The sequence below is a fragment of the Cornus florida genome, unplaced genomic scaffold (genome assembly GCF_030987335.1).
Source record: "Cornus florida cultivar Cherokee Brave unplaced genomic scaffold, ASM3098733v1 CherokeeBrave_3.0.0_Hap2_Chr02, whole genome shotgun sequence".
Classification (NCBI taxonomy): Eukaryota; Viridiplantae; Streptophyta; class Magnoliopsida; order Cornales; family Cornaceae; genus Cornus; species Cornus florida.
In genome coordinates this window covers 85,915,401-85,987,489 of record NW_026775572.1, presented here as the reverse complement: position 1 = coordinate 85,987,489, position 72,089 = coordinate 85,915,401, and the positions used below count along the sequence as shown (strand labels likewise).

Sequence of the window (72,089 nt, the reverse complement as noted above, 5' to 3'; positions counted from 1 at the left end):
CATAATCATGAGCAAGTTTAGCAGTAGCTCTATGTCGCTCAACCATGCTAAACCCGGACAATTTCTTCAGTTCTTCATTTAGCTTGAGTTTCATATCTTTCACTGATGCATCTTCAATTGCTCTACTAATGCGTTCACTAGATGAATCCATCTTAGAGCCAATGAAACTTGATGAACTCTTTATTACTTCTAATATCATTTCTTCATCATTTGGGCTTTTCTTCTTTCTCTTCTTTTTAGAACTTGTTTCACTGGTATTGCCAACTATTGGTGGTATAAGTATATCATCTAAAGGTTCTTCAACATCATTATTATCAACCTCTTTCTCCTTATCAAGTTATTCATTTTCCAATGCTTCTAAAACATCATTTGGTGTTGCAGCTTCCTTACCGTTAGCACGATCCTTTCCAAATATTTTGCACAACTCCTTGTTGTGTGGAAATAGCTTATCTTTGAATTTTACAGCATTCTTATGACTCTGTATATTAACATAGAAAAATAACTATTGAGCACATCATAATATAAAAGGATTTATCTAAATAAAGTAATATATAAACAAATACCTGTAAGTAGGCATCCTATACTGCTTTTTCAGCTACCACGCACTGTTTCATTTCGTTATAACCAAATCCTCTAGCATTTAACATATCATAGACAACGTCAAAATGAGTTTTCAAAGTTTATATTTTTGATTTAATATGTGGGTCTGCCTTTAAGCCTGAACTTGGTAAATTGTTTGCAAGTATTTTTTCCACAGCTTGAAAATGACCGGGTTTAAAACCACGATCAGCATTGTACTTCCCAGTGTTACATAAATCAAGAAGAGCCCCAATAAGTTTCATATCTTCTCGTCAGTCCACTTTCTTTTATTTTTACCGAGTCCACTTTTCATCCCTAATTTAAAACGCCAAACATAATTCTTTATACACAATCAAAAAGATGAATCAATTAAACATTGAAAGATTCAACAACAATAAGAAAATCACAGTGTCAATTTCTACCAATACAAGTTCCTATTGGTTCATCCTGTCCTATCAAACTTATCAAACAATCTCAAGAACAATAAAACATAAATACAAAAGGGGAAAAAAGATAATTCAATAAATTGAAAAACATGCCAAGAAGATAAATGAATTACATGTTGAAAGATTCAGTAACAATTATAAAAGAGAAATGATTCTACTACAAATTCAAAACCACCAAAATAGCTGCCGAACTTATTAAATAGGTAAAAGAATAAGCCAAATCCAAAATCTCTCTCAAACAAGGAAAAAATTATTCTATAAGTTGAGAAACATGACAAGAAAGATAAATCAATCGGCACTAATCTAAAAATAACACAAGAATGAAGGATGAGCATCATCCCAAAAATGAAAAGGATAAGGCCCACCAACACAACACTGGAACTAAAAAAACCCATAGGATACACAAATTCAAAACTACCAAAACAGCTGCCGAACTTATTAAATAGGTAAAAGAATAAGTCAAATCCAAAATCTCTCTCAAATAAGGAAAAAAAATTATTCTATAAGTTAAAAAACATGCAAAGAAAGATAAATCAGTCAGCAATAATCTAAAAATAAAATTGTTCTACTGCGATACTTGTTACAGAAACGATGACTAATATATGCGTGTGTATGCATGTGTGTGGTACCTGTTTAGTTGTTTGTCCACACACACACACACACACACATATATACACACGCACATGGGTCGAGCCGTATAGATAGAGATAGAGCACAAACTAGATAAACATAAGGGATTATTACATATAAATGGGGTTAGGGTACCATATTTACTTAGAGGCTGAGTCAAAGTCCCATAGTTTCTCTAAAATGGGTTTGACTCAAAAGCTGAGGTGGCACATGAAAAAATACTGTTTCATATTTCTGTCGCCTAAAATACCCTTCTTCCTATTTTATGTGTTGCCTAAAATGCCCTTGTCCAATTCATTTTACCTTTGAGCCTTAACCGAATTCTCTCATTTATCAAATCTGAGTTTCCTTGTGCAAGAGCCCTGCCCCCTCTCTCTCTGCCCTAACCCTCACTTCGTGAAGCTCAAGTGCTCTCTTTCTCTCTCTGTCTCTGTAACCCAGCCGTAGCAGCATCCCCACTTCTCCACTTCGTTTGGGTCGCTTTGCTTCTGATAAGTACTCCCCCTCTCTCTCAGATCGAGCTTTACAGGTAGCATTTTCTGCACCTATATATACACACACATGTACATACACACTTTTTTTGGGGTAAATTGCTAGATATTTAGCTTTACCAGTGTTTTTTATTTTTATTTTTCTTCTTCTTTTGTAATTAGGTTTGCTTGTTTTTGAAGAGTTCATGCTTTCTTTATACATTGACTGAACTGAAATCCCAAATGTTATCCTACAATCTTTCCACTAGCATGGATTTTCATAGTAAAAATACTCGGAATTTGCTGAAGAAAACATAATTAAACAGGATAAAAAACAAATTTTCATGCATGTCCTTTGTTACATACATCGGATTATAGTTCAATGTTAAATATATAGACATAATATACATAAGATAACAAGCAACCCAACTCATATGTGTGCCAAAAGCCCCAAATACAATCATTTTCTACGTTCAGTTACACAGAAAACCACAAAGCTTTACTTTTCTAAGTATCCCAAATTAAGATACAAATAGGATCAGAATCCTTATTCATATTTATAATTCTATATCAAAAATCACTAACTTGCATTTGAATTGGAATATCCATGTGCATGAAAAAAATCATATGTGACCCTAGTTAGAGGACTAAAAATTCCTAAAAGATTGTAAAAGTCAGCATCCCTCCTTCAATAATATACAAGTGATGGGTCCTAACTTTCCAATTTTTGAGGTAAAGAGTTAAATGGCCCAAAATTATTCCCCCCCCCCCCCCCCCCCCTCTCCCCTATTTTTAGTGCATTACTCCGTATATGTCTAGCTTACATCAAGTGCTAAGAGAGGAAGACGGAAGACAGACAAACTTTGAGTCTGTTCTTAGATTAAAACTCGTATCCAATTGCACCAAGTAATGATCCTGATGGATTTTTGGAACACGCCTAAACTTCAATATCATTCTTTTTAATTTTTTTATCTCATTTTCTCTGTCCTACAGTAGTTATCAGTTTGCATTTCTTTGATTAGCACCAATATGAAAAGGGTGAAGGAGTTCCGAAAAAATTGATTTCCCATTAGATTGGCAGAAAAGAAAGTTCAAGCATCTCACAACTAAAAATACTAAGGACAGCAGCACTGTTTATTTTGCTAAACCTTTTTTTTTTTTGGGTTCTTTGAACCAACCAAACACAGTGCTAAACCAATTAGAGGTCTTGCCTTTTAAATTTTATATAGTTAAAAGCTACAGCAAAGTGACCAAAATTCAAGAGGGTGTTTCTGGGTAGCTAGTTTCTGTAGCTACAAATGCAAGAAAAATGAGAAATAGAAGCAAACTGATAATGATACTTGCGAAGTTTAAAGGCCATCAGTGGACTGTTGGTAGACCAATAATTAATAAATAATCTCCTATTGTGTACAGAATCACAACACTTACTCCAAAAACATATTATATATATATATATATATATATATATATATATATATATATATATATATAATATTGTGAGTTGAGTTGAGAATTGTGGGCTACTTTTTAGATTGTGGGCTACTTTTGGTACTCTGTCCTGCATTTTGAAAATTTCCACTCAAAGGGTATTAACTGAATTTGGTGGCTCTCTGTTACAACCCTCCTGGCTTTTAGCTCATCAGCCAAACTGACATGTACTATGTGCAATGTTTCATGCTCCCAGAGAAACCTTCTTTAAAACAGACCTTTAGAGAGAGAGAAACAGCAGCAGATCAGGAGCACGGTAGAGAGAGAAACAGGACAGTATTCTAGAGAGAGAGGAAAGGAAATCGACATTTGAAGGAAGTGAAAAAAGGAAAAGTAATTAACTTCCAAAAAATAAATAAAAAGATAAAGTAATGACAAAGGTATTGCATTTATACCCACGCCTACATCAAAACGAAAGCGCTTGATGATTAACCACCGCCTCTGCTACTGTAAAATATAGAGTACTTACTAGTATATACTTGTGTGTATATGTATAATTATATATATCTACACGAATATATACTCTACACAAGCTTTTTTTACTTTTTGATTGTGTTTAGTTTATGTTTATTTACTTCTTATTTTTACCTTTGTTTGTTAACTAATATTTCAATCTTGGTGGTACCTCACTAATAATTTAACACCTTGAGCTAGCAACTGACATTGCCAACTCTCATTAGATATATTATAGTATTAATTATCATATTGTTTATTAAATTATCAAACATTGGGAGGAGAGCTTCGAACTATGATTAGAGTTATTGGTGAAGTGATTCTTCACAGCTTATTTCACTTTTTATTTTAAGTGGTGTTTTTCAGTCATGGATGTAGGACACATAATAAAATCTTTTTTTTCAATTATACAAGGGTATACCGTACCCGGACTCACAATTATAGAAATTTTGTGCACTTCTTTCTTTAGTATTTTTTTTATCCCAAAATAAGTGTTAGGTTGGAAAACCATTCACAGTTATAGTACACACTTATTTTGGGATGGAGGAATTGTGAGTTATAGTTTCATAGTGGACACTTATTTTGCAATAGATGTAATATATAACATCATGGTCTCAATTAAGTCATATGTTATCCGAGACAAAGCCAGAAATTTGGTTTAGGATACATATTTAGCACGATATTTGTTTTATCTTTTTCTATTAACAGTGTAACAAGACAAGAAGTTAAAAAATAATAGTGTGATAACATTACATTAATCTATTTTCGTGACTTGCTTATCTTTTTCATCAAATTGTCAATGAAAATACAAAACAAAACAATTGTCAATCATGCCTTAAGTGTATAAAATATCAGTAATGAATTTAAATAATTAGTAGATAAAAATGTATAAGAAGAGAGGTAATAAGGTTATAGGATATAAATCACATAGAGTGCAAGGAAAATAAATTTTTATAAGAAGAAAAATATAAAAAAGAAAGACGAAAAAAATATGAGAGAAGTTTGATGGGAAAAGATTGGGTTTTTATTGAAGAAAGGAAATGCAGAGAATAAAAAGAAATTTGAAGACAAATGAGAGTAAAAGGAAAATAAATAAGGAATTAAAGATATTTATAGGACAAAAAAAACAACTTTGAGGAGGCATTTTATAGTTTTTTACAAATTAAATGCATAATATAAACCCAACCCCCCCCCCCACCCCCGCGCGCGCGGCGATCATTATGTTATGTCCTTGTATAGCAGTGACAAAGTTTGATATGACACGACAATATCACACGAACACGACACGAGTAGTAATGTTAAACTCCTCCAAAAACCTTCTTACAATTCTGGTAATGAGTACTAACATTCAAAACTCAACGAGTAGACTCATTAGCAATAACTGTTTAAGGCTGGCCCAAAAACTCCAAGGAGATTAACTAAAGGCCCAAACCACCATCACAAACTTAATACCACCTTGAAAATTAAGAAATGATGATACCTGTTCCTTCTTCCGTGCACCTGACACATTTAAGTGGAAATGCTTTCTTTATACTAATTAAGTTGTTAACCATCAAATTTCCTTCACTGCATACTAGATAAAAGAACCTTGTAGGAGCCATTAGAATCCACACCCTTGAATTCACTTCAACTATTTTATGAGTCAATGGTGAAGACCCATCAAGATATGGCACCCAGACGATCAGATTCTGGTGGTCTATTTGGTAGAAGGGAAGAGCGAGAGGAAGCAAAGGGAAGGAGGATACCTTTCTGCAGGCTCAACATATTCCTTCCTCCCAAAAATGGGAGGGAAAGAGTAGGGAAAAAGCTTAATTCATCGTTTCTTTCCTACTCAATCAGGAAAAGAAAAGTAAAAGAAAAAAAGGACTTCCTATCACCATGATACCTACTTCATCCTTCATATCTTTCATTACAATTTCACATCCCATGTACAAATGGAGCTTAAGTTAGTATCAACTACATCATAGGCAAATGCATATACTTCAAAAGCGAGGAGTAAACAACTCCAGTTTTTACCAAATTCAAAATATATTTTTTTATGTAATGACGCCAGGCATGTAATCATCTTCTCCTCCTTCGGGATTTGGTGTGTATTTATTTTTCAATGTGTTAAAGTGTGTATTTATTTTTCCTTCAATAAAATAACTGATTGTGTTTCTACAAATGTACCATGTATGAAGTTGAGAACATGAGAATTGCCTCATGGAAATATAAATTGTTGTGTTGTGCTTGCGAATCTTGCTCTTTCCTTTTTGTGATTAGCATACTGAATTTGAGACTTGTGTGATGTAGCTACTTGGATTTTGTACCATGGACAATGAGGTAGTTTTTTGACAAGTGCAGACACTAAGGCTCAAGTTCTAGAAGCTTTATAAATTCTTCAACAGTAGTGCTAGGAAATTGATGATATTTTTGACAAATGGATGTAGTTCCTGTTTTGGAACATTGATGAATGGTGAATTGTTTTGCAACATTGACAATTGTTGATTTTTTTAATTGTAGAATGAATATTTTTTGTATTGATATGCAGATACCATTCATACACAACTTAAAAGAGCCATAATTGAAATAATTTAAAGATTATCCAAATAATAAAAATAATTTATAGGAGGAAACTATAATGATGATACATGGAAAGAAGATTAGTGAATGGTATTAAAATACATATGATGATACATGTTAATATGATGATACATGTTAAAGATGGAACTGACATATGATTTGGCTTTATAGAGAGATGTGTGAGGATCTGTCAATTCATCACATGGTTAAAGGTGCATAAAAACATTAATGCCACTATTATGAAAGATGCCAAACAGAGATGTGTAAGACCCTTTTGTCAAATCATCACATGGGAAAAAGATAGAATTGTGATAGGTGGGCTCTATATTAGAAGACATGTGATGACACACATGTTAAAAGATAGAATTGTGATATAGAGAGATATGTGAGGTGTTGTCAAATCTATCACTTGGCTAAAGTTCAAAATAGTAATGGTAGGTGCATGAACACGTGAACTATTATAAAAGACACCATTTTCATGCCAAAGATAGAGATGTGTAAGTCACTTTTGTCAAATCATCAAATGGGTAAAATTCATTCACATGTTTTTGAATTGGGCTTTGTAAATAGATATATGACACATACACAAAATAATAATATTAGCATTAGTAAATCTCAAGTACTGAGTTTTTTTTAGCAATCACAGGGAGGTGGAATTCATAAAACTATATAAAATTACTGCATAAAATTAGTAAAGGTTCATACATTTCATAAAAATACTGCATAAAATTAAACTCAACTACTGAGTTTTTTTAAGTTTTTTTTAGCAATAACGGGAAGGTGGAATTACAAAGTCATCATCCCCTAGATCTGAATAATCTGACAACTTTGAATCTGATTATAAGTCTGGATCATTGGTGATGGCTTGAATAACCAGTAGGATCCTTATGCATCTTCTTTGCAATGGAAATGCTCTCGTGGCGGTAATGGAGCTGTTTATAGATGTAATGTGCAACCTAATTAGCGGTGTGGGGTTGAATACCATTTTCAATTGCAAAAATAAGTGCCTTTTGAGAAGGTACCACTTTTTTTTTTTTTCCAAAGGTACCATGTTTTTGAACTAAAGGTACCACTTTTTAGCATCCAGGTACCATGTTTTCTAAACACTCGCTTAACTAGCTTGGAGAATATTTTGTGTTATTCATGGCCCTAATGGAGCTGTTTATTGATCTAATGTGCTCCTTAATTAGAGATGTGGGGTGTAATACCATTTTCAATTGCAAAAATAAGTGCCTTTTGCGAAGGTACCACTTTTTTTTTCCAAAGGTACCACATTTGTGAACTAAAGGTACCACTTTTTGGCGTCTAAGTACCATGTTTTCTAAACACTCGCTTAGCTAGCTTGGAAAATATTTTGTGTTATTAATGGCCCTAATGGAGCTATTTATAGATGTAATGTGCAACCTAATTAGCGGTGTGGGTTTTAATACCATTTTCAATTGCAAAAATAAGTGTATTTTTTTGGCATCTAGGTACCATGTTTTTTAAATACTCGCTTAGCTAGCTTGGAGAATATTTTGTGTTATTCATGGCCCTAATGGAGCTATTTATTGATCTAATGTGGTCCTTAATTAGGGATGTGGGGTGTAATACCATTTTCAATTGCAAAAATAAGTGCCTTTTGCGAAGGTACTACTTTTTTTCCAAAGGTACCACATTTTTGAACTAAAGGTACCAATATTTGGCATCCAGGTACCATATTTTCTAAACACTCGCTTAGCTAGCTTGGAGAATATTTTGTGTTATTCATGGCCTTAATGGAGCTGTTTATTGATCTAATGTGCTCCTTAATTAGCAATGTGGGGTGTAATACAATTTTCAAGTGCAAAAATAAGTGTCTTTTGCAAAGGTACCACTTTTTTTCCAAAGGTACCACATTTGTGAACTAAAGGTACCACTTTTTGGCGTCCAGATATCATGTTTTCTAAACACTCGCTTAGCTAGTTTGGAGAATATTTTGTATTATTCATGGCCCTAATGGAGCTGTTTATATATGTAATGTGCAACCTAATTAGCGGTGTGGGGTTTAATAACATTTTCAATTGCAAAAAAAAAGTGCCTTTTTTTGGTATCCAGGTACGATGTTTTTTAAAGAGTCGTTTAGCTAGCTTGGAGAATATTTTGTGTTATTCATGACCCTAATGGAGCTGTTTATTGATCTAATGTGGTCCTTAATTAGCGATGTGGGGTGTAATACCATTTTCAATTGCAAAAATAAGTGCCTTTTGCGAAGGTACTACTTTTTTTCCAAAGGTACTACATTTTTGAACTAAAGGTACCACTTTTTGGCATTCAAGTACCATATTTTCTAAACACTCGCTTAGCTAGCTTGGAGAATATTTTGTGTTGTTTATGGCCCTAATGGAGCTGTTTATAGATGTAATGTGCAACCTAATTATTGGTGTGGGGTTTAATACCATTTTCAATTGCAAAAATAAGTCCATTTTTTTGGCGTCTCGGTACCATATTTTTAAAGACTCGCTTAGCTAGCCTGAAGAATATTTTGTGTTATTCACGACCCTAATGGAGCTGTTTATAGATGTAATGTGCAACCTAATATTTTGAGTATGACATAGTTACAAAACTACCCTTATGAAGTGTTTATTGAAAGAGTGTGGTATCTCTATAACAACTATGTTTATTGAGAGAGTGTGGTATCTCTTTGACAACTACTGAGATTAAATTATCCATCTGTTCGACACCATAGAACTAAGGAAACAACAGGTTAATTTTTCATTCACTCAACTGCTTCAATTTTGAAATGAAATTTTTTTATAGTACATTCATATAATAGTCAAAGAAAATTCATTGAGACCCTAGTATAATAAGTCATACAATACTAATTCATGAAACGCAAAAGAGCAACTTCATTTGATTCCATCGAAGGTAGATGTCAGTATAATAAGCCATACAATGGTTTCAAAAACATTCCAACCTAATCCATAATCAAAAGTTGCAAAACTACTCTTTATTAAAACTTAAAAAATAACTAACAGCAACAGATTGCAAAATACCAGAAAAAAAATAACACTGTTTAACATTACAAATGTCCCATATCCTACATCATTTTAAGTACTTTTTGGATTCTGTGATCCTCCTATCCCACTTCTTCTAGCTCTCAATTGGGCAAACACATGTACGTATTTCCTTGTTCTGTGGTAAACCAATTTGTGGCTCCTTTCCTTTCTGTGGTCCTAGTGAGAGTCCTCTTGTTTGTGCATTTGATGGACATGCATTCTTTCTGTCTCTGTGTGTAGTTGGAACAAAAGAACCACTTTGTCTCTGTGATTATCACATGCAATAAAAATTAAGGTATTAAGACATTGTATAGTATAATAATAATAAGGAACAAAAGCAATATAAAAACAGACAATTTGAAACTTTGAATAATAATAATTTTAAAAATTGCCCAACACCTTGCAGGTGACCTCATTATCCAACTTAACAGTACTGCTATTTAAAACATGACATGTTTGAACAATTACATAATACTTTTTAGTTTACTTAAGAGGTTGAATATTTCTATTGGAGCTCTTAAAAAATGCAATCTATTACTACATCCGATACAAAAAGACAGCACTATCATGTAACACGAAAAAAAAAAATTTGCCTAATGAATACAACTATGAAAGAATTCACAGATTTGCACCACATATATATATTTGATATTAAGAAACAAAAGACAACTTCAAAAAATAATAATAATAATAATAATCACTGACTCCTACCAACAAATGGCTTTTCGAAAATTTTCACTGACCGTGCAAAATATATAACATGGAAAAATGCAAATGAATATTGAACTATAGTACTAACAACTAAGTTATACTAAGAAATTATTCTACACCAAAAATTATATCAGAAGTCGAGCAAATTACATCTTATAAGCCTTGATGGATTAAGATGGAGATACTGAGGTTCGTTGAGCTGATTGGTAGCTTGTTGGCTGATGGAGGTGATGTTAGAATCATCAAAATTAAAAAAAAAAAAAAAAATTATTAATCACAAGTAAGCTGATGGAAGCTTACTTGAAATCAACGTGCTTTATCACAACATATAATACGTGTTTTTGTCTTTACAAAATTCTTCAATTTGTTATTATCATCTAAAAACAAATAAGTTAAGAATTATCGTTTTTCAAATAAAGTTTTATGACAACACCATGATAATTTGATGGAAAAAAGGGGTCAGGTGATATGGTGAAAGCTTAGACTGCCCATTGCAAGGAGACTTTTTTAAATATAAGATCAGCCATTTCGTAGGCTATAAACAAACTAAAAGATATGTGAAACGCATGAAAAACTTAAATTAACAGGATAATCTGCCAAGGAATGCTCTACGATGTCTCTAATTACACTAATACCAGAGTCAGGAGCCAATTTGAGTTGACATGGAACCTATTTGTAACTAATTGAGGTCAGTTCATTCGCATGATGGGCCTAGACTTCAGATTGAGCTTGGCTTGGTTCATTTAATGAATGAGCTTGAGTGAGCTGTTAGCAAGACAAGCTACAACATGCTATTGAATGTTGATTATATATATGCTAATACTAACTTTCAATAATGTACACTAAAAAGTTATTTCTGTTATAATGTATAGAATCATATATCAACTGAGAAATCTTTCTGTTCTTTGCTGGTCTGCTTCATTTCGATGGTTTTATTTTCTTTTATATGCTTTTGATTTCCAAAAAGTTAAAGAACTAAGAAAAATCTATGGTATCAGATATCAACTCAGGAAACCAGTGAACCAATAAAAGAGAAAGTAACAGACTTAAAGTAGCTTTTGTGGAGGCAAAAAAGCCTCCTCTACTATTGTGTTCTTTGAAAGAACTTTTCTAGATTTATAGCATAAGAAATGAATTCCTTATCTAATAATAGACTTTCTTGTATGCCCCACTTTTCTAAAAGTTGAAACAGACAACTATAGCATTTTCTAAAAAACTAATTTTTTTTTTTTTTTTCCCACCTAAAGAAGAACTCTTTAATGATAATGCTCTTACAAAAAAATATGAAAGGACAATTGCTGGGATTTGAGAAGCAGGTATCATCAGATTCGTATGAGGAATGGTGATGAACGAAAGACTGCCTTCAAAACTTCGAATGGACTTTACGAGTGGTTAATGATGCCATTCGGACTATCCAATGCTCCAACCACATTTATGCGAGTTATGACCGAGGTACTCAAACCTTTCTTGGGCTCATTTGTGGTTAAATTTTGATGTCATATTAATATATAGTCATACAAGTAAAGAACATTTAGTCCATTTGCACCAAGTCATGGAGGTTCTCCGTAAGGAGAAGCTTTAAGTAAACTTGAAAAATTACTCTTTCTGTGCGACAAAGTTGTGTTTCTTGGCTTTATCAGATCAGCCGATGGTTTGCAAGCTGATTATAGAAAAAGTAAGAGCTATCCTGAAAAATTTAGGAAGAATCAAGAGAATTTTTGTAATTTTACCGAGATCGTAATAAAATGTTGAAGTAAGAAAAAGTTGCCAAAAGATTTGGAGGGAGTTGCTAGAATTTTAGAGAAACAAATATTTTAAAGAGAATGAAGTATCACAATAAATTTCAGTGGAAGGTACTAACTTTTAAAGAGAGAATACGAGGACAGACATACTTTGACATAATTGCTGATAATTTAGAGAGAGAATAAAAAAGTGTAGAGAACATCTCAATAGGAAGAGAGTAACAGTTTTAGAGAACTTAAAAAACGAAAATGGAAATTTTGGAGAAAGGGGGTGTAACGACCCGGTCATTTGCCTTCCTTTCCTTTTTCCGGAAATTGTACGAATGAATTTTTTTCGTTTAATTTTCTTTTCCGAGCTCTGTTTCGTGTCGCTTAGTGTCATCTCGAGTGCTCGGAATTGGTTCCTGAGACTCTTTTCCGTGGATTGACAACTTCCTTTGAGGATCGAGTCATTTTCACATTTTTCGTTTTTTGACACTATGCGCTATTTCGTCCTTTTCCCTATTCTGTCTTATCTTCGTTTGTCAGCTTTTGGCACAACCTCACTGCTCATGCTCGGAGTTGGTTTTTGACTTCATGTGCCTTCGTCTTGAGTGGTTTCCACGAAATACGTATCTTTACTTTTGCAAGAAAGTACTCTGGTTGCTCCCGGTGTCCATAGGGGTATGGATGCAAAGTTCTTTGGAATTATTTTCTTTTCTTGGGGTGTTTTTCATAAATATCTTTTGAAGATATTTTATTTCAGTGGTTTTTAAGAAAATATTTTTGGAAGATATTTTCATTCTGGGTCATAAGTGCAGTTTTCACTTTTTGGAAGGGCAATTGTGCAATTAATGAAAGTTATTGCAAAATATCTTGTTTTGAGCCTGGATCCTCGTACAGGATTCATTTTCACATTTCGTCGAGTTGTGTACTCTTGGAATTTCCTCCTGGTCAATGTTTTCCAGTTTCAGGGTTTTTGGCCCCGGTTTTCACTAAACTTGTTTTGGGCATAACTTTCTGCTCAGGACTCGGTTTTTGACGTCGTTTTTTCTGTTGTTCATATTTTATCATTTTGAATCTTTTTTGTTCATAAAGTTTTACCATTTGAGCGCGTCTACTCAAATTTTACTTTTTCAGACCCGGCGAGGCTAGTTCGGGGCACTTTTTGAGATTTCTATAAAAGGGGGGTGAGATATTTCATTTTTCATCTTCTCCCCTCTTCATGCACGACCTGGAGCTCCCATGGCCGCCCAAGGGGTGCTGCCATCTTCTCTCTCCTCTTTTGGTTCACTCTTCCTTGATGAAAAGTCTTCGGCCTTAACGTTTGTTGTTCCCCTTGCCGTGCTCTACCTTTCCCCTTTATTAGAATTCAGTTTTGACCATTTCTTGAGTTTGGTTTTGAGGTCAAGTTATGCTTTTGATGGGGCTTTGATGGGGGTTATGTTCATAGCGTTGTCCCCGACAAAACCTAGTAGTTTCGTCAAATTCAGAGTCGTTCCATTTTGATGGCTTTTGATTTTTCATCTCAAATTGAGGTAGGGGATATTCTAGGTTTAAATTCTTGTTATATAGCATGCTTGTGATGCTTATACTACTTGTTTGCATGATTAAATATAAAATCTAGAGATTTTATTATTTATTTTTCTTGTACGGGATCTAATTTTCCCGGTTGTTCATGACTTGGTTTAAATATGTAGCATGATGTTATATTGGCCCTTGATATGCTCATTGTCGTGTATTAAAATTGAAACTTTTAAATAAGTATTAAAGATTTTATTTAATATTTATCTTAGGTGAAAGATTAATTCACGTGGCCTTAACTAGCTTGAAATTAATATGTGTTAGCATATTATATTAGGCCTTAGCATGCTCTTCAACATAGTTGAATTTGAAAGTAATTGGAGGTGTTTTAAAAATTAGTAATTATTAATTAATTTGCCCCGAGTGCACTATTCACTCTATTTAAATTCCGACTTGATATTCTTGATTTAAATGCAATATAGCTTCACATATATTTGATTTAGAATATTTGGTTAGGTTTTGAAACCTTTTATTTAATTAAATTCCATGTTTAAGATTTAATCCTCATGGTGATATACAACTTGGAATTGTATTGTGGCATGCTAGAAAATTAAGCTTTGGTGTGGTTGTTCACATGTATTAAATTGGGATTGATTGCATGAGAATTGCAACCATTATTTTATATTTAACTTTAGTAAAAGTTTAATTTACATAGATGTAACTTGCATGAAATAAACTTGTAATGTGATATTACATTAGTCCTTGGCATATTCTCTAAGATATGTTAAATTGAGAGCATTTGGTTAAGTTTAAAAATCAAGAGATTTTAATTAAAAGAATTAATTAAAATCTAATTTGTGGTCCCATTAGCTTAATTAAGATTTTAACTTGATATTTGTATCGGCCATGACTTGTTTACTAGTATATATTGATTGTGGACCATTTGAAATTGCTTTAGAACCTTGGTAATTAAATTAGCATGATTTAATTAAAGTTCTACCTTGTTGTTCCAATAACCTAATTGAGTTTTAGAATGGATATAGGTGATGACCATACCATGTCCTTTAACATGTATTAAATTGAGGTTATTTGGAATTGAATCGGAATCTAGAGAATTTAATTGTGTTTATCTATTTAAATTCTATCAATTTGCTCCATGATCTAGTTGTGTTTTAGAAGTGGTTTCTATATTCAAATCATGGATTTGGACTTGTTGTATATTCATTTGATTATGTTTTGAACATTGGATAACATAGTTGCTATGTTTGTATTCATAAGAATATGTTTTCCTTATTGAATATATTGTTGCCTTGTGTAATGATTTGCACACTTCGTATTTAACATCTTTCATGCATAGCGTGTAACGAATCGCACACTGAAGATTCGACATTCATCATATCATATTAGTTGTGGATTTAGAGCATGTATTGTATAGGTTTCCAAATTTGGTTGTGCCTAGTAGATAATTGATTATCTTGCATATTCCTGTTGATATATGCGTTATTGCACAACTTATTGATTTTGGAAACTTGGGGATGTCGTTGTTTTACTATGGCTAGGACGTGGTTCTAGTACAGGGGATAGTCCCTCTATATATAGTCTAGTGCGCACATAGGGAGGTTACCCATGGGCTAGTAACTCTAAAGTAACTATGTTGTCGGTCTGATCCGGCATGACGTCCGAGTATCCACTTTGTTTGATTTTGCATTTCAATTTCAAGTTGATAACTAGATGATGTTGTAACTTGCTGTTTCTTATTTGTCGTTCCATTTTAAGTTACAGGATGTTAACTTTGCGAAATTGTGCTTTATGCGTTATATTGGAAGTTCCAATGTTGGTTAAATTGCATCGATATTGAAAATCGTGTTTTGACGTTCTAATAAAGCTTAGGATTGATCCTATTGATTCATTTATAATATAGACGTTAGGTGGCATGAACCACTGCTGTTATTTTGTGCTTTAGATTCTAAGTTGATGGCTTTGAGAACTTACACCTTGTTGTATTGTATAACATGCTCTTTTGTTGTTGAATTGCATGGATAATGTGATTCTTGTTAACTTGTATTCAAATATACTTTTGTCATGTTGTATGGATTACTCTAGACCTAGTTCAATTGTATTAAAAATGCAATTCATGTTAATCTATGCTCAAGCATTCTTCTTGTCGTGTTCTTTGGATTATCCCAACCATGATTCGTTTCATACACGTATGTATATCATGATTCTTGTTGCTTAGACTCTAAGGTAGCTTAGGATGCTCCCCGAGTCTCACTTGGACATAGACATTAGGTGGCATGAGCCCCTTTAACATGTTTCACCTTAAGGTGATAAATTTGTAAAATGCTAGGTCGATACATGCTCATCTCCTACGAGTAGCTTATGTTACTCACCCCTACGATACTGGGGCATATTTCAGGTACGAAGACTTGGTTCGTGAAGCCTAGCATTCTTTGGATGTCGTGTAGCTTTCAAGTTTCCATTTCATGCAAATGTTAGCATGAAATGTCATTTTGTAGACTTATATGTCAAAATATGTATATTTGATTCCATATATGTAATATGTATATAAGTGCACTCCTTTCAATGTATTTGACATGTATGAGATGAGGCCGGAGGCCAATGACATGTGTATTATATTCTATACAACTTTTTAACTTCATGAAATATTATGAAAATCTTGAAAAATCGCAAGTTATTGCTTCACCATGGTTGCATCGGGTGTGGGAATTCCATTTTCATTCTTTTATAGGGTCTTATTAATCTTGTATGAAGTGTGACCAAGGGCCAAATGGTCATTTGACTCCGTTTTACATTTTTGGATTCCATGTTTTCCATTCCAAGTCCATTTTTGCCTTTTTGCCCGTTGGGGAGTCGGATTTTGCATCGGCTATATTTTTAAGCCATGGACCATTGTAGCGCATCTAAATAGGTAAGTTACGTTTACGTGCATAGTCGTTTCCGGGCAAAACCTCATCGTTTGTGTTTTGAGCCTCTTGTGAATTCATTTCGCATTTTTTTGCATATTCTGATCTAGGGACATTATGGACCTCTCACATCAATTTTGTTTTCTTCTTTTGACATGGTTGAATAGAAAACATGATTTTAGGGGGGGGTTTCTTTTTCGTGTTTTTCCAGAAAATGTCGTCTTGGTACCGAAAATCCCTCGTGAAGTTTCAGCTTCCAGTTTTCATTTAGTAGCTTTGTGACCCTCTTGTTCAATTCTGATCTAGGGGCATTTTTGGGATTTCACAGTGAGTTTTTTTCGATTCCGTTCACGCTGTCGGGTAGAAAACTCGATTTTAGGGGGGGTTTCTTCTTCGTATTTTTCCAAAAAAACTCGTCTTGACCTCCGTTTCAAGCCTCAGTTTTGGGTAGATCAAAAAAAATGTAGCAGCAGCCAAAGGCTGCCACCAGCCATGTCTTTGGGCGTCGGCATGCACGCCGGTGGGCTCGCGTATGGGCGCCGTGTGCCCCATGGCCCCTTGTCGGGCCGCCACGATGTCAATTCTTCTTTTGGGCTTTTCTCCTTGGTCCGGACTCCGATTCAAGTGAATTTTTTTTTGAACTTGACTAATTTTTCACTGTCTTTCCAACGGTGTGCTCGGTTGATTCTTCCTGAATAATTACCAGTTTACCCTTTTTGCTTTAAGTGCTCATTTTTCTTCGTCATGCCATTTCTCTTTCGTTCGGACTCCGAATCATGCGATTCTTGAGTCCAACTTGATTAGTTTTTCGTTGTCCTTCTAGCAGTGTGCTCGGTGGAATCTACAGTTTTCAGAAATGACTATTTTGCCCCTGGGGGCTTATTTGTCATATTTTCGATCTTTTGCTTCCGCATCAGTTCTTGTTGAGTTCCACGACCTCATGGAAGGTCACTTTGACTTCTTAGAGTCTTGTTTTCTGTTTTCGCTTCGGATCATCCTTACGGTTCATCACAGGACACACTGGCCTAAAAACCAGGGTCGCCACAGGGGGAAAAAAAGAAATTTTAGAGAGTGGTGGTAATGGAGGTGGGGGGGTTATGGAAGTGAATTTGATTGGCATGGTGTGAATATGGGATAAACAATGACAATTATGCAATTAGGTTTCAATAAGGTTGATTGTGATGAACTGATGGTTATCTACAGATGTCAGAGTGGTGAGTTTTAGTGGAGTTGCTAGCAGACAATTAGAATGGTGGATGGTGGCCATGGTGATGGGGTTTCGACCAGAAATGGAGAAGTGATATTCTGGTGGTGTAGGTAGTTGTCAAAAATATTGTAAGTGATTAGGGAGTGAGTGATGTGCTAATCAGATGTGGCTTTATGCTAAGAAGGTCAACAATGGAAATGGTTTAGCTAGTGGAAAGACTAATAGAAAGCTTTAGCTACAATAAGAAAGATCTTTCTATGATTTTTAAAGATTTCTTGGAAGTCTGTGATAGGGTCTTAAGATATGTAACATGATGTATCTTAGAAAAGGGAAAAAGTAATAAATAGCACATAGTAACATATAAAAGACACATATAATGGAACTGTGCCTATAATGAGAAAATTTGGGGGGGAAACAAGTGACTTTCTAATTACTATAACTTTACATCATGGATCAGCATGGAGACGTTATCTTTTGTCTTAGTTATGTATGAACTAAAAATATACATTAAGCTGAAATTACTTAGTACATACCATGTACTGGTGCTATTATTTTGATTGATGAAACTAATGTAGGGACAGTCTAATTATAGGTATTGAAAGAAATTCTAGAAAATAGAACTAAATATTTGTAATGTAAGTTTACTTAAACTAGGAATACAAATGAAGATAAAGCAAAATTTAAAATTTATTAGATACTAAAATGCGAATAATTTCATTACCTAGGCTTTATTTTTCATATAAAAGGACAAATTGAAGATGACATTCCTTACAAAATTTAAAACAAGATACATTAAATGGGGGAGTGCTTTTTTATGTGCAGTTGACGTATACCTTTAAAACTAAAAAAATTATTATATAAGCCATACATAATTTATAGGATGGAATGAGGGGTGATTAACAAACATGTTCATAGATGGAGTGTGGGGAAATGCAAATATTGAGAAAATGCATGCTAACACAAGAAAGAATAAAATTAGGAATAAATACAATTTTCAGATGGTTTTTCTTTCCTGGCAATGCATTCATGAGAGTTGAGACAGATGAAGTAACACACATTGGGAATAAGATAAAATAAAATAAAAAAATGATTAAGTTGGTTACCAATAACTACATATGCAACTAGGAAAAAAAATAACTACATACGCGACAAAAGTGACATGGTCCACATTGAAGACAATGCAAAGAGAAGGACAAGATAAAACTTAACATGGATTGAGATAGTAACAAAGGAAAGCAAAGTCACAACACATATTCTGCTACAGATATGCATGCTTTAAAGTGTGATGACACTCAGAAAACAAAGAAGACAACAAGAACTAATATTATTTAATATTATTTTTTTCAGTTTTTCACCATGTTAATTCCATTCTATCACTAAGTTGCTTTTAGGAAAATTATAAATAACATAACAAAGGAAAGCAAATGTACCAGCAAGCATGAGTAAAGACTTCTTAAGTGATGAGTCCACGCAGTATGAGTAGTATTCATGATGCAACTAATAAGCTCCATATGATCAAAGTAGTTTCACGGCTTATTTATCATTAAGCAGTAGTTGCCATGGACTGATATAGATATATATTCAAAGCATATAATTTTAAAATTTTAAGCTCATTACATCAGCAAACTATAGAACATTTCATTTTATTTTTGTCCAAATCTGAAAGCAACCTTACAAAGGAACACATAATTTCATAATCACACACATGATCCAAAATCAAAGAGAGATACCATTTTAATGGAAATATCAAAAAATAAGATGTTTGGATACAATTGAAAATCAAAAATTGAAATTGAAATTAGGGCAAATGGATTTGTTAATTAATTAAGGTTTGGAGACATTCGCTCATCTCTACCTACAAATCCTTTCAGAAATTTAACTATGTGCTAACAGCTCTTGATTAACGAACTTGTTTGCTGAGGAAGATTTGTTTTAAAATCGAATTTTCTTGAGGAAACTGACTTTCATCATGGAAATCCTAAAGGATTCATCACTCCGACTATACCATAGGTGAAGAGAAGAGGGGAATTCACTGGAAAGAAACATAAATCATAACGAAATCACAGAAATAGGCGATTATAACAAGGTACCTTCGTCCTTGCTCACTCGCTGGTAGAACTGAACAAGTCACTGGTCGTTGGCGGTCGTCGTTCCCCTCTGATCGCCGGTTGCTGATTGCTACTCGCTGTTCATCATCTTCTTCGTTGCATGAAAGTCGTCATATGGTTAGGGCACTTTTTTACAGAGAAGAGGAGAGAGAGAGGGCTGCACTGAACGAATGGTTATGAAAGAGCATTCTAGGCAACACAGAAATTAGGGCTTGCAATTAGGTCTCGGAAAGGGCAATTCAGGCAACACAGAAAAAAGGGGAAGGGCATTTTAGGCACCATAATTTTTAAATAGTAAAAATCCATGTGCCACCTTAGCTTTTTGGTCAAACACATTTTAGGGAAACTATGGGACTTTGACTTAACCTCTGAGTAAATATGGGGCCCTAAGCCCATTTATATGTAATAATCCCTAAACACAACATATAAAAGATCTAGAGAGAGAAAATTGTCTATATATATACATATTATATATATTTATATATTATTCGCTATATGTATGAAGAGAAAGAGATCTAGGTTAGCACTAAAAAAAGAGGGAAAGAGAGAATGTACTATCACAAAGAGAGATCGGAGGTGTCGTAGATAGAGAGCAACCTTGTTGGTAGATTTGTCTGAAACAGGAATCTAGAAGGATTTTTGGTATCGCAGAGAGAGAGAGACCTTGGTGGTAGATCTGCTTGAAACGAAGCAAAAGGTATTTTTCGTATATGATTTTTTTTTATATTTTATTATTAGTGGGAATAAATGGGAATGGAATTGTCATTTCACTTCTTAAGAAGATGAATGAGCATTCCTTGGGAATACCTTGGAATGGCCATTCCACTTTTAATGTGACACACCAAATAAGAGAATAAAAACAAAAGCATTCCATTCCAATTTCATCTGATTCTATTCACTCACACCAAACATGGCCTAAGGGTAAATGAATTACTGTTTCTCCAAGTGTAAATAAATTACTATATATACAGTAAAAAGAAACAGAACTGTACAGACCCACTTTGGTGGGAATATTAGGCCCAATGAACAAAACATATATAACCATTTCGTTGCTAGCCCAACAAAGTAAAGTCCTCAATAAATTGTTAGTCAGGTGGACGCGGCGGTGGTCGGAGCACAACCACAGCAAAAGAGTTCTTTCCGTTACATAAAACCCCCCACACACTCTCTCTAGACTCCTCTCTCTCTCTCTAAACCCACACGCAAACACGTCTATTTTTTTGTAGTGAAGCCATGAGTTATGATGGTAGAGTGGAAGTGGAGAGAGCGTTTATAGGAGCAGGATGCAACAGAGTCGTCAACAACGTTTCATGGGGGGCCTGTGATCTGGTCGCCTTCGGTGCCCAAAACGCAGTTGCCATTTTCTGCCCTAAGGTTCAACACTTCTACTTCTTTTTCTATTAACAAATCGCTTAAATTGATTGTCTTTTATAAGAAATGCATATTATGTGTTTGCTTATTTGTTTGTTTGACAGACTGCTCAAATATTGACTACACTTCCGGGTCACAAGGCTTCTGTGAATTGCACTCAGTGGCTTCCAAATAGCAAGTTCGCATTCAAAGGTACCTTCTTGTGGTAATTAGCTTCAAAGTAAAGCTTGGATTTTTGTTAATGTCAAACTTGGGAACACGTAAGGATGTTGTTATTTTATACATTTTTATGCCAACTAAAGCAGTTATTTGTTTATTTTGGATAAGTCCAACTCAAGCATTAAAATTTGGAACACTTGCTCAGCCTGTGAATAATTAAAAAAAAAAAAAATAGTACCAAAGACTGTAGCCTAGCGGTACCTCCTCACTTCCAAAGTAGAACGTCAAGGGTTCAAGACGATGCGTAAGTTTCTTGTCATGGTAGGAAAATAGAATAATAAAAAATAAGTGAATTTTTTTTTTTCTCTCTATACCAGTCTCAAAATCTTCACTCTTGACAATCTGACGTCAGATAGTCTTGAACTGGTGTTGTGTGTGCAAAAAGACGGAGGAATCAGTGAACCACCTTCTCCTTCATTGTCCAGTGGCAGGGATGTGTGGTCTTTGTTCTTGGTTGCTTTTGGCATGGCTTAGGTGTTTCCTGAGTCCACGGTTGATATGTTAGAGGTTTGGACAGGTTGTATATTGGAGAGCCGAGCCAGGGATGTGAGGAGAGACACTCTATTTTCAGGGTTAATGGGGCAAATTATAAATCTTTGGATCATCTTTTGGACTTTGTGGATAGCTTGAAATTATAGTGCCATTTTAGGCTTCTTTGTATTCATTTGGGAGCGCTCCCCTTTTGAGTGCCTTTAATAAAATCTTACTTATCAAAAAAGAAAAAAAAGAAAAAAAATAACCTTCACCTGTGGCTTGGAAGTTAAGACCCAAAGCCACAAAGACAGAGGTAGACCAATTAATTCATGAATTTTTATGATAGTTTGTTTGCGCAAAGCCGCAAAAATTAGTGCCGCATAAATTACTTTTTTAAGATATAAACATGAAACATAGACTGGTGACTTTAAGTTTCTGGCTGAAAATATTTTCTTATGCTCGCAGCTCAACAGTTGGAGCAGCATTTGTTACTGTCTGGAGATGCTGATGGTGTCATTATTTTGTGGGAATTATCTCTTGCAGACAAAAAGGTACTTATAGTTAGTTTTTAACTTTTTTTTATCGAAAGTGAATATTTATATATGGTTGCACATCACTTTAAAGCGGGCCAATACACTTTTTCATTTTCTGCAAATTATAAGACTATAGCTATTGACATAATAGAGAACCAAATGTCCTTCTTGCGCACCATGTTTAATCTTATTATAGGCTTCTTAAATGATCATAGGCTGTCAATAAAATAGATAAGCATCATCTCCATAGTTCGATGCAGGGATGACATGTAATTAGCAATAACATTTGTTTTCAATGATTTATCCGTAGGAGGCTAAATTGACATCTATTAGACATGCTTATGTAAATGAAAATGTGAATTCTTGTTCCAAATCATGGCATGGTTAAACAATTTGGTGTTATTATACTGATTTTCTTTATTGGGTTTGTAAAAGTTGTATAACTTGTCAAAGCTAGGTGTTGCATATGTACAGTGCATTGTCATGCCTCGAACCCCGAGATACTGAACCCTGAGCATTTGGAGTGTGATATAAAAAGAATAACCAATCACAAAACTATTCTCCAAGTGAAATTTGTTTGTTACAGTTGAATAAATCACTTAACAGCATTTACGAAGATACCAACTTCCAAAATTTCGCAACAAATATCCAGTACATCTCAATATCCATTATTCCTCCTGTAACACTTCAGACAAAATTACACATTTCACCAAAATTAAACTTAAGGCAACGCTATTGCAAACCTATTATAAAACCCTCTACAATAAGTTTTTATCACCTAGAAGTTCATAGCTCTTCATGGCGAATGTGTCTTTGCCCAAGCTTTCTTACAATCATGACCTGTTATGGTAGTTGAGCTAGACTGCCCTGTAGGAAAGTAGCTATCTTCTCTGTACAAGATATATCAGACATGCAACAAAATAAAATCATGGAAACAAAGTTTTAAACTTGAGCATGAAATGAAAGAAACAATTAGCTGAATAGGTCAAAAGTCATTGTAACTTTAATGCCAAGTTTATTAAGATGCCAAACATCAAGAGATATAATTTTTCATATGGATATATAGCCATAATTCACTATCCACAGATAAAACCAACAATCAAGAACAAAGTGATCATGTATTGCAAGATTGGGCACACATTTCGGGTGGTTCAACCCTAGGATCAATGGAATCTTACACGCCTCACAAGGATGCTACACTGCCCCGTCTAGAGGTGGTGGACATTCCACCCACTTGACTTTCCATCACACTTGAGATGGGCTACGTGAATCTTATTTTTTCACACCTTTCTATGTAAGGCTATAGTCTCAATTGAACCGCGTATTATCATACCTTTCCTTATTAACTCTACTCATATTAATTCTGGGTTTCCCCTTCCCCTAGCATTACCCTTAGTGTGGGTACTGTCACTTGACTCACTCTTCTTAACCGGTGCACTCGGTGCTTCTACAATATTATCCTCTAATTGCTCAAATTGTTTGATTTTTTATTCTTTATATATATGAGCTTCTTTTACAAGACACTTTGAATTAAGTTTTGCCTCTAAATTTGATTTACTGGAGAGTTGTGGATGAGTAATTTCATGTGACAACTATTTTAAGTCTTCCTCTCATTTGCTCGCAGTGGAGATATGTGTTACAAGTACCACAACCACACGAGAAAGGCGTTACATGCATTAATGGAATTATGGTTTCCCAGACTGATGCAATTTTTGCATCTACATCATCTGATGGTACAGTTTGTTTATGGGAAGTGGTCTTTCCTTCTATTTCTGGAGGTGAGTTGTTCGAATTTTGGGTTTGTTTTGCGGTCATGCTAGCCATGGTTTCACTTTTGGTTAAATAGTTATTTTATTTACGCATGTAATTTCTCATAGAATTTGATTATTGGTTTTATTACTGGGATTTGAGTTCTTATCAATATTGCAGTTCACTTGTTCTCTTCATGGGTTTCTAGAGAATAACATACTAATTGGATACATTGTTCTCTTCATGGGTTTCTTGAAAATAACATATTAATTGGGTACAGATGAGATATAGTTAGGGCCTGTTTAGTAATAGGAATTAATTCCTGATTTCTACCGTCAATTCCTAAAATAGGAATCAAAAGTTAAAATCATGTTTAATAAAGTAATTCTACTTTTCAACAGTAAGAAAATACTTTCTCTATTTGTGAAGAAAAAAAAAGGTGCCAATTTGATACTTTCTCCAATTTCTATACTGTAGACAGAAATTGCTTTCTATACTGTAGCTACTTATCCCACCAAAGCCCTCTTTCTTCCTCTACTTATCCCATCAGAAGACCGACGCCGCGCCACTGCAATTTTGGGTTCGGGTGATCAGTGACCAGCGATCAGCAACGGAGGGGATCCGTCAACCCTAGAAAATTCTCTGCAAAGCCGGCCACACACACGATGAGAGACAACGAAGCGCATGATGATCGAAAAAATCCACCGATGAAGTAGCTTCCGATTCAATTCCCTCTGATTCTCCATCTCAGAAGCGTCTTCTCATCGATCCAAACCCTAACCATTGTTCAACCGCATTGTCAGCGTCGATCTTGTCCTCCGATTTGATTTTTTTTTATCTCTCATCGGCATCGCCGGCGACCACCATATCGGCGATGAGACTTAGGTAAGTTATCTTTTCCACAGATTTTTTTTTTTATCTCTCTCATCCTCAGGACAAAATCCCCTCTTCCTCCCTGTTTTCTTACCCTAAATCCTTATCACAAAATCACAACAACGAATACAACCTTCAGGACATGGCAGGTTCATCCTTGTGCTTTTTGGATGGGTACCCAATTCGAAAAGCACAAGATCATGTTTTTTGGTACTTTTTGGACATTAATGGGACACCAGACCAGGTCGGATCAGGGAATCGTGAAGGGAGAAGATGAAAATGGTTTCATCTATGCTGGTTCACGTGAAGGGAGAAGATGAAGTGGTTTCATCTCTGCTGGTTCAATTGGAACTGTAACAGAATTTTTTTTTTATTTTTTATTTTTTATTGTGTTGATCGAAATAGGTTTGTGGTGAGATCGTTGATGTTTGAAACCTGTGATGGGAGGTGGTGGTGGATGCGAACATATGAACTAGGGATGGTGGGATTGGATAGATGATAGAACTGGGCATGGGTATGCAGGTGATGATTAAAAACAAAAGCAAAATAATAATTATTAAACTTTATTTTGTTATTTTACTTTCAAAATTTTAATAAATTTGAGATATTACTAAACATTATTTCACTTTCTATTTCACTTCAAGAAATCAAAAGTATGATTTTACTTTTGAAGAAAGCAAAAATTAGAAAGTGAAAGCATTAGTAAACGGGCCCTTATGTGTCTGACGGGTACTTCACTACTTTTGAAGAGTCCATGTAACATAGCTAATGAAGCCTTGTGGTGGCTATAAGGTTTTCTAGAAAAATATGATTTCAATTTCTACACTTCTCTAGAGAGGATCCTTGTGAAGTGGCTCATTTTCAGCCTCCCAAGAGGGGTCCATTTCTAAAGGTTATTGAGGGTTATCCTTGAGCATCATGAGTAATTTTTATCACTTGCATTTATCTTGGTCAAATAGTAATGTTATCTCATCCATTTGAATGCCCCTGCCTGTGAGAAGAAATAAAACCTTCAATAGTTGATTCGGGCCAATTTGGTAATGATTACATTTTTAAAATTTTTTTTTATAAATGAGGGAGTATGATCCTTGAGTTCTCTAAGTTGACTGACACTGAAATTGCTATTAAGGCTGGAATTCTAGCTTTTTTTTTGGAAGGTCTTATGGTAGCTTTGGATAAAGTGTTGCGTTGTTTTTGATAAAAGGAAGATTTTGGTCACTTGTTAGATGGGTGCGAGTACAGTCCATGAGCCTATTAACTACAATCTTCTCCAAAAGCTTAAGATGTTAGAGAGGGTGTAACTTTAATACTTGAATCCTTCAAAACACCCCCTCACGCGTGGCCTTATTTTGGTCCTACCCGTGCTTTTCAATTTTAATTTTCAGGGTGACGGTGAGGTTTGAACTCAAGACCTTTGACTCTGATACCATGTTAATTACCATCTTCTCCTAAAGCTTAAGCTGTTAGAGAGGGTGTAACTTCAATACTTAAGTATTACCACATCATAAGAGAGATTGCTGTTAGTTTCAGAGCTTTCACAGGTCTTCTCCCCCCCAAACAAACGCCGATCTATTAGTTTTTAGAAATTTTTGTTTCTTATTTTTTCTCAATACATGAGTATATAATTAATGCTTCTTATGAAGATTGGATGTTTTAATCATCTTGGGTTAGATGCCACGTGTTTTCTCTGGGCAAATTGTATCTGCTAATACAAAGTTGGATAATTAGTTTATTGACAAATAATTGCTTCATAATTGGCCATGCCAAAATCAGCCAGCTAATCTTTCTTCTATCTGCAACACAATACATAAGCTATTTACATCGAAACTTTTTCTTTGTGCGCTTGTGATGGTGAGTATTCAGGAAATGAGGTAGCTCATTAACCAGGATTTCTCTACTCAGTCCACTTCTACTCTGGACAATTGGTGTACCATTTATTTCATTGTGTTAAAAACCTTGTGAAGGCTAAAGTTGTAAAATTAATAGTTGCAAGGAATCTGCAGAGTTAACTTTGTACAAGTTTTGGAGGTGTAAAGAGTGCAAAAGAGAAATTATGTGTGTTTGAGAGAGATCCTGGCCACACAAACTGCAGTTGACCTCCTTGGTCCTCCAGACTTTGTTAATGTGAACAAAACTTTATCAATAACTGGTGTGAAACGTTGTCAGTGCTGCCATGACTACTAATGACTTTTATCTCCATTCTCTTGGTCAAAACTCTGAATGTTTTTGTCATCCTGGTTCTTCTTAGGAAAAAAATAACGAGTGAATTTTAGTTTCATTCTTTGCCTATTCCTATGAGGCTGTGAAAGAAAGGGAAGAAGGCTTTACTGAGAAGGGTTGAGTAAGGGTGGTAGTGAACAATGAGGGTGGCAATTCAGATGGTAGGGGAGAGGAAACAGGATATGGAAGTATGATTTGCATGATAATCAGAGAGCCAGCAAGGGGTGGATTTGGTCAGCGAAGTGAGATTTAATATCTGAGGAAATTTCTCTGGTTTGGGAAAAAGAAGAGATGCATTCCTGTCCAATATGGGTGAGGGTCCTTTTCTGACACTTAGCTGTCACGAAGGTTGGAGGAGAAAGAATTTTAACATTGTTTGGTTTGTGGGGAAGGGAATTCCTTTCAGAAAAGTGGGAGATAATTTAGAAGATGAGCTATCGGAATTGGTGCCATTGGACTCTATGGCAATACTAGGATGTTCCAAAGAGGATTATTTGGAGCTGGATGCGTTGTATGTATGTAACAAACTAAGCCCCTACCCCTGGTATCTTTAGTGCTTCAAAGTATCCAAATTTGTTTTCCGCTGGGGGCTGCATTAGCCTAAAAACTCATGGTTATACTGCAGAATGCCAATCAAGTGAGCTACAAATTCTTTTGTAAGCCAATGACATATTAGTAGTTGCTGGGTTTTACCATTTCTCCAAATATCTATTCTAGCATACTTATCTACATCTATATTCTTCCTTGGGTTCATGCTACGTATGCCTTTCATCGTCATCATCATTATCCTTGCTTTTCAGCTTAATCCAAATAACTAAATTGCATGTGATTTATTATATTGACAATTACTAAGTGTGGTAATTTTAGGTGACTGTAAATTGTCTTGTTTGGAATCTCTCTATGTTGGTTCAAAACCTATGGTGGCACTTTCACTAGCAGAGTTGCCTGGAAATACGGGTTACCTAGTCCTTGCAATGGGGGGATTGGATAACAAAATTCATCTTTACTGTGGTGAGAGGACGGGAAAGGTATGTAATCTCAGTAGTTTTATTGTTTTATGTTTCTTGTGTATAAGATTTGCCTCTGTTTAAATTTTGTTGTCTTTTCTTGCACACAGTTTGTTCGTGCTTGTGAGTTAAAAGGGCATACTGATTGGCTTCGAAGTTTGGACCTATCATTACCTATATGGACAAATGGTGAAGCAAATAGTCTTCTTCTAGTAAGTTCATCTCAAGACAGAAGTATACGCATTTGGAAGATGGCTTTACGTAATTCTCCAGCTAATTCTATAAGGAAGGAAAAAATAAGCTTGGCTTCTTATATTGATGGTCCTGTTCTTGTAGCTGGCTCATCCTCCTATCAGATATCTTTGGAATCTCTCCTCATTGGACACGATGATTGGGTGTATTCGGTGGAGTGGCAACCCCCTACAAACTCATCTATAGAGGGTATTGCATGCTATCAACCTCAAAGCATTTTATCTGCGTCCATGGACAAGACAATGATGATCTGGCAACCTGAAAAGAACACTGGCATCTGGGTGAATGTGGTTACTGTGGGGGAGTTAAGTCACTGTGCTTTAGGGTTTTATGGTGGGCATTGGAGCCCAAATGGTGATTCAATTTTGGCTCATGGATATGGTGGATCTTTTCATCTCTGGAGAAATGTCGGTGTTGACTTTGATCATTGGAAACCCCAGAAAGTTCCCTCTGGGCACTTTGCAGTGGTAACAGATATCGTGTGGGCTAAGTCTGGTGAATATGTGCTGTCAGTCAGTCATGACCAGGTAATAAATTTCTTGATCTGTAGAAGAAGTTTAATAACATTGTCTTTTCTGCCTCTGAAATGTTCCGGCTGCATGCTCTGGGTTGGTTACAGTATAATCTGTTTCCTTTCACAGAGACTTTGTATGCAAACAGATGTGTAAGTTTTCCAGGTTGGCTGCCTGGGAACAGCTTTTATGTTTGCTTTGAATATGCTGGAACTGCTGAGAAAATCTCAAGTTAGATAGATTTATTTTAAATTCTCTCTTACAGTTCAGATATCCTTTATGCCACATGCATCCTTTTTATCAAAGCCACCTTTGGTTAAATTTTACTTGAACTCGGGCAGGTACTATTATTTTCCCATTAAGTTGTTCTGTGTGATCTATGATTGGAACTTTTATAAAGTAGATTTTCTCTTAACCGGAAGTCTGGAAGTCTATGCAGGAAAAAGATTAAATGTTGGTTAAAAAGTGAAACTAATTAAAATTTTAAACAGAATTTTGCATAAAAATGAAGAGTTGTTTATGGGTAAGGTTGTATTTCCAATTATTTCAAGAATAAGATTTTTCAACAACGGTACTATCTGAACCAGTAGTTCTACACAGCATGTATATCTGGTTATCAGTGGTGCTATTAATTTTGAAATAAATCATTTAACTTAAAGAGTTTCAAATCATGCTTGGATTGATGTGGTATGTGAGTTGCATATATGTTTTCATTATTTAAGGGCTTCTGCCCCAATTGACCCATCTCCCCGGACGCTTTTCAAACTCCTAGCATCGATGATCTCTCTGCACTGGCCAATTCCGGCATATATTCAGAATAGAGCCTTCCGTCGTTTCCTTCTCCTTTGTGATAATGTTGGCTGAGAACTATCTTCTCTCTTAAGCCTTAGAACCCCTATATGTTCTGACTTGAACTTACCTTTAGAGCTTCCGGGGCTCTAGGTCCCACAACATTCACTCTTCCATCTTCAGCTGGTCTATTCTGCGCTCGCCCTTAGCATTCGCCCATCTTAACATCGGGACAGTAACGAGCAAAATGCCCCCCTCCATATTCATACAGTAAGCCGATAGGACTTGTGCTGAATAACCTAATTTTTACCAGTGTAGGCTGCTTATGTGGTGCTGGCGGGATGGATTGGAAACTGACGGCAATATTTTGTGCAAAGTGGTTGCTCTGAGACTCTAATATTATTTTCACTCTTGGCAATCCAAATATTTTATTATTGCACAAAGCATTGGCCCCTAGATCAAAATAGCCATACAATATACATTAAGAGAATTAAGCAGGCCTTAATGAAGGAATTAAGAGGTTCATTGCATAGTTGCTATGTTTCGTACTGTGGCAGTAAACGTAAACAGAATGTTACATTTATTGGGTTGATGTTTTCAGTAAAAAAAATCCTCAATTTCACGATCTTCTGAAATTTTCAGACAACTAGAATTTCTGCTCCATGGGTTAAAGAACCTGGTCTGGAAAATGCGGACTCTTGGTGTGAAATTGCTCGCCCTCAAGTTCATGGTCATGATATTAACTGTGTGACAATCATCAAAGGAAAGGGGAACGATCGTTTTGTGAGTGGGGCTGAGGAGAAAGTTGCCAGAGTATTTGAAGCTCCTCTATCTTTTCTGAAGACATTAAATCATGCTTCCTCACAGATGTCTAGCTTCACTGAAGACATGCAAGTTGATGTTCAGATTCTGGGTGCAAATATGTCTGCTCTTGGGCTATCACAGAAACCGATTTATCTTCAGGGTGAGCTTGATTGTATCTGTCTATCTTTATCTCAAGTGTGTGACATTGTTATATAGTCTTGCTATACTTATTATATTTTATGTATCCAAATGCAAATACTGTGTCTGGACGGGTAAAAATACTAATGTTCTTTCTTCATTAGTACCTTGCATGAAGTTGTCATTTTTTACCCTATTTGATGGATTTAAAAAGAAAAAAAAAAAACACTTATTCATAAAATTCTTTGTTTTTGATGGAATGGGAGGTGATGTTGAGTTCAGGGATCTACCTAGTTGGTCCTATTACAGACCTTACCTTTGGCATTATTTATACAAAGTTGTTGCTCTTAGGACAAAAAAGCCATGTTTTCACACTTGATAGCGCGAGCACTTTTACCATTTTTACCAATGCACCAAGCAATGATTCTTATAGGGGGCTCACCTTATTAAGTTAGGGAGAAGAGGGAGATTTATAATATGCCGAACTTATGTTTGTACATCCACCAGAGTATCTATCAACTCTTGTGAAGCATTTGTTCCATTATATCTTTAGCCAAGTTGATCCGTATGTTACATCGGCATGTTGGCTTCGATACATTCAACTTGCTTTCTATATTATCTCTTTAGAAGAAGGAGATTATAAAAATCTTTCTACTTCGTTCTCTATTCTATTAGAAATAAAATGAGGAGGAAAAGCATCTTGAGTTTTTTCCTCGAGAAAGCATTCATCCTTTCGTTTTCATTTAATTTCATTTCTCAAAATACTTCATTTGGTACATGCAAGAAATAGGCAAATTCAGCAACTTTTTGTTCAATTTCTTTTGGAGTCTAATTCTTTACATAAACTTCATAAAGGCCATCGTATCCAACTTTCATGTATTAAGATACGTTTCAAGGGTGGATGATTATCATAAGAGATTCCCAACATATCATAAGATTCCCATTCTTGAAATAACGCATTTTTAAACCCATAAAACAGATAGAATCTAGGATTCCTCGGGAGAAATATTTTTATTCATACTCTTCTGGTTGATCCATACCAGAGTAGCTGCTACACATAGTAGAACATAGTTATTCCTTTAAATTTGTAAGTTCTGCATATGTTATGTGAACCTTCCTCTGTTGCCTTTGAAGTTGCACCTGAATTATACCTTAAAATGGGTAAACATTTCAATTGTGGATAACAGTGTCAGTTTGAGGATAATGCTGATAATTCCAGTTTTTTGGCCACCGGCCAACTTTAAGATGTGTAGCTTGATCTTTTGGGGGTATCTTTCATGCAAATAGTATCATGTTTGTTGTTTTCTTTTCTTCCTGTGCTTTTTGGGTTCTTTTTGTAGTATTTAATTTTCTTGTTTTCAAGTTGCCATTGTCAGTGCTGTTGATTTCGTTTCTGTATGACCAAGATATGCTTCCTGTTTATATGTGTAGGTTTAAATTGAAATTAACTGTTGTGATTGGGTTTATAAAGAGTAACAATTTTAACAGGTCATTTTCTTGTGCAGCTGTGCATGAAACCCCAGGCAGTAATGGTAATGAAGGTCTGGATACCCTCGAAACTATTCCAGATGCAGTTCCTGTTGAATTAACTGAACCCCCCATTGAGGAACAACTAGCATGGCATACACTATGGCCGGAATCACACAAACTTTACGGTCATGGAAATGAGCTGTTCTCTTTATGTTGCAACCATGAGGGAAAGCTTGTTGCTTCATCCTGTAAGGTAATCGACTTCATTCTTATTGCTGTTATAATACATGAAATTGTAGATAGCCTAGCATTCCCATGTTTGGAAATATTCACTGCTGCTGATTAAAGAATGTTCAGGTTTTTGTTATACATGATTAATCTGGATTGACGTTAACATAATGCCTTTAAGCAATGTGAACAATATATTTGCAGCTTGCCATCCCCCAAATAACTCCCATTACAATTAGAGTCATGACTTTTGACTAGTCTTTGGTCTCAAAAAAGTGAGGGGAAAATTGGTTCATCCAAAATGGAGCCATTACAGTAAATAGTTCAGAGATTAATATAGGAGTGAAGGAAAACTTCTATTATTATATGAAATCTTAACATACCCATATTTTGAGAAAGTGTCAACAAGAACACTTGAGATGCTTAAGGGCTACCAAAGGTAAAACAAAATGATTCTTTGGGGTTATGTGAAGCATAATGGAGTGATTTAGTTTCTGTGATATGACAAGGCACTCAATATTGGAATTAGTGCACTTCGAAAAAAAATGATCTTTCTAGTGAGTAAATAATGTGTGTGTATATATGTACACACACACACACATGTATGTATATTCTATTGGATACAATGATGGGGCTTGAACTCTGTCATCTGACTTATAGTAATCCCAATTTTATCATTCGGCCAACAAACTTAACCTTTGAACAACATTGATTCTATTTGCCAAATTAAACAGTGTCATTGAACAACTGAAATATCAGAAATTACAAGGTTTGTTAGCCATTGAGGCCAAATGTTCCACTCTGTATCACCTTGCCTACAGTTTAAAGCCCAGCTTCCCATAGCATGAGCTGCTGTATTGCATTTTCGAGGAATCCATCTAAGGAGGAAATTCTCATTTTGCTCCAGAAAGAGCTGAACATCAGCTAGAATAGTAGCTGTTAAATCATCTGTTGGGATCAGATTCATCACATTCTTACAGTCCCCTTCTATGATGATATTTTCATAACCCCCTTGACAAAGAATTTTTAGGCTTTCTTGCAATGTTAGAGCTTCTGCTACACTGGGATCATATGGATGGGGAAAGAAGAAAGATCCTGCTCAGACTGGATAACCTTTGTTGTCCCTGAGCACTATGTCTCCTCCACCTTCCTTCACATGATTTTCAAAAGCAGCATTTATTTTTAACTTGAAAGAATTGATTGGAGGGGCTTCTCACCGAGAAGATCTTCTAGAGTACCTGATGTTAGAATTCAGAGTGTGCTCTTCCTTCTGGATTGCTAAAAATTTTGAATAGCTCGCCAAGGCTTGAGCCAGGATAGCAGGGGTCAATTCTGCAACTTTGGAAGATCCTTTCATTATGATTTTTCCGTAAGTGCCAACATAGATGCTCATAGACTGAAATATTCCTCCTTTCTGTCTTCATTCTTCCACATATCAATAAATTGCATCCATCTTTGTTTCCATGACAGCTGCTGGTTTGAATCAAAAGATAAACGTAGTGGAGATGCCTCCCACCCCATCCTAGCCGAACATGATCTATAGTTCCCTCTCCCCACATAAGAAACACATGCATTTTGAACTATACCTCTTCATTTCAGATTGGACTGAACTGGTAATCTCTCATGACAACATTGCCATATAAAGAATTGGATATTTTGATGGGTATTAAGCTGCCAAATGGATTTCCACTGGCTTTCAAACTCTTGTGTGTAGCTGCGGCCCACCATGCCAGTTGGATTTGTATTAGATATCAGTCCTAATTTACTTATCAAATAAAGTATTAGGAGAGAGCATCTTGGTAGCCAATGAATAGGCACTCTTCACTGTAAACTTCCCATTCAGAGTTAATCCCCAAACGTTGGAGTCCTCACCTTTGGATCTCTAAGGGGAATCTGTAAGATAAGAGCAGCATTTCTATGATTAAAAGTTTGCCTTATCAAATCCTCCTTCCATGTTGGAGAATGAGAGTGGATAAGATCCGAAACTTTAGATATCTCATTACCCAACTACTGGGTTGTAACTAAGAAGTTAATGAGCTGCTGTCCAGTGGATTTATTCATGAATGTTGTCCTTGTGCTGTCCCGGCTTTGGTCACACCAAAGAAGAATGTTAGTTGGCTCGTGTGTGTTGACAGTCGCGCCATTACTAGATTACAATCAAATATCGGTTTCCTATTCCTCGAATCGATGATTTTCTGTACATGGTGGCTGGCTCTTGTATATTTCCAAAGAAATATCTGAAAATTGGCTACCATCAAATTCGAACAAGGCCCGGGAATGAATGGAAGGCGGCCTTCAAGACAAAAAGTGGTCTCTACAAGTGGCTTGTTATGCCATTTGGTCTTTCTCCCTAGCACATTCATGTGCTTCATGACTCAGGTATTGCAGCCCTTTGTTGATCGATTTTTGGTTGTTTACTTAGACGATATTCTTATCTACAGCAGAACAAGTGAGGAGTATATTTCCCATCTTCAACAAGTTTTGAGAGTTCTCCGCCAAGAGAAGCTTTACATGAACTTGAAGAAGTGTTCTTTCATGATGCCAAGTGTTGTGTTTTTGGGCTTTGTTATTTCTTCCAAAGGGGTAGAAGCTGATTTTGATAAAGTGAAAGCGACTCTAGATTGACAATTCCTATCGCATTATAGGAAGCATGGAATTTTCATGGGCTAGCTTCATTTTATCGGCGTTTTTTAGAAATATCAGCTTATCAAATATATATATATATATATATATATATATATATATATATATATATATATATATAAAATTCAGCACAATAATGGCCCTATCAGCAATTGTATGGGGAACGGACAGTTTGTGTGGACCAAGGCAGCAGCACAGACTTTTGAAGCAGTGAAGAAAAGAATGACCAGCTCCTATTTTACATTTTCCAGACTTCTCAAAAGTGTTTGGAGTAGCATGTGATACTTCAAAGGTTGGATTTGGAGGCGTGCTTAATTAAGGAGGACATCCAGTTGCATATTTTAGTGAGAAACTTAATGAAGCAAAGTAAAGGTATTCCACTTATGGCTGAGAATTTTATGCTGCGATTCAAGCACTTTGCTACTGGTGTCATTACCTTCTTTTCAAGGAGTTTGTGCTGTGTTCTGACCAGGAGGCCCTCAAATATATTAACTCCGAAAAGAAGTTAAGGCACTGACATGGGAAGTAGGTTTTGTTCTTGCAAGTTATGATGTCATAGTTGTGGTACAAATAAGACCTGAACACAATCCTAAAGGTGCTTACAAGAAACTTCATGCAAAGAGCGCTGGCCCATACAAATTTCTTAAGAAAATTAGCTCCAATGCTTATGTACTTGACCTACCAGAAGACATGGGTATCATTAAAATCTTCAATAACAAAGATCTCACCTTGCACTCAGGCCTTGATCCATTTCTTGATGATCCTGTTACTGCCTTCCCCCCGCTCCACATTTAAAGGAGGAAATAGAAGATATTGTTGATCACCAACTTGTTTCAACAAGAGAAGGTGGTTTTAAAAAAAATCTTTGTTAAATGGAAAGGACAGCCACTATAATTGTATGTGGATCACTGAGTTCTAACACCTAGCTCCTGACCTCTATGAGCAATTTCACGCCTTTTACTTGCCACGGCGAGTTTTTCCAAGCCGGGAAGAGTTGATAGAGATCTGGCAGCTGCCTTTAAAAGTGTATAAAAGGCGTGGGAAGGAGGGTTCTAATGCTCAAGCCTTAATTTGGCATATGCTAGATGATGTGGGGTCCACTTGGAGTCTTGAATAATTGGGAGTTTTGGTCATAGTTATGGTAAATTGCATCAGTTATGGTCAAATCGCATTAATCAGTATTGATTACTATTATTATGCTAAAGTCAGTATTGATTACCTCAATTATAGGGTAATCCAAGAGTCATCAGCTTCCAACATGCTATAAAAGGGATAGGATGTAAACTTGGTGATGCAGTGAATGAATGAATAAAAATATGTTATGGCATTTCTTTATGAGTGATTCACAAAATATGAGGGTGTGTGGGCTTCTCTAGGTGTGATGCCCAGACCTGTTGATGTGATTCCAATAGGCTTTTGTTATTTTCAAATCATTTCTCTACTATACATCTTGAACCGCAGTCCTGCGTATTTGAATTTTCAGCCAATAAACTCTTATTTATTTTAACTATTCGAGGCTGCTCTTGTCTTACATCACTTTCCTTCCAATTATGCCTTCTGGCCTTCTGGCCACTTGCCATATTGAGTGTCTTTCTGAGAGTCACCGGGCAGAGCCCTGCAATGTTTAAGCAAGTGAACCAGACGTCTGCAACTGAATCAAAAAGTGGGTAGATTCCTTGACATAGAGGTTCCAAAATATCAATCTACACTCCGATCCAAAAGAATCGCCCACCGTTGAGCCCTTTGTCTCGAACTTTCACTTTTTCAAGATCTGAAAACCCTTTTGCCACTTAAATCCCACCTCTGCTGGTAATACACTCTAGTGGTAGATTGATGATTTGGACCCAGAAGAGAGCCCCATTAAATATAGAGTTGTTGATATTAACATTCTGTTTCCATGGAATCAACACCAGGCACTGACTATCAAAATGGGCTTGAGTTCAAGATCTGTTCATGGCCAATTCGCTTTCCAGTTTGAACTGGAAAATATTCCATTGTATTTTCGCGACCTTAGGAGTTTTTGGGCAACCCCCCAGAGTTATACTTCTCGGCCCTTCCTGCATTCACTGATTTGTCTGTAAGAACCTTGCCCAAAAGGTTGTTTGACCACCATTTAACTCCTTCCTCTGTGTCCTCCTCAGTAATAACTATTTGGCTTTCTTCTTCCTCAGTGAGATAGAACTTTTATATTTGATGTATTAAAGATTCACTCATGGTATGACTAAGAAATAATTGTTTAATCCCATCGGAGGTTGGCACAGATAACAAGAACAATCACTCTTCTACAATCTCTGTTTGGGACGAGAGAACCTCCTGTAGGCTCTCACCCGTGCGGAAAATACATCGAAGTAACAAGTTGAAATTTTATGGTAATGCTAAACAACATTGATGAATGTGATGCAATATATCATTGAATGCATGGTTTACTTTGTCAAATTTAATTACCCTAGTGATGGTTTGTGTTTCATGGTGAGACTATATTTTGTTGTACATTATCGCTCACAGATGATGAATTTTGCAGGCTCAATCAACATCAGTGGCTGAAATATGGTTATGGCAAGTGGGTTCATGGAAGGCAGTTGGTCGCTTGCAATCTCACAGCTTAACGGTGACACAGATGGAATTCTCTCATGATGATAAATTTCTTTTGGCCGTCTCAAGAGATCGCCATTTTTCGGTTTTCTCAATCGAACAAACAGGTAAACTAGCTGTAATCTGCTTCAGTAATAATAGTGTAATCTTTGGTATGATCACTGTTCTCCTGAGCATTTTTATATTCTTGTAATTGCTTTTACTGATAAAAACAACTTTATAGTGAAGTACACAACTAAAGAGTTACATACCATGCACCATTTGGTTTGCCATGACGGAGATGATAATAAGAAACTGAATCTTTCACTTTCTTTTCACTTTTCCAAGAGTCTAAAAGGACAAAAGTAAAGAAAAAACTATATATATATATTTTTTATTCTTTAAAATGGATAGGAAATGGTGGAGAGACTACCACAGCTGCAACTCCCAGAACTTCCACAATGACCACTATCAATGATTCTTAAATTAAACCCCTAACCCACACTACCAACTACTCTTCTAATCCTTTACCTTTTTATTTTCCTGTCGTTCAGATTATTGGGAGTTAATTCAAGATTTGATATTATTTGATAGGATTTGATAGTATTTGATATTATTGTCATCATCTACATTCTACATTAGAGGCATAGGATCTGTGATATGACATACTATAGCAGAGGTAGGATATGTGATTTGATTACGTTTCCATTATGGATTGAGACATGTCTTTCGTCTGTTAAGTTCTCAATTCTTGTGAATGGCTCTCCCGCTTGTTTTTTTGGGTGTACTCGGGGTATAAGACAAGGAGATCCTTTGTCATCTTTCCTCTTTCTAATTGTTTTGGAGGGTTTAAGCAAACTTATGCGCAGGGCAGAGGATCTTGGTCTCATCAAGGGATTCAGGGTGGGAAGAGATATAGACCATCAGATGGAGATCTCTCATTTACTTTTTGCAGATGGCACCCTGGTTTTCTGTGATGCAGATGTGTGTCAACTTAGATATTTAAGATGCATCCTGGCTTGTTTTCAGGCGGTTTTCGGGCTAAAGGTAAATGTGGCTAAGAGTGTGCTTGTCCCGATTGGGAATGTTCAAGAGATTTCTTCTTTAGCTACAGTACTTGGGCGTAGGGTGAGTTCCTTTCCTATTCCTTATTTGGGTTTGTCCCTAGGGGTCTCTTCCAGGATTGTGGGGAGTTGGGATTATGTGATCGACACGTATGCAAAGAGATTGGCAGGATGGAAGAAGCAATACTTGTCTAAGGGGGGTAAAGTAACTCTTATTAAGAGCACTTTATCGAGCCTCCCCACATATTTTCTATCTATGTTCCAAATTCCATACTCCGTTGCTGATAAGATTGAAAAAATTCAAAGAGATTTCCTTTAGGGCAGAAGGGGAGAAGAGATCAAGTATCACCTTATCAGATTGGAGCAAGTTTGCAAGCCCATGAAGTTGGGTGGTTTTGGTATTAGACGATTGATTCCTTTTAATCAAGCTCTCCCGGGTAAATGGTTGTGGAGATTCGGGAAGGAAAGACATCGTCCTTGGTGAAGATTAGTCTCATGTCGGTATGGGGAGGACGTTGGCGGTTGGTCTACCCGTCCGGTTTCTCTTGTGGGAGGAGTTGGGGCGTGGAAATCCATTTGGAAGGGATGGGATGCCTTTTCCTCTCATATCAGATTCAAAGTTCGTGATGGTAGATGCGTTCGTTTTTGGGAAGATCTTTGGTGTGGTGATCAGTCATTATCTCGTACATTTCCCAGATTATACAGTATTGCAGTTGATTAACATACCTACGTAGCTAACTATTATTGGCTTGATAGTAGTGGGATTACGTGGGACGTGCATTTTCGGTGTTCTTTTCAGGATTGGGAGTTGGACGAGGTAAGTGTTTTTCTGGACCAATTGTATCGACAGGAGGGAATTGACAGGGGTTATGACAATTTGACATGGATTCCCTCTTCTCACGGTCGTTTTGAAGTAAGATCTTTGTTCTTATGTCTGTCTAATTTTGATAGCCTTGACTTCCCATGGAAGACCATTTGGCACTCTATGGCTCCAACTTGGGTGACATTCTTTGTATGGACCGCTGTTTGGGGTAAGATATTGACAATTGATAATTTGAGGAAGAGGGGAAATTGTTTTGTTAATTGGTGTTGCCTATGCAAGTAAGATGGGGAGTCAGTTGATCATCTCCTAATACATTGCCCCGTGGCGCATGACTATAGGAATCTTATTCTTGGGTTGCTTGGCATGTGTTGGGTAATGCCACGTTCTTCTAAGGAATTGATTCATGCTTGGAGAGGATGTCGTGTGAGTAGGGGTGTACGCGATTATTGGAGAACTGTCCCACATTGCGTTTGGTGGTGCATTTGGAAGGAGAGAAATAGTAGAATGTTCGAAGGGAAGGAGTCGTCTACGGCGATGCTGAAACTTTTTATTATTTGTTCTCTCTTTAGTTATGTGAAGAGGAGTTCTTGCTCCTCTTCTGATGATTTAATTAATTTTTTGGTTCTATGGGGCCTTAGCCCCCGGTTCCACTTATGTTTAAGGGACGCGTTCCCCTTTTGAATGCCTTTTTAATTCATTATTACTTATCAAAAAAAAAAAAAAAATTGTAATACTCACCATGTAATATATATAGGAGTATGACTAATGACATCAGTAGCTGATTACAGCCTTTCGCATTCAACTTGGTATCAGAGCCAGGTTCACAACCCACCTTACTACAGCTTCATCTCTGCTTCACCTTCTTTTGGTTCATCCTCTACTCTTTCTGTCTCTATTAAATTTCACTCATCAACAACTAGACTTCACCCAACCATATCAAACCCCTTCGGGGGTATTCCTTTTTCCCTCCATTGCTTCATGCGATAGAGGGCCTCTCTCTAAAGCAATAACTGGCTCGGTCGTTATGTGCTGTTGACGAATTGTCCGGCCTGTTTTCGTGTTGTGTTGCTTTCGCAAAGTTTAGTACATGCCGTTGATGAGTCGTCCGGCTTAATTTTACTCTTGCAGATAGAGTAGCTAAGGGCTTTTCTAGCCATTTAAATCTGCGAACAGAAGCTTGTGTGTGTGTGTTTTTTTTTTTTTTTTTTTTTTTTTTTTTTTTTTTTGTGTGCAGTCTGCAGATAGGACTGTTCCTTTAATTTGGTGGTAATCTGCCACCTGGTATGACATCTGTTGAGATTAAGGATAATATATCCTCTGGGCATAGTTTCCAAGCCCAAAGGTTCACTACAGCTTTATTAGATGGAAATTTTTTTCCGTCTTGGGCAACATCAGTTAGACTCTATTTAGGGTGTCGTGGTAAAACTGGATATTTATTGGGTACTGTTAAAAGGCCATCACCTACTGAACCCACATTTAATCAGTGGGACATTGATAATTGTACCATTCTTGGGTGGTTATTCAACTCTATAGAGCAGCATATTTATAATATGTTCATGTATCACGAAACTATACACACATTATGGACTGCCCTCACGAAGACTTATTCCCGTGCCCATAATGATACCCGGATCTATGTGTTGCACCGAGACATTGCACGGGCTACCCAGAAGGATCTCAATCTGTCAGTAGCAGATTATTTGCCTTCCTTCAGTCACGTTGGGAAGAGCTTGCTCATTATGAGTCCCTTGGTGATATCTCAGCAGAGGCTGCAAAGTTTATTATGGCCAGACATGAGCAACATCAGACTTATCAATTCCTTATGGAACTTCGTCCAGAGTTTGAGGCCCTTCACACTTAAATTTTGAACACTACACCACTACCCTCTCTTTTCGAGGCCTTCACTATTATTGATGGGGATGATCGTCGACGCCAAGTTACACCATCAATGGCTCATGTTGCACTTCCTATGTTTGACACTGATCAGATGGCATTAGCCGCTACTTCTTGACCGTCTGCCACTCGTAGCCGTGGTCATGGCAGTAGTAATCGTGGACGGGGGAGTTCCATCATCTGTACACATTGTGGGAAGACTGGTCATGCTAAGGACCGGTGCTTCCAACTCTACCCACACCTCGGATCTAGCAACACTACTGCTGCTATCGCTGAGTCTTCTAATGAGCCACATGCTCCTCCGCCTGGATGTATTGATATGCGTCAGTTGCATACACAAATTGGGTCTATTATCCGAGATCATCTATCACAGGCAGCTTTCACTTCAACAACATCTGCTGCAGCTCACTTAGGTACCATCCCTTCAGCTACATCTGCTGCAACTCACTCAGTTACCCTATCTGCATTCCATGCCTCTCAATCTACTATTGTTCCTCCAACTTGGGTCATTGATTCTAGTGCTTCCGATCACATGACTGGTGAGTCTCGGTATTTTTCAGAGTTGGAAGCATCCTCGGGGCAGGTATGCCTTGCTGATGGTTCTTTTACACCAATCATCAGTAAGGGTACTGTCCCTTTATCTCTTGATTTATCTTTACAGACATTTCCCTTAACTTATTATCTGTTAGCCGCTTAACTCGTTCCCTGGCCTGTTCAGTGACTTTTTTTCCAGATCACTGTGTTTTTCAGGACATAGTTACGAAGAGGATTTTTGGCAGGGGGTATGAAATGGATGGGTTGTACATCTTTGGGACGTCTCCAACACTTGCGCATGTTTCCGTATTACCGGACCATGAAAGTTATTCTTTTACAACCCAGACACTTGATTTATGGCATGCTCGTTTAGGACATGCTAATTTTCAGCATTTTTTATCTTTATTTCCTGCATTACAAATAGCTTGTAAAACCCATCAGTTTCGGTGTGTTGTGTGTGAGCTCTCTAAACACACACGCACCTCTTATATTTCACGAATGCATCGTAGTCTTTGTTTATTTGATCTTATTCATTTGGATGTCTGGGACCTTCTCCTGTTACTTCTTACTCTGGTCATAAATATTATGTGACTTTTATTGATGACTACTCTCGTTGTACTTGGGTTTATTTACTTAAATTACGCTCTGAGTTATCATCTACTTTTATTTCTTTCTTGCAAATGATTTAAACCCAATTTAATACTATAGTTAAAACCCTTCGGTCAGATAATGGAGGAGAATATATCTCTGATGGCTTTCGGTCTCACCTTAATGAACTGGGAATTCTTCATCAGTTGACTTGCCCTTATACACCGGAACAAAATGGGGTGGCAGAACGTAAAAACCGTCGTCTAATGAGTGTTGTCCGGTGCCTCTTATGTGGTATGCAGATTCCTCAGTCATATGGCAATTCTCACTGCAGTTTTTTTGATAAGCCGCACTCCTAGTCGTACTTTAGGGGGTAAGGTTCCATTGCATATTTTGCGACCAGACAGCACCATTTTCCTATCACTCCTTGTGTTTTCGGATGTACCTATTTTGTTCAGGACCGACGTCCTACGCGTACGAAGCTTGATGAAAAAGCTATTCATTGCATTTTTCTAGGTTATTCGACTATGTCGAAAAGGTATCGCTGCTATGACCCTAGCACTCGTCGAATTTTTCACTCTCTTGATGTCACTTTTTTCGAAGACGTTCCCTTTTTTGGCACATCCTTTTTGCAGGTTCCATCTTCTTCTACATCTTTGATCAATTCTCCAGTGTCTTCCTCACCTGGGGCTAGACCTGCACTAATTTTTAACTGTATCTCTGCCTATGGCTCATCCAGAAATTCGTGCATACACTCGTCGCCCACGGGACCCTCCTCCCACCTCCCTGCCGCCGTTCTCTTCTGGTACAGGTATTCCTAACCCTGCTCTTCCTTTTCTACTTCAGATCATGTTTCACCTAGTTCTGATTCTGATTTGCCTATTGCACTCGGAAAAGGTACACGGACATGTGTGCTAAACACCCTATTTCCCAGTTTGTTTCTTATAAGGGACTTTTGCATGCCTACGGGACCTACCTTGCTGCCACTTCTACTATTTTCATCCCTCGCACTGAATGTGAGGCTTTGCGAGACCCACATTGGAAAGCGGCTATGGTTACTGAGATGGATGCCTTGTAGAAAAATCATACTTGGGAGTTTGTTATTTTACCACCAGGAGAGCGAACTGTGGGCTGTAAATGGGTATTTACAGTCAAATATCAGACAGATGGTACTATTGATCGTTACAAAGCTAGGCTTGTCGCTAAGGGCTTTACACAGACTCCGGGAAAGGACTTCACTTCTACTTTTTCTCTAGTGGCCAAGCTAACTACTGTCCGCTTCTCATTTCCTTAGCGGCTTGCTACTCTTGGCCTCTTCGCCAATTAGATGTTAAGAACGCCTTTCTTCATGGGGATCTAACAGAAACAATTTATATGGATCCGCCTCCTGGTTTTCGACTTTAGTGGGAGTATTCTGGGAAGGTGTGTCACCTTTTAAAATCTCTATATAGCCTGAAGCAGTCTCCTCGAGCATGGTTTCACCAATTCAGCGATGTAGTTATTTCTATGGGGTTCAATCAGTGCCACTCATCTCGTGCTACTTTGATGTTGATTATGCTGGATCTTTGACTGACCGTCGCTCCACTTCAGGTTTTTGTACTTTTCACGGGGGTAATCTAATTTCTTTGAAAAGTAAGAAACAAAGTGTTGTGTCTCGTTCTTCTGCAGAGGCAGAATACGGTGCCATGGCTCAAGGCACTTGTGAGATCATTTGGCTTCGTTCTCTATTGACTGAGTTGGGATTTCCTACTACTTGTTCATCGACACTTTTCTGTGATAACCAATCTGCTATCATGCTCGCGTCTGACTCCGTTCTTCATGAGAGGACCAAGCATATTGAGGTTGATATTCATTTTATCAGAGAGAAAGTGTGCTGAGGAGTTATCTATACTTCCTTCGTTTCCTCTTCTAATCAGCTTGCCGACATGTTCACGAAGTCAGTGGGACTGTCTGCTCTCCGCCGTTAGTATTGGCAAGCTGGGCTTAGTTGATATCTTTGCTCTAGTTTTTGGGGGAGTATTGGGAGTTAATTCAGGATTTGATACTATGGTCATCGTCTACATCCTACATTAGAGGCTTAGGATATGTGATATGACATACTTTATTAGAGGTAGGATATGTGATTTGATTACGTTTCCATTTATGTAATACTCACCATGTAATATATATAGGAGTATGACTAATAACATCAGCAGCTGATTACAGCCTTTCACATTCAACTCAGATATTTAACATTTATTTTCCAATTTATTTTCCCACTTGCTCGGTAACCAGATGGAGCAATGGAAAATTCTGTTGTGGAAAGGAGAATATGGTTGAAATAAATTATGTTCACACACACTGTCGATCAACCCACAATGACTTGTGCTGCATATTACACATCTGGTGTACTTGACTACATAAACCGCTTTCCAACCCCCTCCCTTCATCCCGACTTACAGAAAAGGAATGCATTTGAGCAAATTTTATAACTTATGTACAACTCTTTTGATATGGTTTTGTATAATACAGGTATTGACGGAGTTTGTTACCAGCTTGTAACAAGGCAGGAGGCACACAAAAGAATAATATGGTCCTGTTCATGGAACCCATTTGGGCATGAATTCGCCACAGGTTCCAGGGACAAAACTGTAAAGATCTGGGCCATAGAGAAGGGATCTTCAGTTAAGCAGCTCATGATTCTTCCACAGTTTAGCAGTAGTGTCATGGCGCTATCTTGGACCGGTATTGATCTTCAAAGGAATGATGGGCTTCTCGCTGTTGGAATGGAAAATGGACTCATTGAATTGTGGAATGTTTCTGTCAGAAGAAATGAAGATGGTAGCATAGCAGTGCCAGGAGCAACTGCTGCCCTTTCTTTGCGGTTGGATCCATTGACATGCCATGTTTCGGCTGTGAACCGTTTGGCATGGAGAAATTCCGAGAAAAAACAGGATTCCAGGAGCATGCAACTTGCTTCGTGTGGAGCTGATCATTGTGTAAGAGTGTTTGAGGTAAATTTTGCTTAAACTATGACCAGATAATTTTGTATATTCGACCGAGTTAATTTAGTGAGAAATTTCATTTTCACACAGACTAATTTTTTTCCTCTTATTTATTTATTTATTTTATTTTCGTTTCCTTTATTTGTTTTTGGGGACTGTCAGTTGACAAAAATCACTTTATACATACAATGGTGATGGCCGCCTTTATCATAAGATAATTGGCTCTTATAAAGATGAAGCGTATTGTATAATTCATTTAGATACTAAGATGTTCAATTGAATTTCAAGTTGTGTAATGAAGAAATCAGATATTGCATCATTGAAAATTTTAAATTAGTAGATGTGTTGTATTTTAATATGCTCAATAATATGAATGTTTGCTTAGAAAATAAATGAATTACCTTTTTTATTTACACACATATTAGTAATAAATAAGGTGCAAAGTTGAAACAAGAAACTGCTGTCTAAATATTGAAGAAACTGCTATCTCCATGCTGGCTTGCTTCTCTCTCTCTCTCTCTCTCTCCCCGAAGTGAAGCGTGTTGTGTAATCATTATAATTTTATTCTATTTTTTCTTTGATATATTCTCCTATTTTTCTATTTTTAGGCCCGTACATTTTTATCTATTAATATATTTGCTTAACTTTCTAGAAAAAAAATGGAAAAAAAGAAAAAAAAGAAAAGAAAAGAAAAATAGGGAGTTGAAAACTAGTCCTTCGGAGGGTTGGGTCTTCATTCTCAATGCAAGCTATCTATTTTACTAGTTTTTGCAATAAGAACACTTGCTTATCATCTTTTCTTCACGGTTCCACCTCTATGTATGTCGTGTTTTGTTTTTTTTTCAAACAGTGAAAAGAAAGATTAAGGGGTGAAAGGGTATTTTTGTCTAATTAGTATTTTAAATAATGGAAGACTTGGAGAGTACGATTAGGTCATTGTCATGTAAAAGACGATTTTTTTTTTTTCTCTAAAAATAAGTATCCATTACAATTGGTTCATTTGCCTACTTGGGCAGATAATTGATACCTTTTTGTATGTTAGTTACTCCTTATCTTTTTGCTGCCATTAAAAAGACTCAGTTGCAATGTAGTGAATAGATGTTTTTTTTCCCCCTCTTAGTTTCAACTAATATTATTATATATGGTTAATTTGGTGTTTCCACCCCCAAGAAAAGAAATAACATTTTTTTTTTTTTTTGTGATTAAGTAAAAAGAAGGAACATTTTTAAGCTGGGTTGTGTGGCTGTAAATTTTAACAAAGGCAAATTTATTTATTTATTTATTTTTTATTTTTTTATTTTTTCTGGCAATACCAACAAGCCCGACGGCACTTACAACACAACAATACATCAACTCACTGCAACACATCAAATCTACACAAAAGCAGGAAAAAAACAAACAACCCCTAGAGACACCACCTGAAACCACACCAAAAAACCAGGCTAAGCCTTGGCAAACGACAAAACATCAACTGGTTTCAGAGAATCTAGGTGGATTCGCCCCCACAAGCAACGCAAGTTGTGTATCAAAGGATTGAGACGGAGAGGAATCTGACTGACAAGATTCACCATTTTGAGCCGCAGATTGATCACAGGAAGCTGAGATGGGACTAACCACAGTCCCATGAGGCCCATGATCCTGAAATGAAATTTAGGGTAGTAGAATTCTATGAAATTTAAGATGAGAGGGAATAAATAAGAATGTACGGGTAGAGAGAGAGAGAGAGAAATGGTGACGTTTACATGTAGGGAAACTACACAAAATTTAACTTAGGGTTAAACATGTCAAATTGCAATCCGGTGGAATCTTTTAATTTGTTGATTAGGACATAAATTTTCACTGTTCTTTTTTAGAAACAGCTAGGCTGCCCATTGTAGTCGTGTTTAATGACCCAATTGTCCTCACTTATTTTACTAATTTTTAAGTTTTTAACCCACATATTATCTCTCTTTCGAGAGAATATTGGGTACCCCAAGGGTACCTCGTCAGCTTGTCCACCTGGTACCCCAATCCAATAAAAACATTACAACTGGCTACCTTTCCACCTCAGCTTCTTACTCAACATGCCATTAACGGAGACGGCGTCAACTTTGTTAAAAAAAAAAATTAGCGTTGACCGGATTGAGGAATCATCTTCACCATCGCCAGCCCCACCAACCAGCAGCCATCGCCGAGCACAAAGCTCGTTCTCGGGTAGCCCAGAAATGTCCCTTATGATCTCGCCGAGTTGGCTCACCAACGAGTCTGAGCTAAAGACCCACAAGAATTAAAGATTTTGGAGCGATTGAGAGAGACCCAGATGAGAGAATTGCTTGAATCTGTAACGCGGAGTTACGAGACATACGCCATAGTTTTGAAGGTCAGAGCGCCGCCGGCGCCAGAGAAGATGGCGCGTCGAGCACCGGTCGATTTGGTGATAGTATTAGATGTGAGCGAAGCGTGACGGTAGAGAAATTGCAGATGATGAAACACGCGATGCGATTGATCATGTTGTCTCTTTCATCCGCCGATCGTCTCTCCATTGTGGCTTTCTCGGCGAACTCCAAGAGGTTGTTGCCACTGAAAAGAATGACGGTGAACGGCCTGTCATCGGCGCGTCGAATCGCCGATGCACTTGTGGCAGGCCAAGGCTCGAGTTTCACCGACACGCTGAAAAAAGCAGCGAAGGTGTTAGAAGACGTTCACGACGGGCCAGTCTCTGCCGGTAAATCGGCGATGGAAAGGCGTCAATCCTCCGTCGTCTGTTCCACGCACTACTCACACCTCAAGATCCCTGTACACGCCTTTGGATTCAGCCAAGGTGGCGTGTACGGCGACGCCTTCGCCAAATTATGGTCGGTTTACTGAGCGTCGTGGTGCAGGATTTCCGTTTGCAGCTCGGTTTCGCCTCCGCTCTGGCGAAGATCGCAGCGGTTATTCACACACCGGTCGGCCCCGCGCTCTCGGATCCGGTTGGATCCGGCTCGGTGAGTTATATGCCGAAGAAGATGGGTTTCATAATTTTTTTTTTTTTTAACGAAGTTAACAACGTTCCGTTAGTGGCATGTTGAGTATGAAGCTGATGTGGAAAGTTAGCCAATTGTCATGTTTTTATTGGATTGGGATACCAGGTGGAACAGGCTGACGGGGTACCCTTGGGGTACCCAATATTCTCTCCTCTCTTTCACTCCTGTCCACCAACACAACTGATCTGGACAAGGGACAAACTCTCTCTCCATCTCCAAAACACCTACCCACATTTTATCTTTCTTCTTCTTCACTTCTCTCCACCAACACACCGGATCTGGACAAGCTCTCAATCGAAGCTAACACTCGGGCGGAGGGAGGAGGGGGTGGGAGCTCAAAAATTTTGAATTTTTTTTATTAGTATAGGGAAAAAATAAAAAAAATAGTATAGGGAAAAAATAAAAAATTTCCCCCCCACCCCCCAAAATTTTTTTTTCTCTAATGGGCTTTTAACAAATTTAGGCCAAGATTGTGTGTTAATATACTCAAGTTTTGTATAACTGTTGTATTTGCTGATTGTCCAGGAGTCTGATAATGATAGACTAGTTGTTTCAAACTGATGATTAAATAAGAATTTTAACTTTACTTTTCATAATAAACAGAACGGATGTGAATACGTAAGTTCCCTCCCTTTCTCCTTTTATCTTCTATTTTGCTTTTTAGTTTTGTAAATTATAATGTTATGTGTTGTTTTTTGTCCATCTTTACTTAAACACTAAGTGCATACACTAAGTGCTCAGTGCAGTAAACGTTCTACGTTTCTTAAGTCGAAGTTTTACATTATGCAGTCAACTTTGTACCTTAGTGTAGTGAATGTTTTACATTCTACAATTTTGAAAACCAATTAAAAAAATCATTATAATAATGAGATTCAAAAAAAATTTCATGATTTTTTTGAAAGTTCTTGTGCTAAAAGTCCAAAGAAATCACTAAAGTAAGAAAAAAAATTAACAAATCATTTTAACGATAATATATATTTGAAATTTTTACATTTCTTAAGTGAAAGTTTTACATCTCAATCAACGTTTTAAATTAGTGCAGTAAATGTTTTACATTCTATGATGGCGCTATTGTTTTTACATATAGAGATGATTAGATAGATCTTGAGCAAAGTTTGGTGTTTTGTGATTCCATGGGAAGGTTTTTCCACTGACTACCGTCCCTTCTTAGGGGATTAAGGTAGCCTTGGCTAGATTAATTATGTAATTTTTGTAGTTTAATTTGGGGAAATAATATTGTATGTAATGGATTTCATGAATAAGATGAGGATTTATGTGCAATTTGTGTATTACATTAAATTGGTGTATGATCCAGGCAGAATTCATATATATAAGTATATCTACTATGTAATCCTTGTCTTAGAACCATATTTTTATACTTGTACTCTTGATAACTTTATGGTGACAATGAAGATTGATTTCATGAAATGGGATTATGGCATGTTATGTATGACTTTAGATAAATTATGCAAAGGGAAGATGGACCATGTTACACCCTTAGATTAATGTAGTTAGGTAGATGGTCCATGCCAACTAAAGATAGTTTATGCTAGATAATTACTTTCATGTGCTAAAACTTACAAATTCAAGACCTTGATAGGTCATGCCTAGGGAAGATGGCTCATACCACACCCTAGTTTAGGTGGATGAGCCATGCCAACCGTAGATGGGTTATGCTTAGTCTTGAGTTACATGAATTTATGAAAAATTGTTGTAGTTGTTAATGCTTCTACACTTTATCATTACATGTAGTTGTTTTCCCCAAGTTAATTACATTATAGCATGATTATGAGGTCTCGGTGAACTCAATTCCCTAGCTTCTTTTCATTGTTATTTCAATCTTTGAATTCGAATTAATTTTATTTAAATTTTATGCTAAGTGACAAACAAATAAACAACTCTTCAAATCATCTTGTGACATTAACAAGCTTGAAATTAACCTTTGAAATCTTATTTCCATAAGCTTCGCAATCTTCGTGGATTGATACCCCTACTTAGCCACATTCTACTTGAATTTGTGCTAGTCGGTGGTTTTATAATTAACGCACCGCTTGGACTCGCATCAATGTACACCTGCCAATTTTCATGTGATGAACCTCAATAAACACAGCAAATGAGTCTGAGCAGGCATATATACTGTAATGTACTATCTCAGACCCTTGTATAAAATGTGTCACATAAGAGTAAATGACAACACTGCCTCTATACTATATTATAAGCTACAATGCAGCTTGTATAAGCCCTTGAAGCCTCTGATACACAACTTTTTGACATTAAAAATGCAAATATAGCTTAGGGAACATTAGGACCAACAATCTCCCCCTTTTACCTTTAATGACAAAAACTCTAACATGAAATAAGAACTCAGTGTTTAAGATTCAACCACATAGGTATATGATAACATTCAGCACAGTTAATCACAAATAGATACCAAAACAAGATAAAAGGAATAGTATAAATGCTACCCTTATTTCAGTCTTTTCTCCCCCTTTTTGACATTAAAGGTGAAAAGGTGATAAGGACCAACAATGGTAAGCTCAATAAGGTGGTGGAACAACCCTGAAAAGGTCTCTAAGGGTTGTAAATCTCTGAGGAAGAAAAAGTTTGGTTATAATATTTGCAAGTTGACCTTCAGTGGACAAATAGGTGATATCAAGAAGTCCTTTTTAGACTTTATCTCTGAGAAAGTGATACCTGATGTCAATGTGTTTGCTCTTCTAATGAAGAGTATGGTTTTTACTGATAGCAATAACACTTTGAATGTCATAGAAAAGCTTGGGAGGTCCTGAAAATTAAAGTCCAAGGTCTGCAAGTGTGGTTTTCATCCAAACCAATTGTGAGCCAGCTTGAGAGGCAGCTATATATTCAGCTTCAGAGGTAGAGAGAGAGATAGTATCTTGCTTCTTGCTTAACCAAGATATTATATTAGAGCCAAGAAGATAGCAACAACCATAAGTACTCTTTCTGTCAAGTAAATAACCACCCCAATCAACATCTGAATAAGCTACAATAGGCAATGTAGGTGAGAAAATGTAGTGTAGACAATAGGAGATAGTCCCTTTGACATATCTGAGGATCCTTTTGGTAGCTTGAAGGTGAGAAACCTTTGGATGACTTTTAAATCTTGCTACCAACCCCACATAATACATTATATCAGGTCTTGAAGCTGTGAGATACAACAGACTTCCAATTATAGACCTGTAAAGTGTTGAAGGGACAACTTTTGTGGTGCACTCAAGAGTAAGCTTGGTATTAGGACACAATGGTGTTGAGATAACCTTACTATCAACAATATGGAACTTCTTAAGCAGCTCAGAGGCATACTTTTGTTGAGAAATGAAGATTCCTATGGATGTTTGACTGATTTAAAGGCCTAAAAAATACCTGAGAGTTCCCAAAAGGGACATTTCAAACCTTGTCTTCATTAGATTGGGAAATTCTAAGGCTAATGAGGTGTCTGAGCCACAAAATATGATATCATCCACACAGATTTGAAGAATAAGAAATTAGTCTTGATGAACTTTGACATAAAGAGTGCTATCAACCTTACCTTTGTGAAAACCTTGTTCAACTAAGAAGTGATGCAGCTTTTTATACCAAGCTCTAGGGGTTTGTTTGAGACCATACAAAGCCTTACTCAGTTTAAACACATGAGAGGGATGCTTAGAATTCTTAAAACCTTCAGGTTGTTTCAAGTAAAATTCTTCAATTAAATCCCCTTTCAAGAAGGCAAACTTTACATCCATTTGATAAACTTTGACTTGTTTGTGACAAGCAAAGGATAAGAGCATTCTAATGGATTCCATTCTAGCAACTAGAGCAAAGGTTTCATCATAATCAGTACCTGCTTGTTGAGAATAACCTTTATACACCAACCTTGCTTCTGTAAATCCACTTGGAACCAATTACATTTTTGGCTGCAAGTCTAGGAACAAATGTCTAGGTATCATTTTTATGAATTTGATCAAGTTCTTCTTACATAGCCACTACCCAATCTTCACTATTCTATGCTTCATAGTAAGATTTTGGTTCAATAGAAGACAGCATTGCAAAGTGACTATATTCTTCACCATCTTCAGTTTTGAACTCAGTGAGTCTCTTCTTAGTCCTTGTTTGAACTCTAGCTTGAGGTGAACCAATGATTTTTTAGCTTGAACCTGCTTTTGTAGCCCTAGATAAGTGGTTTCTTTTTGAATTTCAGGTTTTGAAATGGAAGAGCTGGCTTCATTAGATCCTGGTGTGTTACAGCAGTCTTCATTTGAATTTGATTGAGGATTCTCATCAAATTTCAAATGAATTGATTCAACAACCTTTGAAGATATGAGATTATAGCATCTGTAAGCCTTGTTCTTGATGGAGTAGCACAAAAAGATACCTTCATCTGCCTTTGAATCAAATTTCCCTAAGCTATCAATATGGTTTAGTATGTAGCATTTGCTACCAAATACTTTGAAGTAGTGAACTATTGTAGGCCTTTCATACCATAATTCAAAAGGAGTCTTGGTTGAATTAGGTCTAAAAAGAACCCTATTGATGATGTACACTGTAGTACTTACAACTTCAGCCCAAAAACCCTTTGTAAGACCTTTCTCAAGCAACATTGTCCTCCCTATTTCCTTAACTATCCTATTCTTTCTTTCCATAACTCCATTTTGTTGAGGAGTAGCTACATTTGAGCACTATTTCTTAATGCCTTTGATATCACAGTAACTTTCAAATTTTCTCATGATGAACTCCGTAACAAAATCAGACCTAAGTCTCTTCGCAGTGTAAACTTTTTCATTTTCAACAAGATTAACAAACATGATGAAGTGTGTAATAGCTTCAGATTTTTCTTTTAAGAAGTAAACCCACACCATTATGTTGTAATCATCAATGAGAAGTATGAAATACTTACTTCCACCAATACTAGTAGTTTTGGTAGGACCATAGAGATCCATATGTATCAAATCAAGGGCTCTTGAAATGTTGAGTTCTTTGGAAAGGAATGAAACTTTAGTTTTCTTTCCTTGTTGACAGGATATGCAAGTATGATTATCTTTGAATTTGAGTTCAGGTAAGCCTTTTACAGCTTTTAACTTTAGAATTTTGGATAAGTTTCTTGAATGAAGATGACGTAGTCTCTTGTGCCACAGAATAACTTCATTAAAGGTTGTCAAATTACATTGAGTAGTCTGAGTTTCTTCAGTGATAATATAGACATTTTCAAAAGATCTACAAGCTGAGAATAGAACCTGTTCTAATTCAATATCAGCCACATTGCATTTTTCTTTATCAAAACATACTTTCTTCCCACTATCACACAATTGACTTACACTGAGAAGGTTATGTTTGAGTCCTTCAACAAGTAGAACTTATTTGATCTCAGGCAATTCTTTAGACTTGCTCACAGTGCCAAATCCTACAATTTTCCTTTCAATTGTCACCAAAGATCACATTCCCACCATCAATTTTTTTTTCAAAGAAACAAACTTAGAACCAGCACCTGTCATGTACTTTGAGCAGCCACTATCAACATACCATCTATCATTTGTGTTACAGGCCTTGAAGGCCGTATACACCAGCAAACTCATTGCATTTAACTTCTTAGGCATCCACATCATCTTGTATTTCACAAAAGACCCTTTGTTCTTGACTTTCTGAACTTGAGTTAAGTCAGACGTCTTCACATACATCTTAGTCACCTTGAAGTTTCTTATAAATGAGGTAACAAAGTCACTTCTGTTGAATCTCAGGGTATTGTAAGTGCTGTCAAGTATATCATAATTAAACCTCAAGGCTTTTACAATTGGAAACCTTGCATATACTTCACCAGTTATAGCCTTAACAAACACAAAATGAGTTTGTTTGAACTTTGTTGTTGTGTCACATATATAATTAATACCAGTCTTTCCAATTTTCTTAGTAATTACTTCCAAATCTCACCCATCTTCAAGGATCTTTCTTCAAGAATAAGTGATAGTTCTTCTTTACACCTTTTGGTAGACCACTCAGTGTTATATTGAGACCTCAACATGCTTAAAAAGGCAAGAAAAGCTGAACACAAAGTTAACAGTTTAAGTTTGAAGTGTTTAGTGAGGAGTTGTTTGGATCTCAGTAATTCTAAATTGAGTTTTTTGATTTGAGACTTCAGTTGATTACACTTTACATCAAGTCTCTCACATTCTTCTAGGATTTCTTTAATCTCAGAGTCACTGTCTTCTTCAACTTTGGCTAAAACTTGTGGAGTTTCAAGAATGGCCATGAAGAGGCATTCATTTTCTTGTAATTCTTCAAGTTTGTCTTATTCAGGGACTGTATCCCAATCTAAGATGAGAGTTTTTCTTGTAAATCTTCTTTTGTTATTTGCCCCTTCATTCTTTCTCTGATTTTGCCTCTTTGAGTTGGGAAAATTAAACACATAATGACTAGGCTTACCACAACCATAGCAGGTTAGGTTTTGTGGTTGAGTTCTTTTCTTAAACCTGAACTTTCTGAACTTCTTAGCCTTGTAGGCCACTTCATCTTCTACAAGATCATCATCTTCAGACTTTGGTTCAACTTTTTCAAGAACTTCTTTGGCTTTAAGTGCATTTTCTCTTCTTTGTAGAGTTGGAACACCAATTCTCATTTCATAGGCTGTAAGAGAAGCTTGTAGATCATCAATCTTCATCTAAGATAAGTCTTTATCTTCAAGAATTGTAACCTTGGCATTGAACCTAGGTGTAAGGGACCTAAGTATCTTTTTGCACATATCAAAATCTTTAATGTCTTCACCAAGGACCTTCATATTATTGGCAATGTCATTGATTCTGAATAAGTATTCTGCAACAACGTCTCTTTCTTCCATCTTACAGACTTCATATTGCACTTTAAAAAGCTGTATTTTGTTCTCCTTGATAACATTGTTTCCTTCAAGAGAATCCCACATTTCTTTGGTTATCTTATAGTTTTTAACTTTGGTGAACTCTTATTGCTTCAAAACACAAAAAATAACATGTTTGGCTTTTCCAATCATTAGCCACAGCAAGTTTATCTTCTGCAGAAGAATTGTCAGGACTAGGGCTGCAACTCGGGTGGGCCCAACCCGAAATAACCCAAGCCCAGCCCGAAATTTTGTGGGCTTGGGCAATGTTTTACTAATTTTGGTTTGGGCTTGGGCTATATATTTTGAGCCCGAATTCAATTCAGGCTGGGCTTGGGTTGATATGGATGAAGCCCGAAGCCTAACCTGAGCCCGAAAATATTATATATATTTATAATTATACGTAAGTCACAAGAGTGTAGTAGCTAAGTTGGTAGTGTGCTTGGGATTGGGATTTATGCTTAAGGTTTTATTTTCAAGTCATAGGTGTATCAATCATTAATTGATTTATTTTTTATACACAAATTCTTCTGAGGTGGGCTTAGTGCGGGCTCGGGCTGGACAAATTATAGGCTAGGCTTGGGTAGCTCAGCTCAGGCTTAGGCGGGCTCGGACTGGGCTTGGTTTGAAGATTTTTTATATGGGCCTAGTTCGAGATGAGGCTAAGCTTACCCAACCTCCTGAGTTGCAGCCCTAGTCCGGACTGAGAACCACAATACCATGCATAGTGGCATGCCAAACATCATAGGAGTAAGACATTAAGAAGGCCTCCATTCTGATTTTCCAAGAATCATAGTTTGAGCCATTAAACCTTGGAGCTTTGTTTGTAACTCGGCCTTCATCCATTGCTAGGATCAACTATAGGCTTGTTAGATCCTTACAATGCAGATCAAAGCTCTGATACCAATTGTTAGACCAAGAGGGGGGTGAATTGGTCAGATCTTTTCTTCTTTAAATTCTCCACAGCAGATAAAACAATCACACATAGAACACAGAAACAAGTAGTACAAGGAAAACCTCTCAACTAGGGAAAAACCTTGGTTCTAGGCCTCAGCCAATTAAATCATTCACTAGTTGTATGCAAGTAGTTACACACTCAACTGTCTCACTCTCTGCACACACCCTTGTACAAGATAATACACTAGTTTTTGTATCTTCTACACACACAATAGTTCAACACAGTACACACAGGCACTCCCTTGTCCTAAGCAACCTTGCTTGGACCATGCAAGCACTCACAGCTTACCAAATACACTATAGTAGATATAAAATAATATAAACTAGTTTTCCCTACAATGGAATAGGTTAGATAGCTCAAAAATCCAATTTACAGCCTCTAAAGCCCTTTCTGTTGAAGTTAGGGTTTGAGGGGTAAAATTAGAATTTCACATCACTATAAATTCAGTAGCCCCTTCCACAATCTTGTTTTAATAAGCTACTCATGTTTATATGCTCAAAAGATGTAATACAACATGAGTAAATCACAAAGTTCATTCACAACACTCACAACAGCAGTTCACAGTTAAAACTTAGGGTTTTGAACACTTAAAATCAATGCATACCAATATTCTGTCCCACAGCCAATTTCAACAGTCTTGATATTCACCAAAATATACTTGCTAACACTTATATAAATCATAAAGTAGCAAGACTTAGTCATTCTATACTTGAATCACAGTTTTAAACCAGAAAATAAGCTTAACGATAAGTCTTAGAGTCCAAATTCACTTTTAGCATATTTATGTTCAAAACTCTATGCTAAGCAAGTGTATTAAGCTCAAATATACCTATGACAACACTCAGATGAAACAGCAGCCTTAATGAAAATTTCACACCTCAATCTAGCCCTTGCACCAGCAGCTTTGATAGCAACATGATCTTCATAGTAAATGTACACACAAGGCTTGAATCAGTGAAGTTTTCTGGCTTGGATCATTATCAAACACCACAGAAAACTTTGTTCATTTGAAGCTCTTGAGAGTATATTGCTGCAAACTGCTTTTCAGATTTTCATTCAAGGTTAAAACCCTAAAACTTTCTATAACAACATATATATAGTGACTCTCAATACGCTAGCCCTTTAACACCAATGATATACACCTGTCACTTTTAGCCAATGATTGACAAAAGAATATACTAACATTTTTCATGAGAATGGACCAATGTAACCTTGCCACCTTAGCTGTTTTGTCCTTATTCACACCAGAAATTACACCTTATAAGATAAGGGTGTAATTTTCATTGTTATCAAAACTTAGCCTCTAAGCAATGCAATTTTATTGCATACAATATTTCTCTAGGACCACTTCAATGTGTCACACACCTGAGCTTAACATAGAAAGACCAAAATTCCCTTGTAACAACTATAAACATTCTCAGCAGAATATAAGTCCTGAGACTGTATATATCACAATGCAGGTTCAACCATAGCTATTCAATACAATGCAACTATCTGGACATATGTATAAACATATAATACAGTGGAGAAAAAACAATAATACCCCTATGTACACCTGTAGCCAATTTTCATGTGATGAACCTTAATAAACACAGAAAATCAATCTGAGCAGGCATAGATACTGTAATGTTCTATCTCAGACCCTTGTATAAAATGTGTCTCACAAGAGTAAATGACAATACTGCCCTATACTATATTCTAAACTACAATGCAGCTTGTATAAGCCCTTAAAGCCTCTGATACACAGCTTTTTGACATTAAAAAGGCAAATATAGCTAAGTGGACTTTAGGACCAACACTTTTAAGTCACTAGACCATTTTAATGTATAAATATTGAATCCTTGAAAGAAAATGAGAGTTTTTTGTTAAACATATTCGAGTTTCCTTAGAAGTCACAAAGAGTCTTTTAATGAGTAAAGATTGAATCATAGGATGAAAATACCTCAATCAATGTACCTTTTAAGTCACTAAATTTTTTAAATGTAAAAAGATTTAATCTTTGAAAGAAAAAGAGAGTTTTGAATAAAACTTATTCGAATTTCCTTTAAAGTCATGAAGAGTGTTTTAATGAGTAAAGATTGAATCTTTGATTGAAAATACCTCAATCAAGGTACCATTTAAGTCACTAAAACTTTTTTATTTATAAAGATTGAATCTTTGAAAGAAAATGAGAGTTTTGAGTTAAACTTATTCGAGTTCCCATTAAGACTACAAAGACTATTTTAATGAATAAAGATAAAATCTTTGAATGAAAATATATTAATCAAGGTACCTTTTAAGTCACTAGATCTTTTTTAATATATAAATATTGAATCTTTGAAAGAAAATGAGAGTTTTGAGTTAAACTTATTTGAGTTCCCTTTGACATGATGAAAAGTGTTTTAATGAATAAAGATTGAATCTTTGAATGAAAATACCTAAATCAGGGTATGTTTTAAGTTAGCAGACCTTTTTAATGTATAAATATTTAATTTTTGAAAGAAAATGAGAGTTTTAAGTTAAACTTATTCGAGTTTCCTTCGAAGTCACAAAGAATTTTTTAATGAGTAAAGATTGAATCTGTGAATGAAAATACTTCAATCAAGATACCTATTATGTCATTAAACCTTTTTAATGTATAAAAATTGAATCTTTGAAAGAAAATGGGAGTTTTGAGTTAAAGTTATTCAAGTTCCCTTTGAAGTCACAAAGAGTGTTTTAAAGAGTAAAGATTCAATCTTTGAATGAAAATATCTCAATCAAGGTACCTTTTAAGTCCCAAGCCCTTTTTAATGTATAAAGATTGAATCTTTGAAAGAAAATGAGAGTTTTGAGTTAAACTAATTTGAGTTCCCTTCTAAATCACGAAAAGTGTTTTAATGAGTAAAGAATGAATCTTTGATTGAAAATACCTTAATCAAGGTACCTTTTAAGTCACTAAACCTTTAAATGTATAAAGATTGAATCTTTAAAAGAAAATGAGAGTATTGAGTTAAACTTATTCAAGTTCCCTTTGTAGTCACAAAAACTATTTTAACGAGTAAATATTGAATCTTTGAATGAAAATACCTTAATCAAGATACATTTTAAGTCACGAGATCCATTTTAATATATAAAGATTGAATCTTTGAAACAAAATGAGATTTTTGAGTTAAACTTATTCGAGTTCCCTTTAAAGTCATGAAATGTGTTTTAATGAGTAAAGATTGAATCTTTGAATGAAAATATCTCTACCAAGGTACCTTTTAAGTCACTAGACCTTTTAACGTATTAATATTGAATTTTTAAAAGAAATGAGAGTTTTTAGTTAAGCTTATTCAAGTTTACTTTGAAGTCACAAAGAGTTTATAAGGAGTAAAGATTAAATTTTTTAATGAAAATACCTCAATCAAGGTACCTATTATGTCACTAGATCTTTTTAATGTATAAAGATTGAATCTTTGAACGAAAATGAGAGTTTTGAGTTAAACTTATTCGAGTTTCGTTTGAAGTCACAAAGAGTGTTTTAATAAGTAAAGATTGAATCTTTGAATGAAAATATCTCAATCTAGGTACATTTTAGTCATTAGACCTTTTTAATGTATAAAAATTGAATCTTTGAAAGAAAATGAGAGTTTTAAGTTAAATCTATTCGAGATCCCTATGAAATCACGAATAGTGTTTTAATGAGTAAAGATTTAATCTTTGAATGAAAATATCTCAATCAAGGTACCTTTAATGTCCCAAGCCCTTTTTAATGTATAAAGATTGATTCTTTAAAAGAAAACGAGAGTTTTGAGTTTAACTTATTCGAATCTCCTTCGAGGTTACGAAGAGTGTTTTGTTAGTAAAAAATGAATCTTTAAATGAAAAATACCTTAATCAAGGTACCTTTTAAGTCACAAGACCTTTTAAATGTATAAAGATTGAATATGTGAAAGAAAAAGAGAATTTTGAGATAACTTATTCGAGTTCCCATTGAAGTCACGAAGAGTGTTTTACTGAGTAAAGATTGAATATTTGAATGAAAATACCCAAATCAAGATATGGTTTAAGTCACTAGATCTTTTTAATGTTTAAAGATTGAACCTTTCAAAAAAAAAAAGAGGTTTGAGTTAATTTATTTGACTTCCCTATGAAGTCACGACGAGTGTTTTAATCAATAAAGATTGAATCTTTGAATTAAAATACCACAATCAAAGTACCTTTTTAGTCACTACACCATTTAATGTTTAAAGACTTAATCTTTGAAAGAAAATTAGTGTTTTGATTTAAACTTATTTGAGTTCCCTTTGAGGTTACGAAGAGTGTTTTTATGAGTAAAGATTTGATCTTTGAATGAGAATACCTCAATCAAGAAACCTTTTAAGTCACTAGATCATTTTTAATGTATAAAGATTGAATCTTTGAAAGAAAATTAGAGTTTTGAGTTAAACTTATTTGAGTTCCCTCTGACGTCACGAAGAGTGTTTTAATGAGAAAAGATTGAATCTTTGAATATATTATCTCAATCAAGGTACCATTTAAGTCACTAGACCTTTTTAATGTATAAGGATTGAATCTTTGAATGAAAATAAGAATTTTGAATAAAATTTATTCGACTTCCCTTTGAAGTCATGAAGAGTGTTTTAATGAGTAAAAATTGAATCTTTGAATGAAAAACCTAAATCAATGTACCTTTTAAGTCACTTGCCCTTTTTAATATATAAAGATTGAGTCTTTGAAAGAAAAAAGAGAGTTTTGAGTTTAATTTATTCGAGTTCCCTTTGAAATCACGACAAGTGTTTTAACGAGTAAAGATTGAATCTTTAAATGAAAATACCTCAATCAAGGTAGTTTTTAAGTCACTAAACCTTTTTAATGTATAAAGATTGAATCTTTGAAAGAAAATGAGAGTTTTGAGTTAAAGTTATTCGAGTTCTCTTTGAAGTTACAAAGAATGTTTTAAAGTGTAAAGATTGAATCCTTCAATGAAAACACCTAAATCAAGGTACCTTTTAAGTCCCAAGCCCTTTTTAGTGTATAAAGATTGAATCTTTGCAAAAAAATTAGAGTTTTGAGTTAAACTAATTCGAGTTCCCTTTTTAATCACGAAGAGTGTTTTAATGAGTAAAGATAGAATCTTTGATTGAAAATACCTTAATCAAGGTACTTTTTAAGCAAGATTGAATCTTTAAAAAAAAATGAAAGTATTGAGTTAAACTTATTCAAGTTCCCTTTGTAGTCACAAAGACTTTTTTAACGAGTAAATATTGAATCATTGAATGAAAATGCCTCAATCAAGCTACATTTTAAGTCACGAGATCCATTCTAATTTATAAAGATTGAATTTTTGAAAGAAAATGAGAGTTTTGAGTTAAACTTGTTCGAGTTCCCTTTAAAGTCATGAAGAGTGTTTTAATGAGTAAAGATTGAATCGTTGAACGAAAATACATCAATCAAGGTACCTTTTAAATGTATAAATATTGAATCTTTGAAAGAAAACGGGAGTTTTTAGTTAAACTTATTTGAGTTTCCTTTGAAGACACAAAGAGTTTTTAATAAGTAAAGATTGAATCTTTGAATGAAAATACCTCAATCAAGGTAGCTATTATATCACTAGACCTTTTTAATGTATAAAGATTAAATCTTTGAATGAAAATGAGATATTTTAGTTAGACTTATTCGAGTTCCCTTTGAAGTCACGAAGAGTATTTTAATGAGTAAATATCAAATCTTTGAATGAAAATACCTCAATCTAAATATATTTTAAGTCACTAGACCTTTTTAATGTATAAAGATTGAATCTTTGAAAGAAAATGAGAGTTTTGAGTTAAACTTATTCAAGTTCCTACGAAGTCACAAAGAGTGTTTTAATGAGTAAAGTTTAAATCTTTAAATTAAAATATCTCAATCAAGGTACCTTTAAAGTCCCAAACCCTTTTTAATGTATAAAGATTGATTCTTTGAAAGAAAAAAAGAGTTTCGAGGTAAACTTATTCGAGTTCCCTTTGAGGTGGCGAAGATTGTTTTGTTGAGTAAAGATTGAATTTTTAAATGAAAATACCTCAATCAAGGTGCCTTTTAAGTCACAAGACATTTTTATTGTATAAAGATTGAATTTTTGAAAGAAAAACATAGTCTTGAGATAAACTTATTCAAGTTCCCATTGAAGTCATGAAAAGTGTTTTACTGAGTATAAATCTAAGTACGTTTTAAGTCATTAAATCTTTTTAATGTTTAAATATTGAACTTTTCAAAGAAAAAGAGAGGTTTGAGTTAAATTTATTTGAGTTCCCTTTGAAGTCACGATGAGTGTTTTAATCAGTAAAGATTGAATCTTTGAATTAAAATACCTTAATCAAAGTACCTTTTTAGTCACTACACCATTTAATGTATAAGAATTGAATCTTTGAAAGAAAATTAGTGTTTTGATTTAAACTTGTTCGAGTTCCCTTTGAGGTCACGAAGAGTGTTTTAACGAGTAAAGATTGAATCTATAAATGAAAATACCTCAATCAAGGTACCTTTTAAGTCACTAGACCATTTTAATGTATAAATATTAAATCTTTGAAAGAAAATGGAAGTTTTTTGTTAAACGTAATTGAGTTTCCTTTGAAGTCATAAAGAGTGTTTTAATGAGTAAAGATTGAATATTTTGATGAAAATACCTCAATCAAGGTACCTATAAGTCACTAGACCTTTTAAATGTATAAAGATTTAATATTTAAAAGAAAAAGAGAGTTTTGAGTAAAATTTATTCAATTTCCCTTCAAAGTCACGAAGAGTGTTTTAATGAGTAAAGATTGAATCTTTAATTGAAAATACCTCAATCAATGTACCATTTAAGTCACTAAAACTTTTTAATTTATAAAGATTGAATCTTTGAAAGAATGAGTGTTTTGAGTTAAACTTATTCGAGTTCCCTTTGACGTCACGAAGAGTGTTTTAATAAGTAAAGATTGAATCTTTGAATGAAAATACCTCAATCTAGTATGTTTTAAGTCAGCAGACCTTTTTAATGTATAAATATTGAATTTTTGAAAGAAAATGAGAGTTTTTAGTTAAACTTATTCGAGTTTCATTCGATGTCATAAAGAGTTTTTTAATGAGTAAAGATTGAATCATTGAATGAAAATACTTCAATCAATGTACCAATTATGTCATTAGACCTTTTTAATGTATAAAGACTCTCATTTTTGAAAGAAAATGAGAGTTTTGAGTTAAAACATATATGAGTTTCCTTTCAAGTCACGAAGAGTGTTTTAATGAGTAAAGATTGATTCTTTGAATGAAAATACATCAATAAATGTACCTTTTAATTCTCAAGCCCTTTTTAATGTATAAAGATTGAATATTTGAAAGATGATGAGATTTTTTAGTTAAACTTATTCGAGTTTCTTTCGAAGTCACAAAGAGTATTTTAATGAGTAAAGATTGAAACTTTGATTGAAAATATCTCAATCACGGTACCTATTATGTCACTATACCGTTTTAATGTATAAAGATTGAATCTTTAAAAGAAAAAGAGAGTTTTGATTTAACTTATTTGAGTTCCCTTTGAAGTCACGAAGTGTGTTTTACTGAGTAAAGATTGAACCTTTGAATGAAAATACTTAAATCAAGGTACCTTTTAAGTCACTAGACCTTTTTAATGTATAAAGATTAAATCTTTGAAAGAAAAAGAAAGTTTTGAGTTAAATTTATTCGAGTTCCCTTAGAATTCACGACGAGTGTTTCATGAGTAAAGTTTTAATCTTTGAATGAAAATACCTTAATCAATGTACCTTTTAAGTCACTAGACCATTTAATGTATAAATATTGAATATTTGAAAGAAAATGAGTGTTTTGAGTTAAACTTATTCGAGTTCTCTTTGAAGTCACAAAGAGTGTTTTAATGAGTAAAGATTGAATCTTTGAATGAAAATACCACAATTAAGGTACCTTTTATGTTACAAGACCTTTTTAATGTATTAAGATTGAATCTTTGTAAGAAAATGAGAGTTTTGAGTTACACTTATTCGAGTTTCCTTTGAGGTCACAAAAAGTTTTTTAATGAGTAAAGATTGAATCTTTGAATGAAAAATAACTCAATAAATATACCTTTTCACTCATTAGACCTTTTGAATGTATAAATATTGAATCTTTGAAAGGAAATGAGAGTTTTTAGTTAAACTTATTCGAGTTTCATTTGAAGTCGGAAAAAGTGTTTTAATGAGTAAAGATTGAATCTTTGTATGAAAATACATCAATCAAGGTACCTTTTAAGTCACTAAACCTTTTTAATGTATAAAGATTGAATATTTAAAAGAAAAAGAGAGTTTTGAGTTAAACTTATTCGAGTTCCCTTTGAAGTCACGAAGAGTATTTTATTGAGTAAAGATTGAATCTTTGATTGAAAATACCTCAATCAAGGTACCTTTTAAGTCGCTAGAACTTTTTAATGTATACAGATTGTCTGCAAAAATAGTCTTCCTAAGGCTTTTATGAAATATGAAGTTGTAATGCAATAATAGTATTAAACTTAGATGACTATCAAGGTTTTTATGGAATTTTCAAAGATCTAATCCTTCAGAAAATAAAGGAAATTTTGTGCATAGGACTTTTGGTATAGTTCTAAACCAACTAGGAAAAAAATCGGGATAGGATTCAAAAGTTACTAAAATTGAAGAAGACCCTTGAACTGGTTCAAGAACGGTAGTGAAATTTCGAAGCAATTTTGAAGGTTCTTGAACCAGTTCCAAAGAGCTTGAACTGGTTCAAGTATGACAGACTTGAATCCTAAGGCTGAAATTTGGTATAAACATTGTTTTGGAATTTTCTTAAAATATACCAAGTATGGAACGTGTCCTAACCTTTTTAAATTTCTTCCTGAAGTGTTGTTCTTTCCTTTCTTGATGATCTTAGTATAGTATCTTTAAACAACCTTCCAATTCCTCAATCGATCTCGAACCTGATACGGTAACTTGAAATTACAACTCAATCGGACTTGTTTTGACATCGAATTTTGCCAATTACAAAATTTATATCTCACAATCTCCCCCTTTGGCAATTTCGTGACAAAACTCTAAAAACAATTAAACAATCTACCCAGCCTGAAAAGTAAATTACAATTTTATTCAAAGGAAAATACGGAATTTCTAAAATTTCGTCTTTGTTTTCTTTTCTTCTTGGATAAACGATTTGACCTTATTTTTTGCACATTATCAAGCAAAAACTACTAGTAAAGTTTAATAATTTTTTTTTATAAAACTCCCCCTTAAGTAAAAATCCAATTCATATCCAATTTTCTCCCCCTGAATATAACATTGTTCTCCCCCTTTTTGGAACAAATTAACAAAGATTATAATGTCAGAGCAGAGAGAAAAAAAAAAAAAAAAATAGAGAAACAGTAGAACAGTTAAACATATCATTCAGTCAAATAAGATAATATCCAAAAATAATGAATATGTTAAACACAAAGTATGATGTCATGATGGAAAAGAAAATAGACAAAATTATCAACATCATTATCTCCCCAAAAATAATGTTATAAGGACATCAATCATCTGCACCACTTTCCTCCTCATCATCCTCATCCTCATTCCCATTTAAACACTCATCATTATCACCCTCAGCCCTCAAAGATGGATCTGGAGGTGCAGGCCGGTAAACATCATCTGAAGAACCTCCTAGCTGCTGTCTTCTAAGCTGTCCCATTTGTATCTTGAGATCTCGTATCTCATCTATCATCTTATCAAACATAATAGTCTAATGCTAAAGAAGAAGAGAGTACATCATGTTTACATCGGCTTTAGAAAAATTTCCCTTAGAAGGAAATAGCTGTGTAACCTCCGGAGCCTGTGAAGAACTCTCATCAGCACCTCTCTGAGCTTTTCTTGCATTCTCTCTAGCTAATTTGGACTTATTCAGAGCACGAGCATCTAAATCAGTTATAACACACTAATGATATGCCCTAGGAGGAATCAGAATGTTTTTTTGCTTGTAGAAATTCATGATAATCATTGGAAAAGGTGATGAATTGCGACACGAGTTCTTTTTATAATGAGCTATCAATAACTGCACAATAGTTGGTGCAAGTTGGATGTGCTCAACTATAGCAAGAAAGTATAGAACCTGTGCTCGCTCGAGAGTGATCTCATCTTTTTTATCAAAATATCCCAGATTAGCCATGGCGAACAAATTAAAGAACGTCGCCTCATTTATCAGAAAACGAGTTGGAATTTTATTATCATTCCTTAGAGAATTTGGAACACAAATTTTGGATGCAATTTGGGGTGATTCTGGACCCGAAACTTCCATAGCTAAGACTTTTCAAGTCATTTTATCTCTATCAAGAGTGTCCAAGATGGCTTGGATGGCTTCTTCATCAACCATATAGTCAATCCAAAAAAGTGATACAATGAAGTATATATCACAGAGCTTTTGAATATTCGCATTAAAATAATGTACCATAACCAGAGAAAAATAGCTTTTACCGAGCTCGGTGAAGAATAGCCACTTGTAGTGCCACGAAGCTTTTGCAAATTCATATTCCTCTCTATTTTAATAGGACCATCCTTGTAGACGTCAACATAAGCTTTCCAGATGAGTTCATTGTAGAAGTGGACTTCTTCAAAGTTTATTTTCCCTGTAGCTGAAACAGAGGGATACTTAGTTGGTACCTCTCATGAAGGAGAGTCAGTCGCCTTTAGAGTAGAAGAAGTATCTCTTGGAGTATTAGAACCGCCTTGGGGTTCTCGAATGACAATGCCCATTCTAGGCCTCTTAGGTGGCTTCGGGTGTGCAACCCCTTTGCCTTTAGCTTCTTTAGAGAGTTTCGGTGTTTTTTGATTCATGAAATTTTTTGATTTAAAGCTTGCAACCTCTTTCTGGAATTCTATCAAACACTTGATGTGAAACCCCAAAAGTGTTTATCAAAAGCTTGATTTTAATCTTCAATCTTCCCCAAAATCAACAACAAAGCAAGTGTATACTCTTAATCACAATTTGAGGCTTCAATAACCCAAGAATTTCATCACTTAACCAATCCTTGAAGTTTTTTAATCCCAAACTCCAATTTCACATTCAAACCCAATTTCAAACTTTTAATCTTCTATACTTTGTTCAATCTTAATTGAGTTCACAATTCTATGTATGCAATGGACAATTATAAAGATGAAATCATGAACAAATATGATGTGAAGTGATATATATAAGCATGTGTGAGTATATGTGAAAGGAGGGCTCAAAATCGTACACAAAGAGAGAGAGAGTGAGAGAGCAAAGTACCCTTCAGCGCTCAACAAGTAAGCCTTAAAGCGCCATCATGCAGCCTTGAACCGGTTCACCAAAAGTGGAATGGGTTAAAGACTAACAGTTCTTTTGGTTTTGAAACCAAAGACAGCTTGAACCGGTTCACCACTTTTGGAACCAGTTCAAGACCTTCAGTCATGAAATCCTTAATGACTTTTTGGAAGAAAAAAAAATCTTTTCTTTTTCTAGAACTTTTTTTCAACACACTCAAAGATTAAAATAAACACCAAAAAAAAAAAAATTTAAAAACTAAAAATCAAAATCTTTTTGAATTTTTCAAATGTTCCTTTTTTATTATTTTAAAAGTTACAAATCTCTTATCATTAAATTCATCCAGTCAACACATGATTCAAAACTTTTTCAGAGGATTTTAATAAGTATCTAAGAGTACAAATTTTTGACTCCATAGATTTTTCAAATCTCAGAAAGTAATCACAACATGAAATCCAACTTGCAAATTTTGTAGAAATATTTAGAAATTAATCTAGCAAGTTCATGTGTGTGTGTGGAATCCATTATCATCAATTTTTAATTGAATTTCAACAGATCTTTGTTTAAACCATATTGATCGAAAAACATCAAAGTAAAATTGTTTTTAAGCAATTTTTCTAAGCAAGGTAGCTTTCACTCTAAAGAGCATACAGCAATCCCCCAGTTCAACTTATCTCCACCTTTCTTTTTACTCAATTAGTTCCTCTTCAAAGTCTAATGGGAACTTTCAATCAAATCTCAATAGGTAACCTTTTCTTCAATAAAGAATTCAGCAATTTTCAATTTTTTTTTTTCTTTTTATGTTGAATTTTTTTCATTTCTATTTTCAAGCTCCTATTTTTTTTTTTTTTCAAACAATAACCTTATAACTTTTGTGATCAATATACTTTAGTCAACAAATCAAAGATTTTCAATCAAAATTTTCAAAGATAGACTAGTGCACAAAAAAACTATGAACTTAAGAGATTCAAATCTAAAAATCTCCTAATCAATGCAATTTTTCGTTCATTGCATAGATTGTAAGCCAAGAATATATATTTTTATCAAATTATCATGTGTCTCAATTTGCATTTAAAGATAGATCATAAATTTATTGAAATTTTTTTTGATAAGCGCTGAAAAGTGCGCATTTAAACCCCTTAAGCTCGAGTATTCTAGAACCTTTATCTATCTTATTTTTTCGTTTTGGACTAATTTCATGTTATTGCCCTTTTCAGGCGCTTATCCCAAAAATAAGTTAATTCAGCCAAATTAGAGCTTAAAAGAAGCAATTTCAAGCTAAATGAAAGAAAGGAGCAAAATGGTGGAAAACAGCAAGTTTTGATCGATTAGACCAAGCCCAGATTGATCTCACAGTGATCGTTCCAACCATTTCAAGATGGATCGAGCCTTTTGTCATTTCCCTCACCAAAGTACCATCTTCGATCGATCCAAATTTCCTTTCGATCGATCCAAATTTCCTTTCGATCGATCGAACTTCTTTGATCTTATCCCCACCTACCACTTTTGTCTTTTTTCCAAAATATCCCAAAAATATCTTAGATTTGTCTTATTCCAAAAAGGCGCCACCAAGGTTTGATCGATCTAGCCATACTTTGATTGATTTGGCTATAGTTCAATCGAACTCCCTTAAGTTCGAAAAAAACAGAGTCCATCTCATTAAAAGATGGCTCGTGGTGCAATCATTAAAAGGGCCCTAGTGCACGAGACCTGACCATTGGGTGTAACACTTGAGCTACCTATATAAGGATTTTAAGCCATTTTTCACATATACAATCATAGACATATACACAATATTGGAGAGAAGTTTAAAGATTGAAACAGATATACACCATTTGGGAGTTCTCCTATTCATTTAGGGTTTCCATCAAGAAGAAGATCATTCCTACCATGGAGATGGCCCTTGAGGGTTAGATGACTACATCAATGAGTGGCTAAACATCTTCTTAGGGCTAGAGTTAGCTATAAGCATGCCTTCTAGATCTTGATGTTTTGTATTTTGAGGAGATTTGTGTTGTAATCTTGTATTGACATTTGATTTATATATGAATCTTATTTCTACAATGATTTTTGTTGTTTAATACTTCCAATTGATCATTTCATTCTACTCATATGTCTATGTATGCTAGAATAGATGTTCATGTGTTTATCTCTAGGTTTTGTGTTATTGATGCATGTCTATGTGTGTTGATGTTATGAATCTAGAGATTGTCAAGGCATGGTGCTTTAATGGAATACTCGTATGGTTTGTTTGATGGTTCATACTCATTTCTTGATGGATTGTGCCTCTACCTTAGTTTAATTAGTTTAATTTTCATCTTAGTTGTAGTGTAGTTGCCTTACTTTCTTAGATATGAGGACAATCCATGCTCGTTGTTTGATGTTTCATGCTTATGAATGCAAGTAGTATAATTCTCTAACTTGTTAATGTGTTTTGATTGTGAGCTTAAAGGAGAGAATAATGGCTTAGTTTGATATATTGTGCTATTCATTAGGTTGTCTAAATAATGTATACTTAATTAGTCATCCATGCTTGTTGATTCAATCGATCACACATTTTAGTATTGCAACACATATTTCCCCTCATTCATTACACATTAAGTATCTAGAAAGGTAATGTTTAATGGTGACCTCTAAATCCCAAGATCCCCCTCTCTTGTTCTCTACCCTTTATTTACTTTAATTACTTTGTATTGAATTTGTTTACATTGTAGTTTAATTAACCAATCAAACCACCTTTTAATCACTCGCCCTGCCAATCCGATCTTGTTTCCATTTCAAATACTCATCCGATCCCTTGGGACGATCCCTACTCGCCTTAGCTATATTTAGTAGTTAAAGGTAGTAGTGGCACTTTATAAATTCAAACTTGGCCACACTATTGTATGCAATTTGGGTGCCCACGGCAGCATAGCACACCAAGTTTTGGCGCCGTTGCCGGGGATTTGGCAACGCCGTATTTTGGAAACAATTAGGCATTAGTACTCTTTTAATCATGTTTTCACTTTATTTTGTTTTGGTTATTTATTGTGTTTGTTCTTGATTGGTTAGGTGAATTAAGCAAAGGAAGTGAAGTAAGGGAGAATTGAAAAGCAAGGAGTTAAGCTAAGCATAAAGGGCTAAAATCTAAAAAATTGCAAAGCATAACAAAACTTGAAAATTGAAAACTAAATTAAAGTTGCTTAAGGACCCTTTGTAAGCTTTTCTAAACTCAATCTCTAGTTAAATCTTGAGCCCGCGTGGAGGCATGTTTTTACTTACTTAGATAGATCGTGAGCCCGCGTGGAGGCAATTTAATTTTTCTTATATATTGTTCAAAGTATAGGAGTATGGGATCAATGTATGTGAAGGATAGTTGATTATTGATTTGTTGCGGAGGCGAAGTGATTGTTACTTGCTTGTTGCTTGTTTTTGTTTTGTTTGTGCATGCATGGTCGTAGGTCATTAAATCATACTCTTGTCCCACTTAATTTGACTCTGGAATCCATTGTTCGTAATCCTAGGGGAAAGGGTAGCTCTCGTCACTTCATTTTTCTAATGGAGGAGCAAAATAACGACCATGTGGAGGACCATGGTCACATCGACCAACAAGGTATCCTCCACCCTAATGTGCATTATGACAACATTCAAGTACCGTTTGGCATGCCAAGACCTTTCATTTGGCAACAAGGCCAAGTTTCATTGGGAATACCGCAGCTAATTTTTGTTCCACCCCCACCTCCTATTGCTCAAGTAAATCAAGGTGTTCGTGTAGCACCACCGGTTGTGAATCCTCCTCTTGCTTTGCGTGATCATTATGTGCCAAATGAATATAATGCACCTACATGCATTCAATTACCCCCATTTACAGCACATCACTATGAAATTAAATCGCAAACTATTCAAATGCTTCCCAACTATCATGGACTTCCAAGTGAAGAACCTTACAAGCATTTGGATGAGTTTCTTGAAGTGTGTTCCACTGTGAAATACTCGGACATGCCAGAAGAGGTTCTAAGACTTAAACTTTTTCCTTTTACCCTTAAGGACAAGGCAAAATATTGGTTCAACAATCTTAGGCCTTTTTCGATAACTTCTTGGGCGGAAATGCAACAAGAGTTTTTGAAAAAGTACTATCCAGTTTCAAAAACTAATGCAATGAGAACTTCAATTAGAGAATTTTCTCAAGGGGAAGGGGAATTGTTTCACGAGGCATAGGAGTGCCTCAATGAATTGCTTAGGAAGTGTCCATATCATGACATTCCTAAATGGCAATTGGTACAATTTTTCTTCGAAAGTTTGTCGGATAATTTTAAAGGAATGGTTGACGCTTTCCTGGGTGGTTCTTATCTTGATAGGCATGAAGATGATGTATTGCATCTATATGAGAGCATGAGTGAAAATTCAATGCATCGATCATTGTCCTCTAAAAATGGTAGAAATCTAGGTGGAAGGAAGAATGTCGGCTTATATCAAGTTGACAATTCCAATGACGTAGCCG

General features: G+C 35.5%; 2 protein-coding genes across 2 annotated transcripts; both read left to right on the top strand.

Annotated features, from left to right (window-relative positions):
* Window positions 1–20,886: 20,886 nt before the first annotated feature.
* Window positions 20,887–45,915, top strand: LOC132295418 (elongator complex protein 2). Its single transcript, XM_059793690.1, has 10 exons — window positions 20,887–21,214; window positions 21,316–21,403; window positions 22,370–22,455; window positions 24,062–24,215; window positions 28,147–28,307; window positions 28,397–29,065; window positions 30,482–30,803; window positions 32,287–32,504; window positions 37,644–37,821; window positions 45,107–45,915. The coding sequence occupies exons 1-10, from the start codon at window positions 21,074–21,076 to the stop codon at window positions 45,601–45,603; spliced, it is 2,514 nt and encodes an 837-aa protein (XP_059649673.1). The 5' UTR covers window positions 20,887–21,073; the 3' UTR covers window positions 45,604–45,915.
* On the top strand, window positions 42,225–44,814 carry LOC132295419 (uncharacterized). The gene is made up of 2 exons (XM_059793691.1): window positions 42,225–43,406; window positions 43,493–44,814. Exons 1-2 carry the CDS (start codon window positions 43,123–43,125, stop codon window positions 43,671–43,673), a joined length of 465 nt encoding a protein of 154 aa, XP_059649674.1. The 5' UTR covers window positions 42,225–43,122; the 3' UTR covers window positions 43,674–44,814.
* Window positions 45,916–72,089: the final 26,174 nt, after the last annotated feature.

Coding starts and splice junctions, on each gene's coding strand:
- LOC132295419 (XM_059793691.1), top strand. CDS start 43,123: ATGTCGAAAAGGTATCGCTGCTATGACCCTAGCACTCGTCGAATTTTT. Junction 43,407..43,492: donor GCCGTTCTCTTCTGGTACAG/GTATTCCTAACC, acceptor CACTCGGAAAAG/GTACACGGACATGTGTGCTA.
- LOC132295418 (XM_059793690.1), top strand. CDS start 21,074: ATGAGTTATGATGGTAGAGTGGAAGTGGAGAGAGCGTTTATAGGAGCA. Junction 22,456..24,061: donor TATCTCTTGCAGACAAAAAG/GTACTTATAGTT, acceptor ATTTGCTCGCAG/TGGAGATATGTGTTACAAGT. Junction 32,505..37,643: donor TTGTTGCTTCATCCTGTAAG/GTAATCGACTTC, acceptor TGAATTTTGCAG/GCTCAATCAACATCAGTGGC.